The following is a 72,089-nucleotide window of genomic DNA, read 5'->3' on the forward strand; positions in this document are numbered from 1 at the left end:
ACGATGTTATGCCACAAACATACGGTGTAAATAATTTTTTAGTACACCAGATTCGGATTTCGACAATAAATGTCTCTTCAGTGATGTTAGGGATAGAAACGGTTTTGGAAGGCCATATAAAAAGTACCCTCATTTTTAGAAAAAGTACCAGTAAAACAAATTTCGTTGTAGAAGGGTCTAAATATATATATACAGCATAGTGCCATAAATGAGTCAACTTTTTTAATGGATGCCAAAAATAACAAAAATGTTGAATGAACTTTGAATAAAAACTAACCTCACAAAACAAGTTTTATACTTTTAATATTTTGTTATGCCACCCTTCTGAACAAGAACTTGTCTGCAACGACGTGGTAGGCTTGAATAAAGCCCCTGAATATAAAATAATGGTACTTCTAACCAGGCACGCAGTAATTCAGACTTAAGGTCTTCAACGTTACGAACCAGATAAAGTCTATTTTTTATTTTATTCTTCATCAGAAGCCATACATTTTCGATTGGGCTCAAGTCTGGTGATTGTGCAGGCCAGGTAACTTGCGGTATCTGGTTTTGCCTTTTCCATTCTTCTACAACCCTTGACCGATGACAGGGTGCATTATCATCTTGAAAAAGATAAGGTTCATTGCCAAAATGTTTGGTTACAACTTGCCATAAATTATCGTCCAGTGTTTCAATATACTTGACAGAGTTCATATTACCATTTATCATAGCTAAAGTACCAACTCCATAATATGTTATACATCCCCAGACCATAATTTTAAGATTGGTGGACGGTCGCTGTGCAACATATCCCAGACATTCAGGTCTCCAAATTTCATTTGACTTCCTCCAAACTTTAAGTGTTCCGTCAGGTTTGATCACCATCATCATCTCATCTGTAAATATAACTTTTTTCCACTGATTGTTCACAGTCCAATGAAGTTTACTCCTGCAATAAACCACTCTTTTCTTTTGATTAACAACCCTGATGCCAATTTTCTTCCGTACAGATCGTCTGGTGTACCCTAGTTCATGCAATTTTCGTTGAACAGTTCGTCTAGACACTTTAGCAGGTGTGCGAGTGTTAAATTCCTTGGTGATATCCTTAAGGGTTGAACGGCGAGACGTTTTCACAATCCGTGACAGAGTGTTTTCTGCCCGTTTGGTGACAGTTTTTCTCCTTCCGCTTCGAGGAACATTTTCAGTATCACCACGCATCCGCCAACGCTTCAAAAGCCTGGAAATTGTGGATTTAGCTATTCCTAAGCTTTTCGCAACACTACTTGCTCGATGACCACTTTCAATTAAACTTATGATAGCCTTTTTGGTGTCGTCTGACAATTCTTTCCCGTGCTTCGCCATTTTTGTTGATATCAACAATGGCTAAACTTCGCTACGATTCCGGTTTAAAAATCCGTATTTACAAAGTTTAGTTCGAGTAATTCCCCTTTGAACACATGTTATTGATTTTACGTTACACAACATCGATAATGACGTTCTTAAAAGTCGGACAACGAAAATCATCACCAACCGCCATTAAAAAAGTTGACTCATTTATGGCACTATGCTGTATGTTACAGTAAATAGGTGAAATTAGGAATTACATGTATTTACTAAAATTCAGGAATTACATGTAATTCCTAATGCACTTAGTAAATACAAGTAATTCCTGAAACTGCCCAGTTATTACCAGTAATTCCTAATTTTTAAATGCATTTTTACAGCTATTTACTAACTGTTAAAACAATGTAGTAATATGGTCAGCTGGTCAAAAGTTTAGGTTATTCTGAATAGAAGGTCAGTGAGTACTATTTAAAAGTGATCATTCTATAATATATTTTGATGTTAAACTAAAAACATATATGCAGATATATAGTGACAAGGTTAAACATATTTGTTGAAAATGGCTAATGAGAAAGAAAAAATATTTACAGAGGAGTTATTAAAAATGTACAATGAAAAATGTGATAGGGTTTTAATGCCAAAGGAGAAACTTAACATCATAATTAGCAGATTCAACATTTTATGTGAAAGTGAAACAATAAAAAGGACAAGAGATGATTACAATCTGCTCTCAAGGTAAGTTATTTTTTTTTCATGACATTTCTGTGTAGCCCCTAAAACACTAAATACACATATCAATGTATTTTAATCCTTTAGGGAAGGACCATTTAATTTAAAGGGGGTGTATGTTTTCTTGCCAGGTTTTAATATAACTTATATCATTGTTTTATATTGGCATTTTTTCCTATTGAAGGTCGGTGGTTCAAATCAAATTTATAATCTACTGCATGGGTACTTCCCATTTAAATGTATGAAGTAGCTTGTAACTTGGCGTAAATGATCTCCGGATATTGGCGCAATTGATACAATTGGAAAACAAAATTTGGCGCAAATAATATCTCTGAAAAACAGGAATTGGCGCAAAATGACTGCTGCTGTGTTTTTTTTGTCCTCATTGTCGAAGGCAACAACGGTTGATTATCATAATAATTACATCTACTTAATTTTAACTTTGATGCATAGGTGTTACATTAGCACTCATCCCACATCTCCTTACTTTTATACTTGTATTACAATTTCTTGCAGGTATGAAGTGCTGCAGATTGCAGGTCTGGAAAAACTGATAAGAAAGAGAAAAACAGAAGAAGATCCTATTCTGTACTTCGTCTCACTTGAAGAGACATTTGATGTTATTAAGAAATCCCACAGTGCACTCAACCATGCTGGTAGAGATAAGATGCAGAAGGAACTGAACAAAAAATATGCAAACGTGACACTTAGCGCCATAAATCTATACAAATCTATGTGTGAAGAATGTCAGCTTCGACGGAAAAATCCAGCAAAAGGGGTCGTAGTGAAACCTATTTTGTCAAAAGAGTTTAACTCTCGAGGGCAAGTTGATCTCATTGATATGCAGAGTATGCCTGATGGAGACTTTAAATTTATTATGAACTATCAAGATCATTTAACAAAATTTGGTGTAATTGAAAGTCTGTCGTCAAAAAGAGCTGCTGAAGTTGCATATAAACTTCTTACAAATGTATTTCTTGTATTTGGAGCTCCTCACATTTTGCAGAGTGACAATGGCAGGGAATTTACAGCTAACATCATTCTCGAACTGAAGCAGTTATGGCCTGAATTGGTAATAGTACATGGAAAACCACGTCATCCTCAATCCCAAGGCAGTGTAGAAAGGTCCAATGGTGATGTACATGACATGCTAGTGAGTTGGATGAGAGACAACAAAACTACAAAATGGGCAACTGGAATTAAATTTGTGCAGTTTCAGAAAAATCGCCGTAATCACTCTGGAATCAAACGTTCACCCTACGAGGCAATGTTTGGTTGTCCACCAAAGGTTGGCCTAGCATCTTCTCCAATACCAACTGAATTGCTACAGACTCTGCAGCAAGAAGAGGATTTGAATTTTGAGATGACAACCAGACATCATGGTCTAGTTTCTCAAAGCAGTAATGAGGATTTGGTTGCTCAAGATTATCAGCTTGTAACATCAGTTAATCAAATCAGTGCTATACCCGTGGTGAATAGTTCATTACCTGATAGTCAACCAACCTCTGAAATATCTGACACGTCTGATAGGCAACCAATCTTCGAAACACAGGATAGCCAACAGAGCTCCTATTTCGAAGCTGCACTACTTGACATCATAGTACCTCAAAGTAACTCTGTAGATGATGAAACTCTGAATGAGGTGCAATGTTTACAATATGAACGTGAATGCAACAAATGCTCTGCATTTTTTCAGACTGATTCAATATTACAGATCTGTTGCGACATATGTGTCCGTTCGGAATGCATTCAACGGGAACGTCATGCCAGTGGCTCAAACTTGTCAAAGCAAGCCGAAAAGATGGTTGCCCGAAGCAATCAAATTTTGAGACCTGTACAAGTTGGTGATAACGTTACTGTTCCCATTCCTAGTGTCGATAGGGGGCGTGGAGATCCGAGAAATCTTTTGTGCATAGTTTTGGAACATGATCAGACAAATGACCAATTCAAACTCGGCTCAAAGGATGGAATTTTAAATGGATCTTACTCGAGGAATCAATTTACTTTTTCACTAATTCATTCGTTAGCTTTGCAAGATGCAAATACCCTTGTAGAGTTAAGTGTAAGGGAAGCAGCACGGCAACAGTCAATCGGGGATGGACAGGGATTCCTAAAGTGTGCATGTAAGACAGGTTGTGTAAGAAAGACCTGCAAATGTGTCAAATCTAACGTTTTATGCAACTCTAGATGTCATAACAGTTTGTCATGCCATAACAAGTAACTTTCATTCATTATATAAATAGGTATTAGTTCTACATGTTCTATGTTAAATGATGAAATGTGTATTTTTGGTTCATATAATTTGTGTATAAAACATTGTCATGTCATGGGTTTCACCAATAATTTGCATGTTTCAAAATAAATTAAATATTATTATCAGCTAGTTTTCAAAATTATAACACAGCCATTCTCTTGTTACAATTCACAAACTATAAGTTAACACATGCAATATTAAATGACATTTGATTCATTTACCCTAAAGTAAGCCATAATCTCGCCTATCTTTTTTACTTTCGTATTTGATTTCTCGATTTATGTCTTAAATTTGACAGTCAGTAAATAGCTGAAAAAATAACAAAAAAAATCAGTGATTACCTGTAATACCTGAAACAATCAGTAAATACATGTAATAACTAAATTGGCTAGGAATTACAGGTATTTACTGAACTGTTCAGTGATTACTTGTAATTCCTAATTTCACCTATTTACTGTAACATATATATATATATATATATATATATATATGTATGTATGTTTTCTATGTTCAGTGGACCGTACAATAAGGGTCAAAACTTTAACATGGCTTTCAAATTAGAAAGATTATATCTTAAGGAACAAGTGTAATACGTTTCAAGTATATATGGGATCGGTCGGTGTCCAGTCATACTGTAGTATTGGCATGATAACATTGTCTCCAAAACAGTTTCTGTTTTGTATTTCTTTTTAGGACATCTGCTTGGATTTGTTGGCCAGACAATGCACGTTTTCTTGCACGAATGATTAGGGTCTCGACATCTCCTAATACAAATTCAATAGTTGTACTAGTTGATCCAGGTTCACAATCAGTAACAGAATTATTATGTTCTCTTTCTGATTCTACCGATTCAGCATCTGTGTTTTCATCCGTGCCATCAATCTCAATTTCACTGTTCTCCTCTAAAACCTCTTTGATCACGTTTTTCAAATCTTCATAGGTTTTAAGATTTGGCAAAAGTTCCTTGTACAAAGAAGATGAAGATAAACCTATTTTTGGTTCAGAACCAAAGAGCATAAGGCGATTGATCAATTTTTTCTGAAATAGCAGACCACTGTTGTGTGTCATTGTCATTCATCCATGATATGAGCATTTCTTTAATGTCAGCGTTTGCTCGTTCTACATACCCCTTACTTTGCGGATGTCTTAGTCGTCCATGAACTGTTACTAATGATTTCAGTTCAGTGGTTTAAAGCACAGTACACTCTCCCATCTATTGCTTTGGTGGATAGAATGATCAACAATACTAGCCATTTGATTGAACACTTCAACTTTTACTTTTGCTAATGACAACGTGAAAGTAGTGAACATTGAACAGAAGTTCAATTTGTAACCTCAAGTCAATATAAATGAATCAATGACTTTAAAATTTGATAGAAAAGTTTATATAGTGTGTTTCAACTTTTTTTTATCACAAACCAAAAAACACAAACGCTCAACAACAAACCATGAAAATGAGGTCAATTTAAGAAAGAAGATGTGGTAGGATTGCTAATGAGACAACTCTCCACACGTGCCCAAATGACACAGAAATTAACAACTGTACAGCCTTCAACAATGAGCAAAGCCTGTATCGCATAGTTAGCTATCAAACGCCCTGAAATGACAATGTCATTTGAAACCTGTAAGACTGACATGTTTCAATCACAATCATTCCATACATCCCATATAGTTGACTTACTGCTTATAGTTTTTGGAAAACAGATATACTCTGTAACTTTAACCTTGATCACTGAAATAAGGTAAAGGTCAGGTGAATCCTGTCTGACAAACATGTAGATGATTCTACCTACTTAAATATAAAGCTTTATACAAAAAGTTTACACTAGAACTGCTGCTGTGACGCCAGATAGTAATGCATGTTTTGATAAATCAGCTATATATTAGACCAAAAGGAATCTTAAGTAAAACTAAATTCATCCAAGGTCAGCTTTTTTGTTTCAGGGAGGTGAATCCCTATGAATCACGCACATTACATCCCAATAGAAATTGTGAGGAATTTTTACAGTATGATATATACACCTATGGAGAGATCGGTTTTGTATGTTAAGTGGCATATACTTCAAGAATATTAGGATGAGAACTGCTGATCTGATAGAATGACACTCCAAACCAGAATTTTAAGGTGCTGATTAACAAAGTAAAGGCCCCAAAGAAAACAACCCAAATAAACACATTACACAGATATGAGCTGATCAGCGATTGTTTATTTCTATATGACCTGTTGTGGAGGTCTAATTATTGTTAAGTCTTTGTTTGAATTAATCCAGGTATTGAATAAATAGACAATCCGCACTCAAGGTAGGAATGCTGTCACAATACTGCAGAGGTTGGTTAATGTGATGGATATATCACCAAATCTTGTACAGCACAAATGGCTTAATTTGTTAAAAGATAAATCAAGTATAGATTTAGTATTGATTTATATATAAAAAATATATATAAAAAAATATACAAAAAAATACAGAAATATATTTATAAAAATACACAATATATGATATCCAACATCATGATTTTGATTTGAAGAAACTGTTGATGGATGGTTGTTTTTTATCCACTTTCTGTTTCTTCATCTTGGCTGGAGTTTTTGAATTCTGAAAAAAAAACATGAACCATATAGCAATAGCTATGTTCAGTAGATGAGCTAACTAGGAAGGATGTATACATTTAGCTGTAGAAACCATTAAATGTGAAAGGCAATATATCTTTTTTACTTTGTAATACATGGTTACTTCCTATTTATATTCAGACAGATTTGGAGTCTTGTACAATCATGATGTTTTGTTTTTAATATACTTAAGGGGGCTCCTGAGTATAAATCAAATTTTTTTTCTAATATAGGATTTCGCTATATCTTTTTATAAATGAACTTTGTCATATACTTAAAAGAAAAATGAAATAAAAAATTGGGGTCACCGTTCATTCAAGCTCACAATCTGCCTCCGGAAGAAGCATACATTTTTGTTAATGTCCTTTTTTTTCTGTTGAACTAATAGGAGAAATAGAGGAAATATCGAAATAAAAAAAAAAACTAATTACAGAAATCGCTAAAATTTTGCAATTATTTAGGTTATGAAAACAATAATAAAAAATATAGGTCACCGATGAGTTAAAAAAGATATTTCAAATTTAATGCCAAAAAATGGCATTTTTGCACCAAAGGGAGATAATTTGGAGCTTTTTCTATGATATAAACATTTTAAAAGTCATCTGGGGCCAAACCGAATCGATTTTTTGGGTTGATTTTTTTACCATATCATAAACTAATAACTAATAGTGTAATAAATAAAATTTGTAATGAAAAAATAAAGGTTCAATTTTTTGCTGAAATTTTTGTACCCACGAGCCACCTTAAAAGTTAAGACTTTAGCAATCTCTACATGTAAATAAAACAACAATTTAAACATCTTTATATTTTTGATTTTTATACCAATACCGTATATTATTGTATAGCAATATAATATTTTCCACAGAACGTTACCAAAAGTTAGCTTGCAATAAATTGTAATATTGCACTAATGCAATAAATCTTTAAAATTCATGACGTCATTAACGACAAAATCTTAGTTTAAACCAATTTTTACTTTCAAATATTATATTGCTATACAATAAAAGGGTTATTGCATGAATATTGGGGAATATTGTCCCTCGTAGAACATATATTGCACTCGCAAGCTCGTGCAATATAAAATTCTACTCGGGACAATATTCCCCAATATTCATGAAATAACCCTATATTATCTAAACAAGTTTGGAGTATATAAAAGCAAAATAATTGTAAGGTCTTAACTTTAAAAGGGCAAAGTAGTGAAGCACATATACATGATATAGGAATTTAAATTTGTAAGTACTCTTACAAGCATTAATTCTTTTTTTAATCTAATCTTGTGTGCTTTCTGGTGAAACCAAAATAACTGTCTGTCAAAATATCAATTTTTATGCAACATTACTTATTGTTAAAGTACTTACCATCTTATCTGTAAATGCCTTGAAAACCTGCAATAGAACAAAATAAATATTACAGATATTAGCAGATACATAATTTTCTATGAATATGACATTTTGGTTGAAAAGTTGAAATCTTTAATGTATGAAATGCAATTTATCAGTTGTTTGGTACATGTAAAATCAGTTTCTAAAAAGTTGAACAGTGCAATTTGTTTCAATAGTAACAACTACCAGAGGTCAAATATATTATTTCTGTAGGTCAAGTCAACTTACAGGGAAATAAAATACAAACTTATTAAGAAATTAATAAAAGGCAATTTCAATAAATGTAAAGCTTATTTTGTCTCTGAATGACCTTAAATCTAAACTTGAACAACCTCCTGACATCAAGCATTAGTAACTTTGTAATTGTGACATCAATGTTTTTTAAAATTCTCATGTCAAATTTTATAGGAACTTATAAAAAAGAAGATGTGGTATGATTGCTAATGAGACAACTACAGTAGACTCCGGCCAATCGGATACCCAAAATGTCAGCTAAAAATATCCGATTGTCCGATATATTCAATTAGCCGATGAACGTATATTCCTCCAAGTTTTTTTTCAAAATTGACAGACACAACCCTAAGATACCAATAGCTATTATAGCTGCTTTATTAATGGAAATTTGTAACTAATCTCATTGTTTTTTCAGGTACAAGTTCGGATAATTCGGTTGATTGAGTAACAGATCAATCAGTTGATAATAATGTATTTTGTTTATCTGTCAGTCTATTGATTATTAATTATTAATTATGTGTTGATTATCTGAATAAAATATGTACCATTTAAATAATGTGACTTGTTGTTTTTGCGTGATTTGTTTCATTTGTGTGTTAAAACAGGTAAAAGCTAAAAATAGCTATGAATTCTCGGAAGTAGGCCACAGGTAAATTCTATTAATAGCTACGAATTCATGCCGACTATAAACTTCTACCTGTAATCGTACTCGGATCTAATTTTCTACAGTTTTTTATTTATGAAATCCATTTCCAATTTCAAGTAATACAACTATGTTTATGATTATAAAATTGTAAAATTAATTTTGCTTTTCTATCTTATCTGTCGTGGTTCAAAATAAAAGGCTGAATATTATGTAAATTAGGAAAATGGCGTACGTGTGTACAAGTTACATAATTCTATTTCACCTGGGACATGCTATTGACACACGATTCCTTGTTTTTACACGGGACTTCTATATATATTTTAATAAATTGTTGAGAAAGAGGTACATTTCATTCATATTTAATAAACATTGATGAACATCACGCACAGTTTATCATTTTGTCGTGTCATTGTTTGTGAAGTAAATGACAACGATCACATTTGGATAAACACATATAACAAACACATCTTGGGCAGAATATAATATCAAATTCATAAAATAAACAAGACAATAAGAAAAAATATGTTTTATTTGACTATGAAAGATCGTTTTTATTAATAAAATGAAACATTTCTGTACTGAAGTTTTCTTAAACTTCGTAATGGCGTAACTTCCGGCTTCATTTCCTGTCAAAAAAAATATGAAATTATTTCAAAATATTCGATTGTACATGGTATTCACACATTTTCCATGAATATTCCTATCCAATTAGCCGATATATTCTAATAACCGATATTCGATTATCCGATGTATTTTGACTGAAATGTATAGGGAATGGTTCGGTGTTTTGAAATAATATTACAATAGCCGATATATTCGATTAACCGATATCCGATTAAGTGGAGTCTACTGTATCCACAAAAGACCAAAATGACACAGACAATAACAACTATAGGTCACCGTACATCAAAATTCTCAATATGTAACACTGTTAAACCTTTTTCATAGCTGTAGACACAGCTGACTCTTGTAGTTCTTCCTCTGTCACCCATCGTAGGGGTTTGGTACTAGGGGGATCAGTAACTACTGTATCCCTTTCTTCCTCCTCTACTGTTATACTGTCTATAATATAGGTCTGGTGGATATGTGAAAACAAGTGAACCACCTGGAATTATATTAAATACAATACTGTAAATTCAGAAATTATTGCAATGTTTTTATTATTGCTAAAAATGCGACATGGTTATAATCCCAATAATTTAAAATCGCATTTTGAAATTTTTTATATGAATAAAATAGGATATTTCTCAATATTGCAAAAAATAAAATCGCATTTTGGTCTAAAATTACAAAATCCTAATAATTTCTTTCTTAATTTACAGTAATCTTTAATGCAGTATCCAGCACTGTCTATTAAGTTGTGGATACAGAAGATTGATAACAGAGAAGAAAAAAAGTGATTTTATCAAAAAAGTCAAAGACTCTGTGGCCAACAAACATAAGAGACTTCAATATCTTTAACTCAAGAGCATCCTGATTGCATAGTATAAGGTCTAGCATCCATTTTAAACAGGTACAGTGCTAAACAATTCCAAGGTGAATTGAATGTTAACCCTGAAATAAACGACAGATTTTCGGTCCAAATATCAGTAATTAACAACAAAAAATTTATCTTAGAATTTTGGTGGCAAATTATTACTTATGTCAGTTCTGTAGTAATCTTTAAAAAAAAACACTGCTTCACTTTGGTTGTAATTTTTTTCAAGAAATAACATAAATATTACTTTAGATATTGGAAATCAAGTGTTGCTAAATTTTCATTACAATACCCCCCCTCCCCCTTTCCTTTCAAAAAAAAATATGGTGGCATGCATAGACCCAAATGCCACAAATTTCCAGCAATTGAAATCCTATTATTGTATTTAATAATAAATCCAGCCCTTACCTCTCCAACATGACAAGTGGATGTAAGGGTATCCACATGTAATCCACAACTGTCTATCAGTAACTGTTGAGGGGATACCTCTTCAGAACAGTCTCCATCTATTTTAAGAGATGGGAATTCCCACAAACCTGCTAACAATCCTACAAAACATAAATTTCACCACTTTATCTTATTGAATCTATCAATCAGGGATTAGTAAGATAAATAATAACTCTGTTGCAAAATATCCTTCTTTACTAAAATTAAATGCAAGTCTTTACTGACAGCAAATATTGTCGGTACTCCTTTTTGTTGTGTCTTTCTTTCTTGTGTAGAGAAGGCAAAGCACTCACACTATGAATCCTTTTTTTTATTACTAAAACACATTACTGTAAATTCAGAAATTATTGTGATCATTTATTAATGCGATTTCATCATTTTGGACTTAAATGTGATTTTAATTTTTGCAATATTGAGTAAAATCCTGTTTATTTCATATTAGAAATTTCCAAATAAGAGTTTGAATTATTGCAATTATAACCTTGTCACATTTTTTGCAATAATCAAAACTTTGCAATAATTTCTGAATTAAAGGTAAATGGTATATCATATTATTGAACATGCACATGAAACAATACTTATAGATTATCGTTGATCATCTCAACAAGATTGATTTTCTCGCTTGAGCCGGTACGATATCGCTATTTTACCTATTATGATGTTGTCAATTTCATGAGCAACGTCACATGCCTCCTTAGTTTCTAGCGATAATTTTCCATCTCAAGTGAGTAGCATGATATGAAAAATTATCTAAAAAAAAAAAGATCAAAGGAAAAATGCACAAAATAGAGATAATATCTGTTATTATTTTGACTGTAGATCCCTGATATATCCCACCTTTTTGTGGTCTCTGTACAATACAATATAATGCCTCTGACTTGTTCTTCTTACAAACTATACACACTTTAGTCTGTTCCTCTCTCGCTGCTTTCTTCTTTCCTTTTCTGGGATAATTCTGAACACCTAAACTATCAACAGACACATATTTAATCAATGCACTTTTTATTTACTGTAACTTCAGAAATGATAGTGAAATTTTTAACGATGCTAATAATATGACTGGGTGAGAATTGCAATATTTAGAACGGTATTCTATAAGAGAAACTCACTGTTCAGTTATATCAACAATACCAAATATAATGTTTGAACGTCATACGATCTAGACGTGTATAATGTGGTGCTCATGTTGCAAGATCCTTATTTCCTGTGTAATATTTCATTATTGAGGTTGGTTTTATTTTAAGTTATAAGGTTTTATAAGGTTCATAAAGCACATAATTTGATATGACGCTGCTTACGAGCATGTTTGGTTTAGACAGGTTTTCGGTTTATGCAGGATTCGATTTAGTCAGTTTTCACTGTATTTGATTTCTTAATTCAAAAAAGTAGTTGTTTGCCATTTTTTTTAATATCACAAGTCAATTACAATTAGAAAAATAAACAAACAAAAAAATTGAAATTAATAAAAAAATGCTTAAACACAATTCTGATTATGATTGTATTTTTTACCTGCTATCCCATACCTCACTACTCTGAATACATAATGGACAACTATCAATACCTGAAATATAAAACAAATAGGTATATATACCAGAAATATATCATATTCAAATTAAATCCCTTAAAAAAAAAGATGAAATGTAATCAAATGGTTCTTTGAAATCTCTTATTATTGGTGAGTATGTTCTGATTATAACTACAATTATTGTAGATACTTTTTATCAGTATAGGTGTGAGCAAAAGGGTCCGTCTTGAAGGCGGTACTTAGACCTATAATGGTTTATTTTTAAAAATTGTGACTTGGATGGAAGTTGTCTCATTGGCACTCATACCATATATTTTTATTGTCAGAAAACTTGCATTGAAAAACAAAAATATTCTATATTGAACTATGAATTATTACAAGAGAAAATACTTATCAATATTAAAAAATAAAATATAACAAACTAACAACATTCTATATCAGTGATGGTAGATTTCTTCTTATCCTTTGTCAATTCTTTGGTTTTCTCCTGTTTATTAAATTCTACCTGAAATCAAGTAATAGAACAATAAACATAAACATTGAATGATTTAATTTGAAATATTTAACTATGTTTCATAATTTAGGGTTACACAAAAAGCTTCTAGAAAAATCTTTGAAGCATACATATAAATATATGGGTCAATTATTTTGTTCATCTTTTTCCATGACAATATATATAAATACTCATTTCAAAAATTAACATTATACAAAGATCTAAAGTATGTGTCCATATATATATGACTCTAGTTATTATATTTTTTTTTATTATTTCTATGTTTTGGAGTTTAGTCCATTTGCTGTTGTCTGCTCTTTGGTCAAGTTGTTGTCTCTTTAATATATTCCCCATTTCCTTCCTCAATTCTAACTCTAATGTTGCTTAAAAATATAAACTTACCATTTTTTGCCAATACAGGAAATCCAAGAGTCAATCAAAGTCATAGGCCATTCTATAGGCAAAAGAAAAAGAACTCAACAAAACACCACACAGAACACTTAAGATTGAGCAACATGATTGATTGGTAGTTAATGCCACTGTCGGCACAACTGGCTGTGCCATGGATAGTAATTTTTCATTGATGCAGGAAGCTGGAGTGCTCAAAAAGAACCAAAACCTTTGGAAGGAAAGCTGATAATTCTAGTCAATTAAGACTGGAGTCAAGGCCAACTTGCTGCATGCCTGGTTTCAAAATCATAATCTCAGTGTTGACAGGCTATTGATACAGTAGTTGAACTACTAAGACCACTCTGAAACCAAGACCCATGAGCAACCAACAATCCCTACAAAATCTGGGTTAAAATCATGTACTCGTGAATGTTAAGCAGTTTCTGCAGACGTCAACTGTGACAGTTTTATTGCACATTGTCAGAATGTAAAATCCTGATATTTGTACCATTCTGTGGTGTCATTAAAACCAGTTAATATTTGAAGAGATTACACTTAATGTCATGATTTGAAACCTTGGTTCAATACCTTCCTTGTTAGCAGGAAAACATGAAATAACACACAAGCCCATGAATATATTATAGCTAGTTATAAAATCAGGTTTCATCCACCATTTTCTACATAAAAATATGCCTGTACCAAGTCAGTAATATGACAGTTGTTATCCATTCGTTTGATCATTTGATTTTATAGTTTTACTTTTTACCAAAAAGACGGTATCTGCTAGATAAACAAATGCTTGACAAAAAATAAAGACATATTTAAAGGAACAAAAAATTTAATATTCAATTTTAGAATATGAATATGTGACAATATAATTACCTCTTTGTTTGCCAAACATAAGCTTCTGACAGGACATGTGTTACAGCTTGGAGTCTTTGGTGTACAGACAGTAGCTCCTAACTCCATCATACCTTGATTAAAATCTCCTGCCTTGTCTGGGTCTACAAGTGAATTAGCATGCTGCCTAAGAAATAAAAAAAGATAACCTTTTTGATTTTCAGGAGATATCATGTAACAGGTTTTGTGGATCTTTAAAGTAAACTGTTCACACAGAGATTATTGGTGAGTATTTTTCATTTACATAAACATCTAAACTGTGCATAAGTTTTGATATCAATGTTATAGATATGGATAGGGAAGGGTTTGGTACAATCTTTTTCCCCGCCACATTCTTGTATTTGCCTGTCCCAGGTCAGGATCCTTATTCAGTGGTTGTGTTTTTTTTGCTGTATATCATTTTTGTTTTTTGTTTATGATTTTGCACATATAAATCAGGTGAGAATTTTTATCTTTAGAATTTTTATTTTGAGGCCTATCGTAGCTTGGGGTTAGCATATTGTTGGAAGCTGTATTGTGACCTATTGGTGCTAAATTTTACATCATTTGGTCTCTGGTCGAGAGATGTCTCATTAGAAATCATACGACATCTTCTTACTTTTATGTTTATACACCTGCATTCCAAATATAACTGACTTACCACAAGTAGTTTCCCTTAAAATGACCTTATCACAATTGTTACCAAATAAACAACTCAAAAGTTTTGCAGACGATGAACCATGACTGAGGGAAAGGGTCAAATCATCTCCATGTAAATGATGCTAATGCAACTACTAACTAACTATTGTTAACTTACCATATATTATAAGAGGTTTCACTTAAACTGATTGACACTCATTTGAGTTGTTTAATTATTATTTATGTTCATGCCTTTTCAGTTTGTTGTGAGGTATGGGTTTAGCTGATTGTAGAAGACTGTACAGCGACCTAGTGTTGCTAGCATCTACTCTCTCTGGCAAAAAGTTGTCTCATTGGCATTCATATGACATTACCTTGTTCTATTACTATCTTAAATGTAAACATATCCTTGATGCCATTGTTAGCCTTGGTGATGTCAGAAACAACTATCCTAAGTCTTGAGTCTGCATCTTTGACAAGAGGATACCATAAAATTATTTATTTTCCCCCTATACAAGTCTTTTAATTACAATAGTAAGAATATTTTAAGTTTTTTATAGTTTATAACCAGTTTATTTAGTTAACAGACAAATTTATACCATAGTTTATCTTGGACAGGTTGACTTGTACTATCGCCACCAATCTTTCTCATTCTACATAACACTCTGATAACATTACCATCTACTATTCCTGTGGCCTGAAGATAAAAACATATACATTGTACAATAGTGTAATAAAAAAACGGTAATTTTTAACTTTCTTTTGAAAAATTTCACATAAGATTTAAAATAATTTAATATAAACATCTTACACTAAAATGTTCTTTACTATATTTTTCAAGATTGACTTTTGATTTTACTTGCTGATATTTTCATTGTTTGCTGTTAGCTTTGATGTTGACACCATTGACAAGCTCTTATACAGTTGACAGTAATGATAGCTGACCTGTCCATAAGCTATAGAAGCAATAGCACCTGCTGTATACTTCCCCACACCTGGAAGGAGTTTTAATAATTCATCAGCTGTTTTGGGCATTTCTCCTTTCATTTCACTAACAACCTACAAATGAATGTTTTAATTTGTTAACAACTTTCATAAATATATCTTAGTAGTGCACACTCAGACTTTAGAATTATTCTTAAAATACTTAAATTACTGTTTTCAATCTTCTTTTTTTTTTCAAATGTCCTGCCCCACTTACACTATTTGTTTTGAATTAGTCATTGAATCATGGCCAGAACTGCATTTGGGCATATAATTATAAACAATCAGATTATAATCAACATATATGCTAAGTTTCAAGTTGATGTGACCATAATCTCATTGATCTAATTTAGAAAAAGTTTAAAAAGAACTATCTAAAATGCATGGGCTCCATAATATATATCATCACTTTATGTTTATTCTAGTTTGACCCCATCTAATTAACTGTAGGGGTGACCACCGAAGACAGCAGACAATCATTTAACCCTATGTTGACAATATAAAATACACAACGATCTTTTATATCTGGGCGTCACTGGTAAGTCTTGTGTTGACGAGGTGCGTTTTTGACGTATTGAATTTTAAACCTGATTCTTTTTGTTATCTATTAATCATGTGTTTCTTTGTCTAATATGTTCTCCTATTTATTTGTATTGTAGTCCTGTAATATTATGTTGTCATTTCAATGTTATATTTAACTTTGCCATTAAAGTGCGAGGTTTGGCATGCCACAAAACCAGGTTCAACCCACCATTTTTATTCCCCTTTAAATATGTCCAGTACCAAGTCAGGAAGATGGCCATTGTTATATTATTTTAGTTTCTGTGTGTGTTGCATATTAATGTTGTGTCGTTTGTTTTCTCTTATTTTTGAGATATTAAGATAAGATGTGGCACGGTACTTGTTTATCCCAAATTCATGTATTTGGTTTAGATGTTATGTTTGTTGTTCTCATCGGATTTTGTCTGATGCTTGGTCCGTTTCTGTGTGTGTTGCGTTTCGGTGTTGTGTCGTTGTTCTCCTCTTATATTTAATGCGTTTCGCTCGGTTTTAGTTTGTTACCCCGATTTTGTTTTTTGTCCATGGATTTACGAGTTTTGAACAGCGGTATACTACTGTTGCCTTTATTTTGTATGCATAACAATGAGATTTTATAGATCAAATCAGTCATTCAAATGATTTACCCTTGTTTCACTTTCAATGTTGACCTTTTTTCTTCTTTAAATAACTGACCATGTTAATTCATGCATAACCTATCTCCAGCTAAGGTGTTCAACTGAAGATCACACGAATATGAACTCAGTGGAGTTGAATTATTCTAGATCTCTTAAAGGGAATAATTGGTTAACAATGTTATTTTGATTATATTGACAAAATTGATCAAAACAATCTGCTAAAAGTGAATTATAATTTCACTTTCAATAATGATAATGTCATTTATACCTTGTAGCTTATACACCCTTTAACATGAGAATGCTTGAGTTTCCAAACAATTACATTTCAAGATTCTCTGAACTGATACCTTCTAGGGTCAAACTGTAATATGGCACACATTTCATAAATTCACATCATAATGAACATATTTAGGTCCCTTTATAGCTTGCTGTTTGGTATAAGCCAAGCCCCATGTTAAAGACGGTATTTGACCTATAATGGTTTACTTTTACAAATTGTGACTTGGAACTAGCTTTGTCTTATTGGCAATCAAATCACATCTTCTGATATCTATATATGTAGTAAGTTTTTAAGATTGATGTTTTACCTTTTGAGCACCTTCATACAATCTCCTTCCTCGTGAGTAGTATCCCAAACCTGACCAGGCTTCATTTACTTCCTAAAAAAGAGAAAAAAGAAACAATGCAAAAAGAATATAATCTTAAATAACAAATGGTATGAAGGAAATCCCCAACTATTCTTGAAAAGATTTCATTTCCGTTAAATTTACTACAGTAGACTCCGGCCAATTGGATACCCAAAATGTCAGCTAAAAATATCTGATTATCCGATATATTCAATTAAACGATGAATGTAAATTCATTGAATATTCTGCAATAATAAGTAGATCTAATCCTGAGATGTTACTAACCCTATCAATTGCTTAATATGTGAAAGGGCTGGAGGATTGATTTGTATCAGTTACATCACCACAATGTTTGCGTAAAAATATATCAGCTGATTATGTAATGATTAAAGTTTGCACTTGTAGATTTTAAATCCTATATTTATTAAAATAAATCAAATGTCCTGAAATATTTATGAGAATTATTATCTTTCATCCATAGTGTGTCTTTATTTGTTTAGTAAACAAATTAATATCCATTATTTACATTTTCACACAGGTAAACTAATTTAGCTATAAATAGATCAAAACAGGTCTGTGTAGAATCTCTAATCTAAAATCGTATTTGTTATAATTTTATTTCTTTTAATAATCAAGTTTAAATTTATGAAAATAATCATTATTGATAAAATATAATTGCATAAAGTTTACGTTTTCTGAAGACTATTTAGTTTTAGGTCAATATGGCGTACATGACATGTGTTTACTTTTGCACTTATGAAACAAATATTTCTGACTTGTCAAAGGGGATTTATATTTACATTGCAATAAATTATTCAGAAGGAGGTACATTCTGTTAAGATTATATTTCTGATTCTGTGAGCATTTAGAGTTTTATTAAATTCTCCCAACAGCAACGTACTGATCTTGTCAACTGAGTCTTGTAAATTCTAACCATTTGAAGTATAAGGGCATCTAATTCACATGGCAAAGAAAGATGATAGATAAAAACAACAATTTATTAAGAAATAGTTCCTTTTTATTCAGTAAAAAACAAAATCTTCTTGTCTGCAAGATTGTAAATTCGCAACTTCCGGGACCATTTCCTGTCAGAAAAACGTTGAAAATATCCGATTGCGCAGGGATTTGAACAAATTTACCTGAATATTCTTATCCGATTTGCCGATATATTCTTTTATCATATATTCGATTACACGATGAAATTAACATTAAACATATAGGGAAGGGTTTGTTGTTTTGAAATAATATTACAATAGCCGATACATTCGTTTAGCTGATATCCAATAAGGTGGAGTCTACTGTAATATCACACTGCTGTTTAAAGATAAAAATTCTAATAATACTAAATATTTTTTAACTTTAATAAAACTGTTAACCTCTTTTATGATAAATGAAACACTTCTAATGCATTGATGATCACCCCCAGGATTTTGGTGGGGATTGCGTTCCTTATTTATCTACATACTAGTATGTAAAAGTTAAATACCTCACATAACAAATGTATGACTAATGTACACTCATAATAAAACATACCTCCAATGTTGCTTTTGATAAATCTTGAAGTGTTGGCCATTTCTAAAAAAAACACCAAATTATAAAATATAGATCGAACATGGTGACATATACATGTAGTATCACTTTTGAAACATGAATGACCTTTATCAAAGAAGGTACACAATGAAAGCTGAACATATGTAGGTTATTTTCAATGATTAAGCTATAATAAACTAGACCTAATCACAAACTAAAACATTGTTGACCCTGCTAACGCGAGAAATAGCATACCTATGTCTCGCTTTTTGACTCTGTTAAGGTGGTACCTAACACTTTCACTAAAATTAATTTGGCTCGTTTAATTTTCATAAAATTTTGTCAAAGTATTTACTTTAACACTTTAACAAAAATATTTAAAGTTTTAAAAATTTTGAACCAACCGTTTTGTCAGAAAAATTACACTGGTTATATAGCAATTTGACAAACACCAATTTTGATCATTGAGAAGCTTAATATTCCTTTTACAACACAACGTAATTAAAACGTTTAGCTGACTTTACAGAGTTATCTCCCTGTAGTGTTAGGTACCACCTTAAGGCAAGACAATAATCAAAGCGCGAAAGCACTGTAAAGGCAGTTAATTACAGGTTGTGTGTATTTCTAGTCCAGTTATATCATTATCTTCCATAGAACAGAGGTGGTTTGTAGAATTTAAGATTTAGAGTTCTTTTGTACCTAGTTCACCTATATCTATAGTCTACTGTTTACAGTATATTTTCTGTGCCTCCCATGAAATGCATTTTTAGCCATGGTCTTGTCAGTTTGCTTTAAATTTATGAGTTTGACTGTCCCTTTTGTGTCTTTCATCCCTCTTCTTTAGACATATAAGAACTTTTTCTTTTCAATATAAATAGACTATTTTTAATTATTGATTGTATACGCATATTCTATGACTCCCATAAAATATAGTTCACAAAGATTGACTAGTCTCTGTACTGTGTGTATAGCAAGAACATCAAGTAACATAACGGTAAATGTACATAGAAACATATCAACTTTTTTGATGACCATACCTGCCAACTGTCAGTATTTGCAGAGTATTTCCCCCATCGAGCTCGAGGCTCCCAAATGGCAATTTTGTAAGAGCAATTTTGTCGACTATTTTAAAGAAAACAATTAATTCAACAATGGCTATGAGCTTGTTAATGCACGAAGAAGTCAAAAACCACATTAGAATATATTTGAAGGGAATCCATGACAAATCGTCCCACTTTTTCACTAACTCGCCCCACTTTAAAAACAAGAGTGTACACACTGAAATGTCTCGCCTTCTTTACTAATCATTGATATTATGTTGATAGTCCTAATAATAAAGCTTTATTACAACTGTCACATAATCTTAACATGAACCAAGAAAACTAAACATTGACCTTTGGACCATGAAAATGAGGTCAAGGTCAGATAAACCATGCCAGGTTGGCATGTACAGCTAACAATTCTTCCATACAACAAATAAAATTGACTTATTGCTTATAGTTTAAGAAAAACAGACCAAAACACAAAAGCTTAACACTGAGCAATGAACCGTAAAAAGTGAGATCAAGGTCAAATAAAACCTGTGCGACTGACATGTAGATCATGAAATATTTCCATACACCAAATATAGTTGACCTATTGCATATAGTATTAGAAAAACAGACCAAAACTCAAAAACTTAACTTTGACCACTGAACCATGAAAATGAGGTCAAGGTCATATGACACCTGCCAGGTAGACCTGTACACCTTACAACCATTCCATACACAAAATATAGAAAACCTATTGCAAACAGTATAAGAAAAACAGACCAAAACACAAAACTTAACTATAACCACTAATCCATGAAAATGAGGTCAAGGTCAGATGACACCTGCCAGTTGGACATGTACACCTTACACTGCTTCCATACACCGAATATACTAGACCTATTGCTAATAGTATCTCAGATATGGACTTGACCACCAAAACTTAACCTTGTTCGCTGATCCATGAAATGAGGTCGAGGTCAAGTGAAAACTGTCTGATGGGCAAGAGGACCTTGCAAGGTATGCACATACCAAATATAGTTATCCTATTACTTATAATAAGAGAGAATTTAACATTACAAAAAATTTTAAATTTTTTTCAAGTAGTCACTGAACCATGAAAATGAGGTCAAGGACATTTGACATGTGACTGACGGAAACTTCGTAACATGAGGCAACCATATACAAAGTATGAAGCATCCAGGTCTTCCACCTTCTAAAATATAAAGCTTTTAAGAACTGAGCTAACATCACAGCCGCCGTAGGATCACTATCCCTATGTCGAGCTTTCTGGGAAAAAAATCAGGCTTGACAAAAAAACTGCCCCAACCTGGATTACCAAATCGCCCCACTTGTGAACTGTGTTAAATCTCCTTAATATAAATCCTGCCAACTGGTCCCACCTAATGGAAATCAGTGAAATCTAGATAAATATATTATTAACCAGGATGAATTTAGTAATGCCAACTCGCCCCACTTATGGAAAAAGATGTTATCCCATTGAATATAAGTTCAATTCCTTATAATGCATTATGATACATTTAACAGGTTTCTTTTCAATTGTTATGCAAATAACTAAGCTTCAAAACTTACAGTTATTCTTCAACAATCTAAAACAAATTATATATAATTTCAGTATATATCAATAATAGTAATTAAATTAATTTTTGGTTTGTTTGTATTCTGTGTAGATTAGTTTTCATTAAAGTGGTGCGAGATTTTATTTTTAATTATATATATATTAATCTTAATATTACCGTTTTTTTATAAGTAGGGCGAGTTGGCAGGAGTAATATTAAACATGATTTAACCAATTTCACATGTGGGGCGATTTGATAAATCAGTTTGTGGCGTTTTTTTAAAAAGTGGGGCGATTAACCAGTGGGGCGACTTGTCCTGCTTCCATTTGAAGGCCCCCTTGAAGGTTTTGTATGACTATATGAACCATCTTTCACGTAAAACCCCCATGTGCATTTTGAAAAGTTGTCAGATATGTTTCTAACTCCAGACAAAATCTACCGGTATGAATGAAAAAGAAGTTTTCAATTAAGGCTCTGTGGCCATAACAGCTGTCTCATTAGCATTTTAACCACTTCCCATATTTGCAATTAAAACAATAGAAGAAAATTATTCAACGCAAAAACAAAACTTACTTGTAAATATGAAATTCTCTTTACGGTATGAGTTTTTCTCATTGTTTGAGATTGTACAGTAGTACCTGTAACTGCTTATACCTATTTCTTATTCACTTTTGCTTGATAAACTCACTAAATATCATATACATTGTACCACATCTCCTTATTTTCATAAGCATTCCAATAACATGAACAATTGTAATTCAATTCTATATACCAAAGTAAAATGAACTGCACCACTTTCATTCACTAGTATGCATCTTTTGGCAAAATACAAGTTCTTAAATGACACAATATATATTTATTGATAAAAAAATAAAATTTAGTATACAACTCTTTAACAGGTATAAAAAAACACAGCTGTGTCATAACTTGTGAAATCTGTGCTGAAAACATAGACATTGATGGTATTTGAGTAATTCCATATGTGAAGCTCAACATTAGCTCGTCAGTTGGTGGTGGACAGTTATAGTTCCTTCCTGCAGGCTAGGATGAATGACTTTTCAGGAAAACCAATTTCACAAATCAAAACTTTCCTCTAGATTTCTCCTACAATATTCATCCAGTTTAGTTCTTTTGTTTTAATTAGACACCGTCCTGATTTTTAATTTTGCAAAACATTCAGTCTCTTGCTTGCAAATGGTGCATGAAAATAGGATGGGTATGGCAGTAGACAAGTCTCTTTAATGTGGGTTTGTGCCCTGAAAAAAAGTTTTATAACTTAAGTTTTTTTGAAACTTGTGCAACACACATACCTAAATAACTATAACATAGAAGAGAGCATCATTCGTGTCAATGTTTCGTTCCTGTTTACATTGTCATTGATATTTTTTCAGAAAGCCTGAGGCATAGCTCATGAATTCCTGTCATTACATCCTAAATTAATATAATTACTGCTAGAATAACTATCAGCATGATATACGTACACTATCATTGTACAGCCCAAGTCTTCAGTATATATAATTGTTGCATTCATTCACTCCTGTGTTCAGTCGTTCAAAAATATTTAAACATCAACAAATGAACTTTAATAAGGACAAGAAAACACTAAAAAAGATACGTACATACAACCCGTGTTTTATAAGTGTATTTGAAAGAGAAATATATCTGGTTAAACGATGTATAAAGGAGAAATATATCTGGTTAAACGATGTATAAAGGAGGAAAAAATGTAGATATTGCATTACGATGCTTTCTACCTAATAGCACGTGGATATGTTTACATATTTAGACTTGACCCAGTATGACCCGTACCTTGTAGGTCACCGCCGTCGTTTAAACACTAGTAGACTACAGTCGTGTATAAGACAATAAAAAGCTTAAGCTTGTACTATTTGTGTGAAGTAAATGTGTTTGTTCTGTACATTTAAATTGTTTTACCTGATAGCAAGGACGTATATCTATCCGTTTCCTTCTCAATTCACTTTGTCAAATTCTTCGAACTTCTTCAAAACATACGTATTACTGCGCCCGGAAGTGAGAAAAATATGAGAAATCCTCGTAAAATAATGCTATCTTCAATTTTGTGGAATTCATTTTGTTATATTTATTATACAAAGATAAAAAAAGTTACGATTAATTATGAATTTGCATATCATTATACGGAACGTTTATGGACCATTTTCCATAGCTGTATGTCAGTCATTTTGGCGGGAAATCATGTACACATACACACGTAGATTGGCTGGTACCCGATCGTAATGTTACACATCACATATATCAAATAGCTAATACCCGGAACGTAGTACCGGGAACCAGGATAATACGTAGACAACATACATAACTAATACCGAAATTGAAAACGCTTTACGGTTTCTCGTTCGGGCTTAAATTAAAATATTGTTTGTTTGCCCTTTACCGACCGACCCTATAAATTCGTTCCGCCTGAAAATCTTTTATTTGTGTTTACCAGCAAGATTTTATTTTATTTTATTTTTTGTTCCTACCAAAAATCTTATATTTGTATTTCCCGCTCAAAACTTTTTTACCGAAATTCTCAGGTTTTATCTTTCCTGTATAAGGTCTAGTCCGTTTGGTATCACATGAGCGTTTGACATGAAAGAACACTTGCATTTGGAGTTTCAAAGCATTTGTTTGAAATCGATGTTGAAAGCTTTGAAATCATGATTTAACGAACGTTACTCTGTGTCTTTATACATGAAGAGCAGAGTTCGTCCAATACTAAATTATCAACGTGTGTACAAAATATTTTGTAAACAGACTTTGTATCCTATGTAGGGATGGCCTTTGGTGGTCCGTAGATTAGGATGATTATGTTAATGATGCCTTCGACCAGCATTGATATATTCTGATTTATATCTGACATGAACCAAAGGTCTGTAAAGGGGAGAATATTTGGCAGTAAAATCGCCAAGTTTTTCCATACAGATCATTTATAAATGCGGTGTAAAATACGTACCAATTGAGTTTCAAGTCTTGTGGCATTTTTATTGGAAACACAGGCACACACGAAAATTTAAACACTCTAGGGACTTTTTCTACTAGTAATGTACAATGTATTTCTGCCCGGACATATTTTACCAGAACAAAGTTATCTCTTGCCTGCTTACAAAAAAACTTTAGGTCTAGGTAAGCGTTCAAGGTACAAAGTACTATTAGTGCAAGTTAAAATTCTTAAAAATTCCAGGTATGCAAACGTTTAAAATATGCCGCACAGCCCTATATTTTGAAATTTGAAAAAAATTGTAGTGCATATGAATTAACTTCACATTCTACATGATATTTTTTTTTTCAAAACTTGGGACTATTATACTAATAGTCCTAGAAACTTATTAGCAAAAGCATATTTAAACAAAAGCAATACAGACAAAAATGATATCATGCAGATTTTGTATCTATAAAATAAAATATTATACCTACCTGCCTACCCATGACAAAAAATCTACCGAGCTAAGTTATTTTTTGGGAAAGAAAAATAAAATATTTTACCTACCTACCTACCCTGTTTCAAAACATAGGGTCGGAAAAGGGCAAACAAACAATATTTTAATTTAGGCCTCATAAACCGAATTCCGCTTTGAATTATAGAAGATGCAATATTAATCATGTTCAGTCGACTTTTCATTGTTTTATCAACGTCTGAAAGAATCTTTAGATGTCAGATAACACTCGAAATTGACCCGACCTCTTTCCACACGGAATACACATAATGATAGTTTGTAGTCAGGTTGACTGCTTATAATGCAAAATACACACTAATAACAAGTTCTATAAAAGGAACAATACACACTGATCGTTTCTTTAGTCCCCAATATAAATGAAAGAAACAAAAACCATATCATACCATAAAAAGAAGAGGAGAAATTCGAACATTTCCGGATCTATTTCTGGCAAAAAGACCCCCTGCATAGATTGCGTATGAAAAGATGAACCTCATGACTTAAAAGTCAGGCCTTAAAGCACTGCCTTTAAAAATGAGGCGCATATTATGAAGATTTTGTAAAATTATTGATAATCCGGGGCCGTCAAGATTGAACCAAGTAAACATTTATAGTGGCAATATTAGTTCCTGTACTATAAAGTATTGCTTTTCCTCATTGTTGATGGCCATACTATGACCTGTGATTACCCAAATCTAAATTATATATATAGTTTTCTCATCTGCAATCATACCACTACTACTTTTTTAAAATCCATATGCATTGAATGTATGTCTCTAGATTCATGTCAACAATTATTCAATTTTTATACAATATATCTATTTAAAGATATAAGTTAAACTTAACAATAACATAGAATCAAAGGAGCAAAGAATAAGTGATTATATCCAAGATATAAATTGTTTACCTTAATTTATGAGAATAACCTTAACAAACCTGCATCCATTTGTTGTAATAACTTATCACCGTGGCAACTTGTGTCTGCTGTAACATCACTTCAGATACCCATACTGAATAAATAATGAATAGCCTTACAAAATCACATTAATTGTAAAATATACAAATATCTAAGACTTAAGTGCAAAAAGGGATATGCAATTTAAACAACCTAGACAGATAGACTATATCTATAGACAGATTATTTGTATATTCATGGGTAGACAAAGATCTAGAGCAATAGTGAATACCAAATAACATAATCACATTAAAAACTTTATGAAGCTAGCTTTATTCCCCCAAACATCTTTGGCCACTTTTAATGAACCAGTGTGATTCATGATCACCTAAAAATTACCTGCATATGCTCTCTGGTTGATATCAGGATTAGCAATCTGAAAAAAATAATAACATAAAGATGTTAAAATAATTAAAATCATTGACGCTTCATAAAATTTTAATTCAGCATTATCTATCAACAATGCCAGTTTCCCTTTAGATACTGAAACCTTAACTAATGTTAAAGTTAACTCAGAAGGTCAGAAAAGATGCTGTTCAATATTTCTGCAATTTTGTCAAAGAAATAGTTTCTTTCAAATGGTATTAACATGGTTAACTTTGTGTGTGACGCAATAATTCTTATTTCCATTATACACATTCAAAGTGAACAACTATCCTTAAAATAGTGAAATTCCTCATAACTCCATACATTGGCTTGAATCTTTAAGTACCTGTGAGTACTCTAAATCGGTACTTCATGTCTATAGTGTTGTTGTAAGCTGTTTATTTTGCTTTGTATCTATCTGATGATTCAAGTCCATTTCAACTATTCTTTTATAGTTGGTTTTTATAGTGTGCTGTTAAACAAACTACTGTACCAGTTAGGGGAGGGTTAGGCATCTACAAATATGTTGAACCATGCCACATACTATATGTGTGTGGCTTTAGTCAGGGGCATCTGTTTGGGTGTTTCAGTTTGTATTTGAAACTGTTTTTTTTTTATATAGATCTGTGTTTTGTTCATCGTTTTGCATAGTTTGTTTTGGCTTTGTTACTGAGACACCACTGTCCCAGGTTAGGGTCTGGCTAGGTAGGTTTACCCTCTATCAGGTTTAACCCTGTCTCATTCTATATTTGCATATGTCCCAAGTCAGGAGCCTGTAATTCAGTGGATGTTTTTGAATTGTTTTACATGTTATGTCAAGGCCTTTTGTAGCTTGCTATGTGTTTTGAGTTTGCTCCATGTTGTGAGCTGTACAGTGACATATAGTCATTTAGTCTTTAGTTATCAATTGTCTAATTGTTAATCATACCACATCTTCTTATTTTACACAGAATATATACTTATCACAATTTTGTACATGTAGCTTAAAGACCCATTGGTGGCCTACGGCTGTTGTGTGCTCTATGACTATGGTCTGTTTGCTGTCTCTTTGACACATTTCCCAGTTCCATTCTCAATTTTAAAATTACTCTAGTTACCTGTCTTCTCCATGGTAAATCTCTTTTATTTTCACTGTACCATTTCAACAATAATTCTCTGAATTCTTTAACTTCTTGAGAAGAGAAATCATGTATAGATTCTGTTCCTGTGGAATAATAAAGAAAGAAATACATGAAATATATCATCAAATTAAATTCTGATGTTTTCATGCTTTTGGTTTTTACATTTCTTTTTATAAATCTGAGCGATACATTTGCTTTTAATATTCAATGTTATTTGTGATGTTATTTATATGTGAATTCCATGTCAGATCGTTTGTGATGGTTACGCCAAGATATGTTGCTTTGTTGGTTTTAATATATGATCATGTACATCAGGGCTCACACTACTTCAGAATTATCATGATTATAGGGAGAAGTGACTTCTCTTTTTGAAACTGATAGGGAGAAGTGGTGAGATTTGAAAGAGAAGTGCTCATTCGCATGGTGCGCTACAATGTTTGGATTTTACTATAGTATAAAGGGTCATATGTAAATAATGTTCTTTTTATATTGTTCAATTCATATCTGAGTGTACAATTAAAGTAACATTTCAAATTAAAAGTTGTTAAGTTTTACTAAGGTTCTTGTGAGAAACTTCCAACTAAATATTTAATATCTAGCACTAAAAAAAATATTTTTTTATTTTAAAAAATGTAAAGAATTATAATATATCAATTACCATGATTACAATTTAATTCAAAACTATCTTATGTATGAAATTCAGTGTTTCTCATAAAAAAATATAAAAGTTATTAAGCTTGGCCATAACATATTAATAATAGTGTAATAGTCTCAGAGTTAAGCAAATTTAATCAATAGTTTGAAACAATCCATAAAAAATATTGGGAATTATATACACCAATCAATTAGATGTAACCAAAAAGTCTCTTAATTCGTGTGGAATACGCAATTTTTCCCTTTGGGGTCAATTTTCTTCTGTCAGCTGTTCCATCCGTGTGTCCGTAGTAATTACTGTAAAAGTACGGATTTCGTTCATAGCTGGTCCGGTCCAGATCCATAGTTTAGAAAATGGTCAATGGCAGATTAATGCAAGAAAATTTACAAAAATAAACGATGTTTGACAAGTTATTTGGAAAGAAACATGACGTTTTTAAAGCAATAAATGGATTAAAAATTTACTGGAGGCAACTTTTATCACGTTAAAATGAAGTAACAAACTTATTTTGCCGCCGAAATTTAGGTTGATGCATGTTTTTGAGTAACAAGCACCGGTGTCATATGGTATTTTGAACCCCCTAAAAATTGAACCCGGGTATTTTGACCCCGGGTTCAATTTCCATTTTGACCCCGGAGTCATTTTTCACATATGGTATTTTGAACCCCCCCCCTGCGGTATATTGAACCCCCCTGTTTTTGAGAAATAGTATTGCAGATAATATAATTTACAATTTATCGGCTATTACTTTTTTTAAATTAGAGGTCTATAGTAGGGGGTTCAATATACCGCAGGGGGGTCAAATTACCATGGCTAAGTAAAATTTTCAAAATATCTTTTCCAGCATGTTGAATACATACAAATTACAATTTGGAGTATAATTACTATGTTAAGGAGTTAGAATAGCTTGAATTTTTGAAATTCAAGGTCTATGGTAGGGGGTTCAATATACCGCAGGGGGGTCAAAATACCATGGCTAAGTAAAATTTTCAAAATATCTTTTCAAGTATGTTAAATACATACAAACTACTTGTAGGAGTATTATAACTATGTTAAGGAGTTTGAATAGCTAGAATTTTTTGAAATTTAAGGTCTATAGTAGGGGGTTCAATATACCGCAGGGGGGTCAAAATACCATGGAAATGATTTTTTTTCAAAACATTTTTTCCAGGATGTTAAATGCATACAAACTACTTATTGAAATATCATTACTATGTTAAGGAGTTAGAAAAGCTAGAATTTTTGAAATTTAAGGTCTATAGTAGGGGGTTCAATATACCGCAGGGGGTCAATATACCATGGAAATTATTTTTTTTCAAAACATTTTTTCCAGGATGTTAAATGCATACAAACTACTTATTGAAGTATTATAACTATATTTTAAAGGAGTTAGAATTGCAAGAACTTTTGAAATTTAAGGTCTATGGTAGGGGGTTCAATATACCCCAGGGGGGTCAAAATACCATGGCTAAGTAAAATTTTCAAAATATCTTTTCCAGTATGTTAAATAAATACAAACTACTTGTAGGAGTATTATAACTATGTTAAGGAGTTTGAATAGCTAGAATTTTTGAAATTTAAGGTCTATAAGTAGGGGGTTCAATATACCGCAGGGGGGTCAAAATACCATGGCTAAGTAAAATTTTCAAAATATCTTTTCCAGTATGTTAAATACATACAAACTACTTGTAGGAGTATTATAACTATGTTAAGGAGTTTGAATAGCTAGAATTTTTGAAATTTAAGGTCTGTAGTAGGGGTTTAATATACCGCAGGGGGGTCAAAATACCATGGAAATTATTTTTTTTCAAAACATTTTTTCCAGCATTTCAAATACATACAAACTACTTATTGGAGTATTATAACTATATTAAGGAGTTAGAATTGCAAGAACCTTTGAAATTTAAGGTCTATGGTAGGGGGTTCAATATACCGCAGGGGGGTCAAAATACCATGGCTAAGTAAAATTTTCAAAATATCTTTTCCAGTATGTTAAATAAATACAAACTACTTGTAGGAGTATTACAACTTTGTTAAGGAGTTTGAATAGCTAGAAGTTTTGAAATTTTAGGTCTATAGTAGGGGGTTCAATATACCGCAGGGGGGTCAAAATACCATGGAAATTATTTTTTTTCAAAACATTTTTTCCAGGATGTTAAATGCATACAAACTACTTATTGAAGTATTATTACTAAGTTAAGGAGTTAGAATAGCTAGAATTTTTGAAATTTAAGGTCTATGGTAGGAGGTTCAATATACCGCAGGGGGTTCAAAATACCCTGGAAATTAATTTTTTTCCTAATATCTTTTCCAGAATTTAAAATACATACAAACTAGTACTTATTTGAGTATTATAACTATATTAAGGAGTTAGGATAGCAAGAATTTTTGAAATTTAAAGTCTATGGTAGGGGGTTCAATATACCATGGGTAAGTAAAATTTTCAAAATATCTTTTCAAGTATGTTAAATACATACAAACTACTTGTTGGAATTATAACTATGTTAAGGAGTTAGAATAGCAAGAATTTTTGAACTTTGGGGTCTATGGTAGGGGGTTCAACAATCTCAGGGGGTCAATATACCATGGAATATTTTTTTCTTTTCAAAATATCTTTTCCAGCATGTTAAATACATACAAACTACTTGTTGGAATATTATAACTATGTTAAGGAGTTAGAATATTCTACCTCCTTAACATAGTAATAATACTCCAACAAGTAGTTTGTATGTATTTAACATACTGGAAAAGATATTTTAAAAATTTTACGTAGCCATGGTATTTTGACCCCCTGCGGTATATTGAACCCCCTTCTATAGACCTCGATTTTCAAAAATTCAAGCTATTCTAACTCCTTAACATAGTTATTATACTTCAATAAGTTGTTTGTATGTATATAACATGCTGGAAAAGATATTTTGAAAATTTTACTTAGCCATGGTATTTTGACCCCCCTACGGTATATTGAACCCCCTACCATAGACATTCAATTTCAAAAATTCCAGCTATTCTTAATCCTTAACATAGTTATAATACTCCAATAAGTAGTTTGTATGCATTTAACATGCTGGAAAAGATATTTTGAAGACAAAATATTTTCATGGTATTTTGACCCCCCTACCATGGTATATTGAACCCCCTACTATAGACCTTGAATTTCAAAAACCCAAGCTATACTAACTCCTTAACATAATTATAATACTCCGATAAGTAGTTTGTATGTATTTAACAAACTGGCAAAGATATTTTGAAAATTTTACATAGCCATGGTATTTTGACCCCCTGTGGTATATTGAACCCCCTTCTATAGACCTTGATTTTCAAAAATTCAAGCTATTCTAACTCCTTAACATAGTAACAATACTCCAATTTGTAGTTTGTATGTATTCAACATGCTGGAAAAGATATTTTGAAAATTTTACTTAGCCATGGTATTTTGACCCCCTGCGGTATATTGAACCCCCTTCTATAGACCTTGATTTTCAAAAATTCAAGCTATTCTAACTCCTTAACATAGTTATAATACTTCAATAAGTTGTTTGTATGTATATAACATGCTGGAAAAGATATTTTGAAAATTTTACTTAGCCATGGTATTTTGACCCCCCTATGGTATATTGAACCCCCTACCACAGACATCCAATTTCAAAAATTCCAGCTATTCTTAATCCTTAACATAGTTATAATACTCCAATAAGTAGTTTGTATGCATTAAACATGCTGGAAAAGATATTTTGAAGACAAAATATTTTCATGGTATTTTGACCCCCCTACCATGGTATATTGAACCCCCTACTATAGACCTTGAATATCAAAAACCCAAGCTATTCTAACTCCTTAACATAATTATAATACTCCAATAAGTAGTTTGTATGTATTTAACAAACTGGCAAAGATATTTTGAAAATTTTACTTTGCCATGGTATTTTGACCCCCTGCGGTATATTGAACCCCCTTCCATAGACCTTGATTTTCAAAAATTCAAGCTATTCTAACTCCTTAACATAGTAACAATACTCCAATAAGTAGTTTGTATGTATTTAACAAACTGGCAAAGATATTTTGAAAATTTTACTTTGCCATGGTATTTTGACCCCCTGCGGTATATTGAACCCCCTTCCATAGACCTTGATTTTCAAAAATTCAAGCTATTCTAACTCCTTAACATAGTAACAATACTCCAATTTGTAGTTCGTATGTATTCAACATGCTGGAAAAGATATTTTGAAAATTTTACTTAGCCATGGTATTTTGACCCCCTGCGGTATATTGAACCCCCTTCTATAGACCTTGATTTTCAAAAATTCAAGCTATTCTAACTCCTTAACATAGTTATAATACTTCAATAAGTTGTTTGTATGTATATAACATGCTGGAAAAGACATTTTGAAAATTTTACTTAGCCATGGTATTTTGACCCCCCTGCGGTATATTGAACCCCCTACCATAGACATTCAATTTCAAAAATTCCAGCTATTCTTAATCCTTAACATAGTAATAATACTCCAATAAGTAGTTTGTATGCATTGAACATGCTGGAAAAGATATTTTGAAGAAAAAATATTTTCATGGTATTTTGACCCCCCCTCCTTACCATGGTATATTGAACCCCCTGCTATAGACCTTGAATTTCAAAAACCCAAGCTATTCTAACTCCTTAACATAGTTATAATACTACAATAAGTAGTTTGTATGTATTTAAAAAAATGGCAAAGATATTTTGAAAATTTTACACAGCCATGGTATTTTGACCCCCTGGGGTATATTGAACCCCCTACCATAGACCGTCAATTTCAAAAATTCTAGCTATTATAACTCCATAACATAGTTGTTATACTCCAATTTGTAGTTTGAATGCATTTTTAAAACATGCTTGAAAAGATATTTTGAAGAAAAAAAAATTCCATTGTATTTTGACCCCCTCCCCCTTCCATGGTCTATTGATACCCCTCCTATAGACCTTGAATTTTATAAATCCAAGTTTTTCTAACTTCTTAACATAGTTTTAATACTCCAATAAGTAGTTTGTTTGTATTTAACATGCTGGAAAAGATATTTTGAAAATTTTATTTAGCCATGTTATTGTACCATGGTATATTGAACCCCCTACTATACATCTAAAGACCTTTCATGTCAAAATATCTTGCTACTGTAACTCCTTAACATTTTTATTATACTCCAATTAGTAGTTTGTGTTCATTTTATTAGTTTGAAAAGATGTTTTGAAAATTTTACTTTTTAAAATCAAGTGAGCCATGGTAATTTGACCCCCTCCCCCTTTTTTACCATGGAGAATTAAAACTTAAAAGTCTACCATTCTATATAAATATTTTAAATTTCAAAGAATTATAGTGTCCAAGCTACATGGTCTAGTTTTAATGCTTTAAGAAGTTTTTTGAATGAAATTTTGTTGGTTAAGACTTCAGAGCACTTATACCAAGCAAATATTTTTCTTTTAACCAATCATTGAAAATTGACCTCCCCTTCTTGTATAAATGATTTTTAATATTTGATTAGCTTTTATATAATGTTAAATGTTTTATTAATCATCTAAAATGGAAAAAACAGGGGGGTTCAATTTACCATGGGGGTTCAATTTTCCATACAGGGGGGGTTCAATTTCCCATGAGGGGGTTCAATTTACCATAGCGGTATTTTGACCCCGGGGTCATTTTACCATGGGGTTCAAAATACCATATGACACCGGAACTTGCAAAAATGCACGAAGTGATAAAAAGTTGTATTTTTATCAAATAACCTGCTACACACTGTATATTCAATGCTTCAACCTCTTTTCTTAAGATAATAAATCTTTTATGTATTAATTTCTTTACTTATCAATAAAAAATTGATGTTTCATCAACTTGGTAAAAATTGAAAATGTCCATTGGACGGAAGCGAATGAAAGCGAGTATCGTCAAGAACAGGGCGACTTGTTTTCGCTTTTGGGGGTGACGGTTGGGAAAGTGACTTCTTCGCCCAAGACGACTGGTAGCTTGAGCCCTGGTACATGTAGTGTGTATTCAAAGATAATGAATTAAAGCTTACTTGTTGTGTGGATGATTTCACATCTGTCAGAGTTAAAAGACATTGGCCATTATCATGATTATTGCTCCCATTGTTCCAATTCATGTACATTTGTAAGTCTGATCCAAGGTAGTCCCAGATTACTCTGACGTCCAATGAGATTACTAGAATGTCCAACGGCTGTTTTGCCAGACAAGCTGGTGCTGAGGGACGTTAGAGTCCATCCCATATCATAGTATTTCTTACAATGGTTTTGAAAAGGGTATGTGTAATTTTTTTCTTAGATGCGAGACAAAACTTACATAAATGAAGAGATAAATGTCAAATGAACAATTCAAGGCGATTAATATTCTTCCAAGGCTGTCAGTCAGCCCCAGAAGCAACAAAGCAGTTCATCCATTTTGAACAGGCAAATGGACCATTATATTGTTGGTTTTCCCGCTCAAATGGTTAATTTTACACTAATAATTTTGGGGCCCTTTATAGCTTATTGTAAGGTGTGAGCAAGGCTTTGTTTTGCAGACCGTACATTGACCTATAATGATTTACTTTTATAAATTGTTCTTTGGACAATGTTGGATGGAGAGTTGTCTCATTGGCACTCACACCACATCTTCCTGTATCTCACTATCCACTTTTTATATGGGACGTCTAAGAGTTATCTCAGACTAGATTAAAGGGTGTGACAATCAGTAAGTGATGTTATTCTTAAATACACAGAGGTGTCATCTGCAGAATCTGGTCTATGGGCGAACAAACTCAGGGCAAAAGTACCTAGGGTGAATGGACCGATACATCTTCTACAAAGGGGTGCACATTACCTCTGAGGTGGTCTGGCATGTCACTTATGTAAATTAGGAAAAGACATGGGCCAAGATTTGATGAAAGCCTAACAGTACAGGTCAGCTGTCTGATGTGCGACTGTCAACTACCACTTTTTTTTCAAAATTGTTCTTACTCCAGAAACAAATTTGGCTTATCTAGATCTGAGTAAACAGAATGTCAGAACTTTGATTTGTAACCATGTGCTAAATCCAAATAGGACTGTGAATAATTGGTTGGCACTTGTCTACACAGAGATAAAACTATGTGAAATTATGTGATAGTCAGATTTCATTTCATATGAATTTGTTCTATGCATGCTTTTTCAGTGGAATTAATTAAAGATAATCTTCTTCTTCCAAATCTTCACATCCTTTGTAGGACAACCACACCATTAAGGCATGTAGAACAAAACCCACCATCATACAAGTAGGGATATATGTCAGGGGACTTACTGAAATAAGTGATTTTTAAATCACTTATTTGAGTAGCAAATTTGAGGTTTTGTCACAAATTGGGATTTTGTATTTTTTTTCAAAATTTTAAACACATAGGTTTAAATAACATCTTTTAATTAGTAAAATTGAAAAAAATGAACTTTTTGCTTCTTCTAAGTAGCAAGGTTTATGCCTTTGGTGCTATCATTTACCTGAAAATTCTATTTTAGTTGAAAAATGCTATAATAATGGCTTTACATAATGAACTGATACTTTCTTAAAAGATTTTTCACAGCAGTGGGAGTATTTTTCCTGTGAAGTTCAAGGTCTCATCTTTCAGATTATGTAATAAAATTCTACTGTTCGCAATAAAAATTTCACTGTTTGGGGGTGACGAAATTAGTGTAGGTCATTAAAAGAATGATACTTAAAGAAGTGATTTTTGGGAAGGAAACTGTAGTCGGATACGTAAACAAGTGATTTTTATGTCATTATCCTAGATTCAGTACAAGGTCATCACCTGACATGACCTGGTCATCCTAGACAACACAGAGGTTGGTTCTGATAAGTTAAGAAACATAATTAGTCCCTGGATCATTAGTATTCTATAATTAAAGCTACATTAATATTAAATTACTTCTTCTAGTGATTAATTTGTACTACATGTACTTGAATAGGTGATTATTAAAGAAAGACAACTCCAACTTTCAACCTTTATGGAAATAATGTTACTTGAATCACTATCAGTGATTTAGAAAATCACTTATTTAAGTAAGTCCCCTGACTGATGTACACTATTTTTTGAATAATTTTATCCTCAACCAATATATACAGGATCACTTTTGTAGTTGCACATATATCTTTTTGTTTGTATTCTTAGTTGCGTTTAAAATTGTTAGGCTAGTTACCGGACATATATACAAGGGGATTATATATGTTTAAGTAGTAAAATAGTTCATTCTTAAAAGATAAATGTTGTAAAATGAGTTACTTCAATCACGTTCGCACTGGGAAAAAGAATAATAGACTTGCAGCAGTAAAATGTAAAATAGTTCGCCTTTCATAATATGGACTAAGGATCTAAAAGCTAAAAACACTTTATTTCCTTTTCATTAACTTAAAATTGAATAAAACATTCATATTGACTAAAAACTTAATCCTCGCATAGAAATTGTCGTTTCACATCATAAAATCTATAAAAAAAATTAAGATTTTGTTGAAAATATATATTTGCACTTTGTGCGACGTTTATAATGATCTAGGCACGCACTGTCAATGTAATGGCAATTGTCGTATGTTTATTAACATAGTTCTAAAACTTGACTCAAGACAGTCAACCACCAGATTCACCAACATGACCAATTCACTTCAATATCAAACTTTCACACCAGAACAGATTATTTAAGTACAGCCTTTTTTCTATACACAGTTGTACTCTGGTGTCTGGAATTCGCTCCCACAAATACATCAAAGTCATTATATTTAGTCATGATTGGGACAGGACCTTTAATGGGACTCAGTGATTAGGTGTTTTTAAACTCAGGATTTCTGGATTGACCCTTTCGGGCTTCGGGAATTCTTTTTTTTGGAATTTCAGAACCTTGGGATTTCGTTTATTTAAGCCTGCGATTTCAGGATAAGGACCCCTATAGAGGGATAATTTTATCCCCCTAAAAAAGGGAAAAAAATAGGATTATCCCTTTATACAGATATAATCGGTATGCTACTGTTGTCTCAAGATACATTAATCACCATACAGGGGGTTTGTTCCCAACCTGAGTGATGAAGTTATGAAAGCAAGCTAAAAAAATTACATAAACATTATACAAATGTAAACCAATTTACTACAATATTTGTCTACTTAAGTTTTTTGAGTCAAATCTTCTAACCTAGAGTACCGTTTTGATGTATTTTCCTTTTAACCATGATCACAAACAAATTTTGAAGTTGGCGGGAAAGGAGGGGAATCATTGACATAGGGGAAGGACACGTTATTATTCGTTGCAGAAACGGTGAACATAATTTGTAATTTACTTTCTCCTTTGTTGGAGCACTATAAAATAATATTACGATGGGAAGGTCTCCAGATTAAGTTTTGTATAAGGTTTATTTTCAATTTTAATTTGTCTTTTCTCTAGACGAATTATTCACAATGACATTTAAGATAATATGAACGGATTAAGCACGTGGTTACAAATCAAAGTTATATATGACGTTCTGTTTACTTGACAGATAAGCCATTTTAGGGCTATGAACAATTTAGAAACAAAATGAGAATGATTGTTTGATTACCAAAACATTGTATAAATTACGTGTGCTGGTGGTATGTACCACAGGATTATGTATGCGTCTAGTGTGATTAGGGCCATAGGCTCTCTATCACCGCTGGCTAGCCTGCTTTGTGGGTGAAAAGAAAGCCGAGTGCGTAAGTCTTTCTGCCAGTACATAGCCTCTACACTATTAAAGACTTCTACAATGCCTCCCCGCGACAGCACATGGTAACTAGGATCTAGCATTCTAGGCATTATTGTAGAGGATCTCGGAGCAGGGCCCTAGAGATGCAGTGTGTAGGCCCACTGGCGTGTGGACACGCCCTTGCACTCATCAACCTTGTCCCAACTATGGGTAAATAGTACCGCTGCCTTGTGGTTAGATCTGGGAAGATCAAAAGGCTATGGGAGCAGACCCAGAAAGAAAAGCCGGGAAGATGGAACTCGTCAGCCATGGCAGGCAACCATCTATGGGAAGGAAAACCTAGACAACAAAACTCCATCCTACAGGTAGTAGGTTTCTCGTATGGCTAATCACCAGACAGAATAAAAAATTGATGATTACGGAAACCCAAAATACATTTAGAAATCAGCATGAGGATAACACCTCTGCTGAACAACATGGTTTAAGGGACATGACGCTGGTGGATGAAAGCCCACGGGAAGTCCACAAGCTGACACCCTTGTGTACACCAAAAGATAATATACTTCTAGGCAGTTGGAATGTAAGAACTATGTATGCCACAGGTAAAACTGCAGAAGTGGAGAGAGAAATGGACAGATACAATATAGAAATATTGGCCTTAAACGAAGTCAGATGGCTAGACAGTGGAAAGCTTACACTTCAAAATGGCAAAGTATAATTATATTCAGGTAGGAATGATGGAATACATCAGGCAGGAGTTGGAATGATGCTGTCAAGTCGAGCAAAAAAGGCACTGATTGAATGGAAGCCAATCACTGAGAGACTAATGTATGCCAGATTCCACACATCAACCATTAAAATAAGTATCATCACTGTATATGCACCGACCAACGATGCTACAGATGAAACAAAAGAAAGCTTCATAGAACAGCTAGATAGAGTCATAGCAGGAACACCTAAACATGACATCCTATTAGTAATGGGAGATTTTAATGCAAAGGTTGGAATGAACAATGAAGGTCATGAGAACATCATGGGAAGGCATGGAATAGGGAGAAGAAACGAAAATGGAGAAAACCTCCTTGATATTTGTCAAAGGAACAACTTAGTCATTACTGGCACAATCTTTCCACACAAAGACAAACACAAAGTAACATGGATATCACCAAACAAGAAAACAGAAAATCAAATAGACCATATCCTGGTTACAAGACAACACAGAACATCAATACTGGACACAAGAGCTATGAGAGGAGCAGACATTGGCAGCGATCACGAACTCCTCAAATGCAAATTAAGAATCAAACTTAAGAAATACAAAATAGTAACAGATACTTCAAGAAAGAGATTCGATACCACCAAACTACAACGTCCAGAAATAAGAAAAGCATTTTCAATCGAGTTGAAGAACAGGTTCCAACTCTTAGACAAGCTAGAGGACATAGAAACATTCTGGGAAGGTATAACAAAATGCTATAAAGAAACAGCAACTAACACCCTAGGTTTCAAAGAGCGTGGGCAAAAGCCCTGGATCTCCAATGAGTCATGGAAACTTGTAGATGAGAGAAGACAACTAAAGGAAAGAACTAACAGCAGTAGATCAGAACGAGTTAAGAACAACTTACATGCCAAGTACAGTGACAAAGACAAGGAGGTGAAGAAAAGTATGAGAAATGACAAAAGGCAATGGACAGACAACTTAATAGAAGAAGCAGAAAAAGCAGCAAGCAATGGCATGATGAAAACTGTATACGAAGTAACAAGAACAATTTGCAATGAAAAACAGAAACCACCTCAAGTCATCAAAGATAAGTCTGGAAATCCATTATCTAGCCATGATGAAAAACTAAAAAGATGGAAAGAACACTTTCAAGAAGTCTTGAACAGACCTGAGCCTGAAATACCATTTAACATCAATTTAAACTATGAAATCGAGGAAAGAGGTATAGATACAGGTCCAATCACGAAAGAGGAAATTTCAAAAGCATTGAAAAGATTAAAAAATGGGAAGTCAGGAGGTATAGATGGCATAACAGCTGAGATACTAAAAGCAGATTCAATAACAACCACCAAGTATTTACATAAACTGTACAATATGATATGGATTGGAGATGAAATACCAAAAGATTGGAATACAGGTCTGATAGTTAAAATAGTAAAGAAAGGTGATAGAACATGCTGCGATAACTACAGAGGCATAACACTACTTTCTGTGCCAAGTAAGGTATTCACTAAGATCATCATCCGAAGAATACAAGAAGGAATAGATGAAGAACTGAGACAAGAAGAAGCTGGCTTCAGAAGGGGTAAAAGCACTACAGAACAACTTTTCACATTAAGAAACATCATTGAACAATGTTCAGAATGGAATGCTCCTTTATACATCAACTTTGTAGACTTTGAAAAGGCGTTTGACTCCATCCACAGGGAAAGCTTATGGTCCATCTTAAAAGCTTACCACATCCCAGACAAACTCATCACAGTTATAAAACTCTTTTACGACTCATTTGAGTGCGCAGTCATAGACGAAGGAATACAATCGGAATGGTTTCCTATGTCATGAAACAAACGATTAAAGACCATCAAACAGGAATCAGATGGAAATTTACCACCAAACTAGAGGACCTTGATTTTGCTGACGACCTAGCACTACTGTCTTCCAATTTCCAACACATACAACTGAAAACAGATAAACTTCAAGAGAATGACAGCAAAATAGGACTTAAGATTAACACCTCTAAAACAAAAGTAATGCGGATGAACACCACAAATAACAACCCAGTGAAGTTAAATGAGAAAGACCTAGAAGATGTCGATACCTTCACTTACCTAGGAGGAATAATAACAACAAAAGGTGGATGTGACAATGACATGGACAACCGGTTGAAGAAAGCTAAAGGCCAATTTAGCAGGCTAAGAAAAATTTGGAGATCATCAGTACTGTCATTTAAAACAAAGGTCAGACTATTTAACAGCTTAGTCACATCAGTCCTTCTATGTGGATGTGAAACCTGGAAAACCACCGAACAAGACAAGAAGAAATTAAACACCTTCCAAAACAGATGTCTAAGACAGATACTAAAAATAAGATGGCCTGATAAAATATCCAACGAAAACCTTCACATAAAAGCTGGAACAAAAAAGCTAAGTGATGATATAATAGAACGAAGATGGAGATGGATTGGTCATGTACTAAGGATGGATACCAACAGAATATGCTCAGTTGCACTCACATGGAAACCTGAGGGAAAGAGGAAAGTTGGACGTCCCAAAACCACCTGGAGACGGACTGTAGAGACTGAAAGAACATCACTTGGATGGAACAGCTGGGCTACAGCAAGAACAACAGCTAAAGACCGTGTAAAATGGAAAGAATGTATCAGGGCCTTAAATGCCGACCGGCATGAAGAGGATAGGTGAGGTGAGGTGAGTATAAATTACATTTTTAAGAAAGATGTACAATTCACTGCAAATTTAATAAAGATTCAAGAGATAATTCCTATTTTACATATCAGTATAAATGTCTAATAAAAAACAGTATCTTTCATTGTGTATAATATTATTTTTGTACAATAATAATTGACAAAAATACTGTACTCTTAAAGGGGCACTTGCTACGAGATATATAAAAAATCTAATATATTAAATATTTTGCTCAATCATTAATGAAATGGAAATAGTGAAATAATAATTCGCTTTTGGCAGCCAGCTATAGCTAGTATATGGTTCAATTTTGTCAAAATAAGCTAAAAAATATTGATTAAGAATTATTTATATATGACTTGCAAGTGAATAATTCGAAAATTGTATTATATGTCTCTGATACTAGTAATTGATCTTAATTTGAACTAATAAGGTCACACAAGTATACTGTTTTACATTTGCGTCAACCAAATGTGTTCGTACAATAGGGTTGTGAAATCATATATCAGCGGTTTCAGATCAACAATCCAGAACGATGGCTAAAAATAGAACATAGGGGTAAATCGGGGTAAAATTCAGTTTTTTTGGCGGTGACCTATAGTTGTTAATGTCTGTGTCATTTTGTGGATAGTAACGTTGTCTCATTGACAATCATACCACATCTTCTTTTTTATATCATAAATCAAAAACCAAAGCATTTAGAGCAAATCTGACATGGGGTAAAAATTTTAGCAGGTCAAGATCTATCTGGCCTGAAATTTTCAGATGATTTAGACAATCCGTTGTTAGGTTGCTGCCCCTAAATTGGTAATTTTAAGGAAATTTTGCTGTTTTTGGTTATTGTCTTGTAAACAGCAATATTGTTTAGCAAAGTAAGATTTACAAATAAGTCAACATGATCAAAATAGTCAGTTGACCCCTTTAGGAGTTATTGCTCTTTATATTCAATTCTTAACCAATTTTCGTAAATCTTAGTAATCTTTTAAAAAAAATGTTCTCCTCTTAAACCACTAGACTAAATTAAAACAAATTTGGCCACCTTCATCATTGGGGTATCTCGTTTGAAAAATGTGTCCAGGGACCCGGCAAACCAACCAAGATTGCCGCAATGGCCAAACAAAGAATATAAGGGTAAAATGCATTTTTTGGCTTATAACTCAAAAACCAAAGCATTCAAAATTTGGTGACTATGTGGAACGCACCTATCCCATCGAATTGGAGATAAAGGGCTACAGATACAGTTAAGTCGGCTTCATACCTTGACTTACATCTAGAAATTGACAATGAGGGTCGGTTGAAAACAAAACTTTAAGACAAAAGAGATGATTTCAGCTTTCCAATTGTGAACTTTCCATTTCTAAGTAGCAACATTCCGGCAGCACCTGCACACGGGGTATATATCTCCCAATTGATACGATATTCCCGTGCTTGCATTTCCTATCATGATTTTCTTGATAGAGGGTTACTGCTTACAAGGAAGCTATTAAACCAAGAGTTCCAAATGGTGAAGTTGTAATCATCCCTTCGTAATTTTACGGACGCCATCACGAGTTGGTTGACCGTTATGGAATAACCGTTTCACAAATGATATCGGATATGTTCCTTACGTCGTAACTACAATCCCCTTCCCTTTCATGAATGTGACCTACCGAATTAGACTATTTACCGGATTTGTAATCACATAAGCAACACGACGGGTGCCACATCTGCTTACCCTTCCGGAGCACCTGAGATCACCCTTAGTTTTTGGTGGGGTTCGTGTTGTTTATTCTTTAGTTTTCTATGTTGTGTCATGTGTACTATTGTTTTTCTATTTGTCTTTTCATTTTTAGCCATGGCGTTGTCAGTTTGTTTAAGATTTATGAGTTTGACTGTCCCTTTGGTATCTTTCGTCCCTCTTTTAGAGCAAATCTAATAGGAAGTGGAAATGTGTATCATTAATGTGATTTAGACGGTTGTTGATTTGGTCTCTTTTTGATATTGAAAATATTAATAATATAAATGATCGACAAACAGAAAGCAGTTGCGTATTTGTAGGGAAACGGGATTATAATCAGATGGTACTTCATTTCTTGCCTTATTTTTAATAATTTACATTGATCCCTTTCATTACTGTACCAGCTGGAAAGACTTTCATATTAGATATGGACAGAAAATCGAAAGCATCGAAAAACAAAATGTAGAATGCATATAGAATATTTGCTGCACAACTGACATAACCATCTTCCAGTCCCAACATGGCATCGTTCCCATGCAATATACTATATACATGGAACTTCTCTTCAATGAAATGAACTAGCGTGTGAAAGCAAAGAACGCATTTATTTTATTCCATTGTTTTTCATTAAAAATCACTGGTAATCTAAACAATAGACGTTTACAATGTTTAAGGAAACTAAGTAATAGTATATCAATTTGTTGCACTGCAATAACAATTGAATGTGACCTACCAAATTAGCGTTGTCAGATTACTTTCGATCTATGAGTCTGACTGTCCCGCTGGTATCTTTCGTCCCTCTTTTGAATGCACCATAAAACACCTACGTTGAAGAACATTTCGGTGTTGACATGAATATCATTAATGTGGTCATTTTTATAAATTTCCTGTTTACAAAACATTGAATATTACGAAAAACTAAGGATTTTCTTATCCCAGGCATAGATTACCTTAGCCGTTTTTGGCACAACTTTTTGGAATTTTGGATCCTCAATGCTCTTCAACTGTGTACTTGTTTGGCTTTATAGATATTTTAATACGAGCGTCACTGATGAGTCTTATGTAGACGAAACGCGCGTCTGGCGTACTAAATTATAATCCTGGTACCTTTGATAACTATCAACATTGAATCTTTTCAAAACCTTCCTATCTTTTGATATTCAAGAGAGCTGTCAAGTAGCTTAGAACACATGACTTTTGACTCTGTTTTTCATTTTACAACTTCTTAAATGTTATATTTTTCACTTATTTTAATAACGTTTTATAATAATAGCATATAAAACAGTTTGAACAATTCTGCACTTACATTATTGATCTAACTCTGTTACTGACATCTGCTGATTAGTATTTGTTTGCACCTAACATTTAACCCATATAATATATTCGTTGATGGCTATATTAATGTAGGGGAGTTCGAAAATAGGGAGGTATAAGATATTGATATGTAACTGAGGTGGACCTACACTTTTCATTAATCGTGTTCAAATGGAATGTTTAACTTCTTACGATCGGTAAAAGCAAAAGCAAAGCGCTGCATGGTAGTTTTGAAAATTCCTTGCAGAGTAAAAAATGACTTTGCATTATCATGATTAATATTTAAATTGTTTTCTCCCATACAAGTGGATGATACATTAAATATAAAAAGTGGGTAGAAAAAATAAACAATCGATATATATGCGAAAAGAAAACTGACACCAAATCTTAACATTATCAGGAAAAATCGGAAAGTTTTTATACAATAGCGAAATTAAAAGCGAAAACACATCAAACGAATGGAAACAATTGACATATTCCTGACGAAGGTCAAGCGCTATATGACACTTACAACAGACCATACAAGATTATCTGAACAAAATTTAAGTAATGTTTAGATTCTCTTGATGAACAATCACTCGATAAAATAGTCGTTTGTTTTTACTGTATTTTAGTCAAGTAGTATTTTCATTTTAGCGGCAGTTTTATCATTGCCATATAAGTGGGAGATTTTTGTAGCCATTAAACCAGTTCCAGCCACCTATTGTTTCATAAAATGTAACAAGTAAGGAATATATAGCAGAAGTAATTATCCACAGTCCGTTTTTATTAATATTTGCATAATTTTTTTAAAGTTATTTTTTTCTATTGTTCCATTGGTTTCCTCCAATACGTGATTTGCTTGTTTCCCTTGGTTGTAAATTTTCATCAGCATGTTTTTCTGTTTAATTGAATTATGACTATTGAAAAGTTGTATACTACTGTTGCCTTTTTTTGTGGGTGAAACAAGATTTCTTAGATGATTGTTATAATATTCTAACGGAAAACACATTTAATAAATTAGAACCCTTCTTTTTCTTTTGATATTAAAGAGAACTGAATAGTAACTGATTAATTCCCTTTTCTTTATCAATACGGTAAATGATGCAACTTTCACTTATTTAAATAACTTTGACTCATAACATGCTATTAAACAGTTTGAAAAAAAACTCAGTTAACATGATTGTTTTACTATTTTACTGCCATTTTCTGGATACAACTTGTTTACACTGCAACTTAATCATTATCAAAATGGAATCCTTTTTCAGTTCAGGTATGGAAACAAAATGTATGAAATCGTACGGAGTTAGAAAATATAGTAGCACAATGTTACAGACAAATTGAAAAACAATACCATACGTACATTTATACAATGAATATCTTTTGCTTTAAAATGTTTGGACTATTTCACAGTAAAAGAATGTCTCATTCATTTTGGTTGAAATTTATAATTAATCAGATTGTATAATCAATAGGAGTCGTTTCGTTAAAGTCATATTAAACTACAAATGTAAAATTAAATGAAAATGTTTCATTTGCTTGAAAAGTTAAGTTTTACCCTTAAAGAAGTGAACGTGCACTCTTTTTAAAACAAAATCCTTTGTATCATCGAAATCATCATTAACGTACAGATATGGGTATTGACTCAAATATAAAAAGTGCATATATTAGTTCAATAATTTCAAAAACTTGAAAATTTCAAAAAACTTCGTATTATGACTTTAAAGATTCGTGTCCTGCCATCAGTATTTGTAATGCAAAAACGGTGTTCGTCTGACTGTATAACTGTCTTGACTGCTGATGTCGACACTGTTGACGATGGGTGGCTCACTGCAGTCGTTCACGGCGATGACGTGGTGTGAGAATATGACATCTGACAGTACAACGAAAACTCAGGTTACAAGAAATTGATCAATGCCGGTCTTTATCTTTACTACTTGATACCTTTGATATTTATAAGCATTTAGTAATGTTCTATTGTATTGTTTATTTGTATATTTCTGTCCTGAATGTTTTTCTATTTATTTGTACTGTATTCCTGTCATGTAACTTGGTCATTTAAATGTAATATTTAACATTGCAAATTGCGAGATTTGGCTAGCAACAAAACCAGGTTCAACTCACCATTTGTTTTTCGTCTTGTAGCAAGTCAGGAAAATGGCAGCTGTTATCTTATTGTTCGTTTCTCTGTGTGTTGCATTGTTGTTTTGACTTTTTGTTGCAATTCACTGTTTCTGTTATTTTGTTTTTTTCTCTCTCATAGTTGATGTGTTTCCCTTAGTTTTAGATTGTATCCCAGATTTGTTTCCTCTCATTTTATGATTTATGTCGTGACAATGGATAATTATTGATATACTGAAAAACATTGTCAAGACGAAGCTATAACAATGACCCTTAGTTGATAAGGGTTGTGGTTCGTCATTTTTGTTGGCTGTGTATGGGTTGCTAGCCATGTTAACCTGGTCATATTTGCGTGTAGCGAGTTCTACTGCTAATTACACCGTTGTTATGTGAGGTAATGCATCATCTAATTGTATACGGCCGCGATTGTCATCTCTATCTTAATTGTCTTAAAACATTTCCACTATTGGTTTATAGGCTGTAGTTTTTGTATCGGAAAACAAAACTAAGTAGATGTTTACTAAAAAAAATTATACTATATAGTGGTTCATGACTATATAAACAAAGGTCTTAAAGGGACATATCTATATATATTAGTTAAAACAATATATGTAGGTTTTATTGCTGTCATCCAAAAAACACGATCAGTCGTTGACTAATTGGTTCTTATACGGATGTCAAGAGATCTAAAATTTAATACTTGTTGTTACTAATGTAGATGAAGGTACAGGTACAAATCTATGGTTGGGCAAACGCTTCATGTACACAAAATAATTTGAGCTTTTAATGTTTCAGTTATTCAGTTTTACACTCTCATTTAGTATACCCTATCAAGATAGTCATATGAAGGAAATATTTATAGATTATCGATGATTATTTCAACAAAATTGACTTTCTTGCTTGAGCCGATATGGCGAAAGTGAGATAAGCAATATAATTGAGTTGAATTATGATCGCTATTTTACTCATGACGACGTTGTTAATTTCATTGACCACTGGAACGTGCGCCTTTAGTTTCTAGCTATTATTTTTCATATCACTCTACTGTGTTGAGAAAGGGAAAAAGTCAGTAAGATCAAAGATTTATTTTGTAAAATAGCGATAATGATGTATACACATCAAGTCATAAAGATCTGATCAAAGATGAGTCATCAGCATCAACACCCTCATATTAATCTGTGATGAACAATCCTGAAAATAAAATACTGCCATTAAATGCTGTTTCCAAGCATATGCAATAGCATGGTTGTAGTTTTCCTTGTCTACGACAGGTAGTCAGCATAGAAAAAGAGCATACAGTTAGACCAATCAAAACATTTGAAAAAAATGACTTGTGACAAAATTGCCAACTTTAATTGCTTCCAAAATATCGTATGTAAACTTGAAAATTGTGGTATAATGGCTTCGAGAATCGTATACTAGTACCTGTACATTTTCTTATTTCTGTTTAAATAAATTAAATTCTTAAGTAATCCACAAACCTTATATTTTTTTATTTCATTGCCATGTACAAAAGGAAGTTAGCATCTCAACCACATTTACAAAGGCTTCGCGATTTTGTGAGATTTTTAATTTGAAGTATTCTACATTTTGAAAACTCAGCTACGATATGTTGATACAACATAGATATCTGACAGGCCATTTTTTATCTATTCAATTCTAAGATATCTTGTGTGCCCCTCTACTTGCCGACTTGTTTCTTTATTATTATGAGACTGACTTCATGCAGGAACTTCTTAGGAAGAAAAATAAGAAGTTAGCAATATAGTTATCAAAAGTACCAGGATTATAATTTTATACGCCAGACGCGCGTTTTGTCTACATAAGACTCATCAGTGACGCTCAGATCAAAATAGTTAAAAAGCCAAATAAATACAAAGTTGAAGAGCATTGAGGATCCAAAATTCCAAAAAGTTGTGCTAAATACGGCTAAGATAATCTACTCCTGGGGTAAGAAAATCCTTAGTTTTTCGAAAAATTCAAAGTTTTGTAAACAGAAAATTTAAAAATGACCATATAATTGATATTCATGTCAACACCGAAGTGCTGACTACTGGGCTGGTGATACCCTCGGGGACGAAACGTCCACCAGCAGTGGCATCGACCAATATCCTTTAACTCTACTTTTCGCTATATAGATGACGTTCTTTCACTAAACAATTCAAAATTTGGTGACTATGTGGAACGCATCTATTCCATCGAATCCATAAAGGATACTACAGATACATTTAAGTCGGCTTCATATCTTGACTTACATCTAGAAATTGACAATGAGGGTCGGTTGAAAACAAAACTTTACGACAAAAGAGATGATTTCAGCTTTCCAATTGTGAAATTTCCATTTTTAAGTAGCAACATTCCAGCAGCACCTGCATACGGGGTATATATCTCCCAATTGATACGATATTTCCGTGCTTGCATTTCCTATCATGATTTTCTTGATAAAGGGTTACTGCTCACAGGGAAGCTATTCAACCAAGAGTTCCAAATGGTGAAGTTGAAATCATCCCTTCGTAAATTTTACGGACGCCATCACGAGTTGGTTAACCGTTATGGAATAACCGTGTCACAAATGATATCGGAAATGTTCCTTACGTCGTAACTACAATCCCCTCCCCTTTCATGAATGTGACCTACCAAATAAGACTAATTACCGGATTTGTTATCACATAAGCAACACGACGGGTGCCACATGTGGAGCAGGATCTGCTTACCCTTCCGGAGCACCTGAGATCACCCCTAGTTTTAGGTGGGGTTCGTGTTGTTTATTCTTTAGTTTTCTATGTTGTGTCATGTGTACTATTGTTTGTCTGTTTGTATTTTTCATTTTTAGCCATAGCGTTGTCAGTTTGTTTTAGATTTATGAGTTTGACTGTCCCTTTGGTATCTTTCGTCCCTCTTTTATGAAGTTATTCAGATATCTTATTATAAAGTATATTAAGAAATTTGCATTCTTTATTAAAATGTGTATACATGTTATACATTTTATACCTTGGCTTGCTGTTTCATTGATCTTAAGGGCAACTATTCGATATTCTGTGGGACGGAGGATTTTTATTTTGAATTGCATATTCATTTTCAGCTTTTGCTACGCATTCTTAATATAATTTAACGGATTTGTATTTTTAGTGTACACAATTTTTGCACATATATTTCCCGATCCTAATATATTGTTATTCATATATAATAGCTTAAAATATAAAATATACCACCTTGAGGCGAAGTTTTCAACTTTTATAAAAATTTAAAGTTTTGGGATATAACAAATGAATCTCATGAAAAAATGAACACGTTTTCGTCAGTTAGTTTTAGTGAATAACTTATAAACTGCATGTAAAAAATTGCTATTTTGCAAAACATGTAATCTTATGTCTTTTAGCAAAGATATTATCCCTATGTACATATGAAATAAACATTCTTAAGAAATTGAACAATATACCCAAGCCATTGCACCGATATAAATACACAATTAAATGACCTCCTTACCTTTAGATCCTATTCACGCTCTCTTTATCTTCATTTCAAAATACCTGTGTTTGTATTGATCACATAAATTGAACTCCTCAACATTGACAAAAATGGCGAACAACATCGTCTGTGTTTTAGGACTTTATCTTTTATCTTTGCTTGCAGGTAAGAAGAACACAATAGTCACAATTTATTTCTTTTAACTACTTTTATTTCACGCAAACCATGTATACATTGTATAACATTTTAAATTGCGTTTACACTTTTATAACGACACTTTTGGTCCATCTGTATTAATTATAGAATAAATCAGTTTTTGCCATTCTATATTGGCCAAAAAAGCTTTTCAAGGATTCAGATCAAACGGAAAAGGCAATACTTTGTCACGGTTTATAAATATATTTGATAATTGGGTTTCATTGAGGTAAATTGTTTATAAAAAATTATTTTAACAAGCCAACATACAAACATGATAGCAATTATGAATTTTTAAAGCTATGCACCCGGACTGATTCCGAAAAGAACATATTAATTGAATCATAATTATAAAAAAATATTAAAGGAAATTAATATACTGTAAACCTACACACAATATAATATGAGTACACGTAGTTTGATTTAATTGAATTTTATTTAATATCAAAACAAATGAAATAAGTAAGTTAGTAAGTAAGTTAGTTAGTAAGTAAGTAAGTAAGTAAGTAAGTAAGTAAGTAAGTAAGGATGACTTTAGATAGTATGACCTATTATTTATTACTCCGGTCCCTTCACGGAACACCACACGCGTATCTAAAGCCACTGTTGTATCAAATAACTGCTTCCATATGCATTAACTTGTGATAATAACATTTATCAATAATATATACCTGTCTTTTCCATTTAACATGTTTACAACGGGACTATTTTTCTTTAAACAAAATAGACAAATTGTCAATGAATTATGTAGAACTATATAAGCAACAAACAAATATTTTGTTTGTAAAGTTATAAAATTGAACCTTTGAAAACAAACTGTTAACTCTTTCATATAGTATAATGAAGCAAAGATATTGCGCAGATTTTGGTATAACTGTTTCAAGGTCAAGGAATGTATGGGTATTTGTCATTGTTCATTAATGCGAATAAAACAAAATCATTGAGGAAATCGTCAATTTGCTTATGACATCTTTTTATTCTATAATAGAAATACACTTTTAGGTGTTTCACGTGTTATTCGTTCTACCATATGATAATGTATACTTGCCCAATTTACCTAGGAAAAAAATATCCGTATTATACACTCTTTAGTCTATTAATGAGTAAATGCAATCGTCATATTACATGAAACATATGAAATAAATGGACGGATTTATTTTTATTCGACAATAGCATGAAAAAAAAGCAAGTTAATAAGAAATGTTTAATAGATATTTGAATTGTATTGCAACTTCGTTTCGAAAATACTTATAGCTGTTTTAAAAACAATTAAAAAAAACCCATTAAATTTTGTTTATTTTTTTTACCATGAAAATAAAACTAACATGTCATGTGATGTGCTTACAAATAGCTTGGTGGTTGGATATTGAGCATGTGTTAATATCTTGTCGTATTTACCACTTTAGAAAACCATTTTAATGTTATTTTGGCTGTTCAAAAGATCAATGAACCCGGATGTAATTTCACACACAGTTTAATTATATATTTATTTACATTTAAATCACGGTTAAAATTCTTTCGATAATAAACAAGGGTGTGCTGAAAAAAATAACAACATTGGGGTAATAGAGTACAAACGGTTAATGTAAATAAATAAAATTGAGAGTTCTTTTGACCTCTTGCGGACAAAAAAATGTCTGCTTTAACACATCCTGCGTATTTTTTTAAGGGTATCAAAAATAGAATATGTAGATTTTTTTATACCATAAGTTATATTATTTCAACATATTATGCATAAATACATGACTCATGTCATTCTGATGATATAAACATTCATAAAACAAATAATCTTGTTTTTATGATATTAAAATACCCGATGTTTATATCATCGATCTGAATGTCATGAAAATGGCAATGATGAATATATTTCAGTTTTATTGTATGGTATCAATTATTAATTTATTGTGTGTCTTGCTTGTAAATGTATAAGTATATAAGTAATTGTTAATGTATAATTGTTATCCTCTTGTAGCACCATACGTGTGCCTAAGTTGTAATACAGTCTTGTCTTGTCTTGTCTTGTCTTGGTAATCTTATAGTTCGTTTCTGTGTGTGTTGCATTGACGTTTTGGTATTTTGTTGCACTTCAGTGTTTCCATTGTTTTAGTATGTTACACGGGATTTTTCTCTCTCTAAAATCGATTTATGTCGTTCGAACAGCGGTACACAACTGTTGATTGTATTTATGTTAATTTAAAAATATCAATTCTATTCAAGGTACAAACAAGACATGTCATCTTCTTTGTATGAGTCTGTTCCCAGTCTGGAATTTCTAGCCTTTGTTAGTCTTGTTTGCTTTTAACTAAATTTTGGATTATTTGTATGATTTAGAGTTTAGTGTGGCATCCATTTTGCTAAAATAGCATATATATATACATTAGCAAAGACACATCGAAACAACATTTGATACAAAAATGTAACAATACTTTTAGATATTTGGATGATATATTGGCTCTCAATAATGACGACTTCAGTATGTATACAAAAGAAATTTATCCTGTTGAACTTACTTTAAATAAAGCTAATACTATCAATGACCACTGCCCTTTCCTCGATCTTGATATATATATCATAAACGGAAAGCTTAATACAAAAATTTATGATAAAAGAGATGATTTTTCATTTCCTATCGTTAATTATCCATTTTTAGATGGTGACGTTCCCTTGTCACCATCTTATGGTGTTTATATATCTCAACTTGTACGATTCGCTCTTGTATGTTCCAACGTATTAGATTTTAGCGAGAGACATTTATGTATTACTGAAAAATTATTACACCAGGGTTTTTGATATCACAGTCTGATCAAAACATTTAAGTTTTATCACCGGTATAAGGAAATAATTCGTAAATTTAACTTAGCATGCAGACATTTTATACGTTCAGGTATTTCACATTTAATTTTTTATGGTAATATTTTTTACAAAGCACAAAAATGTCAGTATTCACCTCAATAGCTTACAAAACCTTTAAACAGAAATATTAAGAAGGGATATAGTTACGATGCTGTTGTCAGGTAATTAAAGATTGCATATTGTGGCTTTAATATTGATTCACTTATAGAGTTTTTGCATCGGAACTAAACACATTTATTTAAAAAAAACAGTTATTTGCATGACGTGGGTTACGTTCTTCTTACATATTTTATCATAGTATGATAATACTAAACCCATAACGGGAGGGATTGTGCCTGATATTCATATGATGAAGACATAATCTTTCAATCAGTGTAATTGAAGTCTGGAGCTGGCATGTCAGTTACATGTAACTGCTAAAAGTCTGTTGTTATTTATGTATTATTGTCATTTTTTGTGTTACATCTTTTGACATCGGACTCGGACTTCTCTTGAACTGAATTTTAATGTGCGTACTTTTATGCGTTTACTTTTCTACATTGGCTAGAGGTATAGGAGGAGGGTTGAGATCTCATAGACATGTTTAAACCCGCTGCAATTTTGCGCCTGTCCCAAGTCAGGAGCCTCTGGCCTCTGTTAGTCTTGTATGATTTTTTATTTTAGTTTCTTGTTTATATTTCTGAGTTTAGTATGACGTCCATGATCACTGTACTAATATACACATTTTAGGGGCCAGCTGAAGGACACCTACGGGTGCGGGAATTCTTGCTAAATTGAAGACCCATTGGTGACCTTCGGCTGTTGTCTGCTCTATGATCGGGTTGTTTTTCGCTTTGACACATTCCCCATTTCCTTTCTCAATTTTATTATTGTTTATGGCGAAATCAAGCCCAACTCCGGATGCGTTTTTTTTCTCTGCGTTGAAGACCCTTTGGTGGCCTTTGGCTGAATTTTGCTTTTTGGTCGTGTTATTATTTCTTGGACACAATTTCTGTTTCCATTTTCAAGTTTATCCTTATCAAATAACCAAACAATAGTTTGTCGTGAAAATAAGAATGACATATAAATGCATGGATAAAACCAGGAGATTCCAAAAATCTGGCAATGGTACAAAAACAAGAGGACCAAAGTTAACATTCTTTAAATCAAAAATTAAAGAAAATTACATCGACAAATACAATAACCTAACAGTTATCCATAATGCCTTGACCGCGAACAATTTCTAATCACAAAAACGAATTTTATAAATCTAACACTGATATGGTAAATTATGTAAAATTGAGAATGGAAATGGGGAATGTGTCAAAGAGACAACAACTCGACTATAGAAAAACAATAGCAGAAGGTCTCCAACAGGTCTTCAATGCAGCGAGAAACTCCAACACCCGGAGGTGTCCATCAGATGGCCTCTCAACAAATATATACTAGTTCAGTGATAATGAACGCCATACTAATTTCCAAATTGTACACAAGAAACTTAAATTAAAATAATACAAGACTAACAAAGGCCAGATGGTCTTGACTTGGGACAGGCGAAAAAATGAGGCGGGGTTAAACATGTTTGTGAGATCTCAACCCTCCCCCTATACCTCTAACCAATGTAGAAAAGTAAATGCATAACAATACGCACATTTAAATTCAATTCAAGAGAAGTCCGAGTCTGATGTCAGAAGATGTAACTTAAGAAAATAAACAAAATGACAATAATACATAAATAATAACAGACTACTAGCAGTTAACTGACATGCAAGCTCCAGACTTCAATTTAACTGTGGCTATTATAAGATTTACACGACAAACATCGCCGCATAAAGCATTCGGGGAACATTTGTACGCTCATTTAGTTCTGTGTCTTAGTCTTAATTTTTTTTTTACCTTTATGCACATTAAATCAGCCAATATTCGTTGCCTTTGTGGGTCCTTCCCAACCTTTTCTCCGTCGTTTTTTCTTTAGAACATTTTTGATTCATATACATTTTTTTAATTGTATTTGAACATTTAATGCAAGACAGAAAATTAATAATGAGAACAATACCAGCGTTTAATATAGAAACCCAACTTCAAAGAATCAAAATTGTGTATCTTCAAATAAGGAAACTACACTTTATAGATGACGTATGCGTCCAAAGCGCTTTTCTTGATTTATCCTCATTTGGAACGGCCAACACAAAATATGTGAAAGCCATAGATGTATTCACGAGGAACGAAACAGTTGAAGAGCTAAATGTAAATGAAAAAAATTATCGACCTTACAATCTAATCTATATACATGTTAGGTAATATTTGCCTGAGGGAATTAAAACCCTGGTTTCTTAAAAAATATATAAATATGTAAACGGACAATTTAAGATCTTCTTTTATATAAATTAAAGAAAGGTTTGTTATAAATCATGTTAATACAGCAGTAAAATAAAATGAAAAAAAAAACCTCTACACATTTCATGCGACAGAATCGCTTTTCTGGATTTACATTCCTACGGTTAAGCGAATAGTTGCGAAAGGTAGAACTGTAGAATAAATATAAACTTGTCTCTGTTTTTGAAATGATGACATAATTTTCAGTTGGATAGAAAAATGCGAAAAACTCGATCACGACGTTATAATTTAAAAGTACGGTCTTCAACACGGTGCTTTGACTCACACCAAACAGTAAGCTATAAAGTGTATCAAAATTGCAAGTGTAAACCATTCAAACAGGTAAACCAATAGTCTAATCTATATAAAAACGAGAAACGAGAAACACTTATGAATAACATCAACAAACGACAACTACTGAACTCCTTACTTAAGACAGGTGCAAACAATTGCACATCTCTTTTTCTTTTTATATGCAGTCTATAGTATGAATATTAAATAAAAACCTATATTCCTTTCTTCAGAAACAGCGAATGGAGTGTCTTACTGTACATACTATATCAATAGCTATTCTCGCTATGGTGGAACCTACTGTGCTAATGGTTGCTGCAGTTACACTTCATACAATCCGTGTTGTGCAGACTATGATAACTATAATTATGACAGTGATTACGACTTTTATTACAGTTCCACAGTGTAAGTGCAAGTAATTATAATAGATTCAAAGCCATTTGGGGAATTTAAAAAAAATCATAAAATGAGTTTCACAATTGGAGTGTTGTTAATTAAAGATCAAGTGACTATAGCAAGGTCCTCATCGAAAAAGCACTCTACGTGTTTATATGCTGTATCCACTGAAACTATAGTAAAACTTCATTTATATATTGTAATAATACTTATTTGACAATGTTCGATTTGTAGAAGTTTTCATTTAACATTTTTAAATATCTCTTTAAACGTCCATATGTTTTTTTTATTGTTTTTTTATCTGATCGAAGTCTTGTATAATTTGAAGAGATAAGAAATCATCCCTATGCAGTCAGAAATCACAGACGGGGTGAAAGTTTGGACACTTTTGCCGTGAATAAAGAGGTCGATATATTGTAATGATGATTTGTCAGCAACAATGCTTTAATCATATTTAATAATAGTTTTTCAAATATTCCACGAAATGAAAGAATTTGCAAGAAATGCTCCCCTGGCTGTGTTGAAGATGAAATCCATTTTTTTTTAACTAACTGTGAAAATTTTTAATCAATTAGAGATGCTCTCTTTGACTTTGTTTGCCAAAGAATTCCAAATTTTTCTATACTTGATATATATATCTTTATTTCCTCCAATAATGAAGAGCATTAGTTAGATCAATAGTTGAAGTAAAGTAAAGTTGGAAGATAGGACAGTATATGTACATACAATATATCAAAATTAACCTTTACACAAATATATAAATGTGAAGAATGCGTACCAAGAGAATAAAATTAAATGTTTATCAGCCTAAGAAAGTAGCAATTAATGTTCACACAGTAGAATCTTTAACATAACTAATTGTCTAATATGTAGAAATTGTTCTTTTCATCTAATTCAAGTCGCACACATCCAGTATATGTTTGTGATGCAGGCCCTTTGAAACATGGTCCGTTTATCTTCGTTTAGATCGAAGTCTGTATGACATGATAAGATGCATGCTAAAAAGTCTTCGTCAGTTAAGCTATGTAGATAGGCACTGAATTCGATTGGACCTATATCTATTAAATCGCACCAAAACTTGTCCCTTTTTGACTGGAAATTTTCACAAGAAAGTACGATGTGAATAGTTATATCACCGAAAAACCTTCCGCACTTGTCACACATAAAAAGCGGTTCTTCATATGGACGGGTTAAGGTACATAGATTGACAATAAAACGGCACTGTTCTATAAGTAATGGATGTTTTCGGCTAAAAGTCCAAGCAGGATGAAGACCTTTGGAAAGTGTATGTATACGACTGAAGAATTTAAAATCTTTGTCTATTTGTGTCCTGAAACGCCACAACGATTCCTCGATTTCTTGGACGGCAACTTTAACTTTCTTCTTCAATTGAATGTAAGTTGGGAAATGACCTGTACTCATGTAAGTATCAAAGTCTGACAATCCATAATTGATCAAAATTCTATGTATATCGGGAATAAATCCAAGTTGGTGTTTCACACAGTTATATTTAAATTCCATAGCTCGGGTGAGAAATATCTGCTGTATGACTCGGCGGACTTCCATCCAATCAACGCATTTACCATATAAGATCTAGTTTGCCTGTATAGATTTACACACATATCGCTGTGCACGTTCTTATAGTATAATCTCGGTGTTGGTAATTTCGGTCCACAATTCGCACCCGAAAAAAGCTTTCGTGAAACATACCTGACGAACTATACGGTTACAAGTGTCAATACTGATAACAGAAGGATATAAACCTGATTTGATTAACCCTAATGCTGAAGATCTTAATGTTCTGCAGGATTGAAGTGTTCTGTCCATAGAATTAAGGTTACTGTTCAATAGGACTCCTACGTGTCCAGCGGAAATTTCCAATTGTATGCTGCTGTTGTACAGAAGAATATCCGTATGTTGTTTTGATTTGGAAAAATTAAGTTGAATGCTTTTTAGTGGATTAAACTTAAATTTCCAATCAATGCTATAATTTTCGCATATTGTTACCATCGTTTGCATGTTACAACAGTTAGTACTGATCAAAGCGATATCATCTGCTTGAACGGGTGATGAAATATGAATGTCCGTTACGAGTATGCCACGTCTACAGTCGGAAAGCTCTTCTTACAAGTCATTGATGTATAACAAATACAATTTAGATGATAAGCTGCTCCCTTGGCGAACACCACGATAAACTGGGGAGAAACGTGAGATTTGTCCGTTGTAAGGAACTGCACTTTTAGCGTCCGAGTACATATTAGCTATAAGCAACCATAGTTTTCCAGTTACTCCATATTCAAGCAGTTTGTACAACAATCCGTTGTGCCAAACCGTGTCAAATGCCTTTGTTGAATCAAGTAAAACAACTACTAGTATAACTTTTCCAAGTCTTTCAATATGGTGATAAACGGATTCATGGATATTAAATGATGTATGTAAACACGATAGACACTGCTGATATGCCGTTTGCTGTGGGTTTGGAAAACATTTGTTGTCTTTCTTCAATTCAAGTTTTAAATCAAAGTTTTTATCAAACACTTTTCCAATACACGGTGCTAAACTTATTCCTCGATATGAGTTTGAATCACTTTTACATTTGTTTCCTCCTTTAAATAAAGGAACAATCAAACTTGATTTCCAAGATTTTGGAGAATAAAAGTTGTAACAAACTAAGTTAAAAAGTTTTGTCATGTGATTTCTCAAACTGTTTCCACCGTATTTCAGATGTTCATATTCGATGTTATCCAATCCAGACGCTTTATTATTTTTTAGGCACTTCAATACCTTTCCCACTTCGTTAACTGTAATATGTAGCCTAGTATTGTCATAAAATGTGCCTCTGAAATCTTTGTGAGCAACCTCACCAGTCTTGGTTATAGCCCGTTCCTTGTCACTAACCGGATCTGATTCAGTATTTTGTTTGAAGATTGACTCGAAGTGATCTGCCCATCCATCTAAGATATCATCCTGAGTCGAACATTGTCTTCCATTTACCATAAGTTTTGATAAGCAGCTTTTAGACTTTTTATTTTTGTTCAGAAATGACCAGAGACGTTTTTCATCTATATTGAAATCCTTTTCGAGTGAATCATATGTTTCTTGCATATGCTTTTGATATGCATTTCGTAATTCCCGTCGGAAATTTCGTTTGGCTGATTTGTATTCTTGAAATATGACGTGTTCACCTCTTGGCCTATTACAAGAAATCCATTGTTGGCGTTTTGAAGCCATATTTTCATGCAGCGATTTGACGTGATGAGTCCAGTATGGTTTAAGGTATTTTACGAAAGTTTTGTGTGGTAAAGTTTCTGTTTCAGCTTGTTTTTTTGCATCGACGATGTTCGAATAATAACACTCTATATCACAATTGGAACATCCTAAACTCGGTATCTCCACGCCCCAAAGATGCTGTGAAGTTGCAAAAGAGAAGTCTTCCAAATTTTTCTTTCCTCGAGCCTTATTCCATGATACCTTAGATTGTTTTATTATTGTTTCCGTGTCTGCAATTACTGTATTGTCTAATTTTTCTTGTGGAATTTAAAAAATCATAAAATGAGTTTCACAATTGGAGTGTTGTTAATTAAAGATCAAGTGACTATAGGAAGGTCCTCATCGAAAAAGCAGTCTACGTGTATATGCTGTATCCACTGAAACTATAGTAAAACTTCATTTATATATTGTAATAATACTTATTTGACAATGTTCGATTTAAAGAAGTTTTCATTTAACATTTTTAAATATCTCTTTAAACGTCCATGTGTTCTTTTATTGTTTTTTTTTTTTTATCTTATCGAAGTCTTGTATAATTTGAAGAGATAAGAAATCATCCCTATGTAATCAGAAATCACAGACGGGGTGAAAGTTTGGACACTTTTGCCGTGAATAAAGAGGTCGATATATTGTAATGATGATTTGTCAGCGACAATGCTTTAATCATATTTAATAATAGTTTTTCAAATATTCCACGAAATGAAAGAATTTGCAAAAAATGCTCCCCTGGCTGTGTTGAAGATGAAATCCATTTTTTAACTAACTGTGAAAATTTTTAATCAATTAGAGATGCTATCTTTGACTTAGTTTGCCAACGAATTCCAAATTTTTCTATACTTGATAATCAGCATATATTTATTTATTTATTAAACTGTGAAGACAATCAGGTCCGTAATGCTGTTGGTAAATTTATTAAAGTGAATATGAGTTAGTAATTGTATTGTTACTGTATGTAAAAAATGTTTGTATCTATATATCTATCAAATTAATATTCTTTTTCCTTATGCATGTATGCTCTGTATGCTCCTTGTGGGCCCTTAATTGGAAATAAAATATGTTCTGTTCTGTTCTGTTCTATTTGAATATATTCTTTCTTTATATATAAAGATTGGTATCATCAACTCGTTTTGTCGGTAAATAAAGCCAATTCACGAATTAAGATAGTTGTTGTTCATAAGATATAAATAGCTAAGTGTTTGATATAATCATATTGTTTATGAGCATGCCTGGTTCAGTTGAATTTTGTATTTAGTATTTTATGTTTTAGTTAAAACAATATTTTATTTCAAAGGTGCACGAAATAAAAGTATACATTAGAAATACTTTGATTCGGAAACAATACAAGAGAAACTTATATAAATCCGTCTCCCTTATGGCGTTCTCTTGCTAGAGAAACGGGCAGATGTTTGGCTATGCGGGATGAATCATGCATACATGTTTTCGTTTGACCGTTTATAAGTGCATGTGTATAAATATACCCTTTCTTCATGTTCATGAGCCTTTAAAACCCTTCTCGTCAATTGCATGTCATTTAAAACGTATAGAAATACAGGCATCATTACAAAACTATCAGTGTGAAATATTGTTTTACATTAACTTAGTGTTGTTAAAAAGCTGTATACAAACTAAACCCCAACTAAAGCAACCATAGATTGTATGTTTTTGGTTTGGTTAAATACGGATTTATTCACTTTAACAAGGAACTCTAGTCTGATTGTCATCTTTCAGTGTACTATGAAGATTAACACACATATCAAATCCAACAATACAGTTATAAGCTAATTAAACAACCAAAGGTTATGTAATCTCAATGAAAAAATGAACCATAGATGCGTGTCAAAAGCCGAAAATGGCTTCTTTGATGCGAGAGTAATTTTTACAAATAATGCAAGTAACACCAATAAGGTATGTGTAAAAATAAAATTGAAAAGCACAGGGATGTTAAACTTTAACCCTTTTGCATTCTTGCTTTCATAGATCTGGAGGAGCGATCGCGGGCATTGTGATTGGTTCTCTCGTCGGAATGGGCATATTTATAACTGTAATTATCTGTGTCTGTAATGCAAACCGCAGAAGTACTGCATATGGAGGACAAGTGGTTACATCAACTAATCCCGGTGCAACGGTGTCATATATCAGTACGTCTAATGGGACAGTCGCACGTAAGTTATAAAAACAGTTCCGTTTCCGTTTCCTGTAAAGCATAATTATATATTCTATAAAATGACTTTGATGGGTTATTTTCAAACGAATTAAGACATGTCTCGTAAATACAGATACTTGAAATGAAAATGTTCTGAAATACAACCCTTTTATCTTGAAAAAAGATAAATTTAAACACTCCCTTTTGGAGATAATGTTTAACAAACAGGGTACAGCAGAACAATTTTGATTATTCTCATACAACATCATACATGTATTTACTGGCCATTACTCATACAACATCACACATGTATACACTGACCATTAGGAATACAAAATTACACATATAGAAACTGAGCATTACTCATGCAACATTATACATGTATAAACTGACTATTACACAGACAGGATTACACAGACGCTAAACTGGCGATTATAAATACAACATTACACATGTACAAACTGACCATTACTCATACACCATAACAAATGTATAAACTGACCATTACTCATACAAAATTATACATGTATAAACTGACTATTACTCAGACAAGATTACACATGACGCTAAACTGGCAATTATACATATAACATTACACATGTACAAACTGAACGTTTCTCATACACCATAACACATGTATAAACTGACCATTACTCTTACAACATTATACATGTATAAACTGACTATTTCTCATACAAGATTACACATGTCGATAAAGTGGCGATTATAAATATAACATTACACATAAACAAACTGATCATTACTCATGCACTATAACATATGCATTACTCATACAACATTATACATGTATATACTGTTTTTATATATGTCAACTTGTACGATTTGCTCGTGTATGTAACAATGTTTTAGATTTTAACGAGAGAAATTTATGTATTACTGAAAAATTATTACACCAGGGTTTTCGATGTCACAAACTAGTCAAAACATTTACTAAATTTTATCATCGGTATAAGGACATCATTCGTAAATATAAGTCAACATGCAGACTTCTTATACGCTCGGGTATTTCACATCCAATTTTTTATGGAAATATTCTTTATAAAGCACAAAGGTGTCAGTATTCATCATAGAAACTAACAAAACCTTTGAATAGACTTATTAAGAAAGGATATAGTTACGATACTGTTGTCAGGTCATTAAAGATTGCATATTTTGGCGCTAATATTGATTCACTTATAGGGTCTTTGCATCGGAACTAAACACATTTATTCAAAAACCCGTTGTTGGCATGCCACGGGTTATGTTCTTCTCATATATGTTATGATGGTATGATACTAAATCCCTAACGGAAAGGAGTGTGTCTGATGTTCATATGATGAAATCATAATCTTTCAGTCAGTTTAATTGAAGTCGGGAGCTGTCATGTCAGTTAACTGCTAGTAGTCTGTTGTTATTTATGTATAATTGTCATTTTGTTTATTTTCTTTGGTTACGTCTTCTGGCATCAGACTCGGACTTCTCTTGAATTGAATTTTAAATTTACGTATTGTTTTGCATTTACTTTTCTTCATTGGCTAGAGGTATAGGGGGAGGGTTGAGATCTCACAAACATGTTTAACCCCGCCGCATTTTTGCGCCTGTCCCAAGTCAGGAGCCTCTGGCCTTTGTTAGTCTTGTATTATTTCAATTTTAGTTTCTTGTGTACAATTTAGAAATTAGTATGGCGTTCATTATCACTGAACTAGTATATATTTGTTTAGGGGCCAGCTGAAGTTTGCCTCCGGGTGCGGGAATTTCTCGCTACATTAAAGACCTGTTGGGGACCTTCTGCTGTAGTTTTTTCTATGGTCGGGTTGTTTGACACATTCCCGATTTCCATTCTCAATTTTATATACTGACCATTATTCACACAAGATTACACATATAGATAAACTGGCGATTATAAATATAACATCACACATGTACAAACTGACCATTAAGCATACATCATAACACATGTTTAAACTGACCAATACTCATACAACATAATACTTGAATAAACTGACTATTATTCATACAAGATTACACATGACGAAAACTGGCGACTATAAATATAACATTACACATGTACAAACTGACCATTACTCATATAACATTACACATGTATAAACTGACCATTACTTACAACATTATACATGTATAAACTGACTATTTCTCATACAAGATTACACATGTCGATAAATTGGCGATTATAAATATAACATTACACATAAACAAACTGATCATTACTCATGCACCATAACATATGCATTACTCATACAACATTATACATGTTTATACTGGTTTTATATATGTCAACTTGTACGATTTGCTCGTGTATGTAACAATGTTTTAGATTTTAACGAGAGAAATTTATGTATTACTGAAAAATTATTACACCAGGGTTTTCGATGTCACAAACTAGTCAAAACATTTACTAAATTTTATCATCGAAATAAGGACATCATTCGTAAATATAAGTCAACATGCAGACTTTTTATACGCTCGGGTATTTCACATCCAATTTTTTATGGAAATATTTTTTATAAAGCACAAAGGTGTCAGTATTCATCATAGAAACTAACAAAACCTTTGAATAGACTTATTAAGAAAGGATATAGTTACGATACTGTTGTCAGGTCATTAAAGATTGCATATTTTGGCGCTAATATTGATTCACTTATAGGGTCTTTGCATCGGAACTAAACACATTTATTCAAAAACCAGTTGTTGGCATGCCACGGGTTATGTTCTTCTCATATATGTTATGATGGTATGATACTAAATCCCTAACGGGAAGGAGTGTGTCTGATGTTCATATGATGAAATCATAATCTTTCAGTCAGTTTAATTGAAGTCGGGAGCTGTCATGTCAGTTAACTGCTAGTAGTCTGTTGTTATTTATGTATAATTGTCATTTTGTTTATTTTCTTTGGTTACGTCTTCTGGCATCAGACTCGGACTTCTCTTGAATTGAATTTTAAATGTACGTATTGTTTTGCATTTACTTTTCTTCATTGGCTAGAGGTATAGGGGGAGGGTTGAGATCTCACAAACATGTTTAACCCCGCCGCATTTTTGCGCCTGTCCCAAGTCAGGAGCCTCTGGCCTTTGTTAGTCTTGTATTATTTCATTAAAGACCTGTTGGGGACCTTCTGCTGTAGTTTTTTCTATGGTCGGGTTGTTTGACACATTCCCGATTTCCATTCTCAATTTTATATACTGACCATTATTCATACAAGATTACACATATCGATAAACTGGCGATTATAAATATAACATCACACATGTACAAACTGACCATTAAGCATACATCATAACACATGTTTAAACTGACCAATACTCATACAACATTATACTTGAATAAACTGACTATTATTCATACAAGATTACACATGACGAAAACTGGCGACTATAAATATAACATTACACATGTACAAACTGACCATTACTCATACAACATTACATATGTATAAACTGACCATTACTCATACAACATTATACATGTAGATATTGATCATTACTCATACAACAATACACATGTATACACTGATCATTACTCATACTACGTGACACGTGTATATGCGTATTTTTACACATACGATATTACACATGTATAAACTGAACATTTCTCATCAAACATAACATAGTATAACCTTACCATTAGGCATACAATATTACATAAAATTGAGAATGGAAATAGGGAAGGTGTCAAAGAGACAACAACCGGACAAAAAAGCAGATAACAGCCGAATTCCATCAACATTACTCATGTATATATAACCTGTCCATTCGGTTTAAAACTTTACGCAAGTCACGTGACAATAAACTGACAAATACGCATACAACAAACTGACACTAACTCATACAACACAACAAATGTAAGCCTCTGGCCTTTGTTAGTCTTGTATTATTTTCAATTCTAGTTTTTTGTGTGTAATTTAAGTTTAGTCATCCTCCCTGCATTGAAGACCTATTGGGGAACTTCTTCCGTTGTCTTGTCTATGGTCGAGTTGTTGTCTCTTTGAAACGTTCCCAATTTCGATTCTCAATTTATTAGTCATCGAATAGGTATCAACTGAAGTCACTGTTGAATAAAAGACGACAACTTTTGAACTAATTTCTAAATGTCGTTTTTTTTTCACAGATGTACAGCCAAATGGACAGCCTTATACACAGCCTTATACACAGCCTTATTCACAGCCTTATACACAGCCTTACGGAGGCCAAGTCAATGGTGCTTTTGCAGTTGGTCAAACTACCCCAACATATAGTAAAGGAAATAATTCAGCCCCACCTCCTTCATATACAAGTGTTGTGAATGATTCCGGACATCAGACAACATCAAATGTACAATCACCATATCCTACGCAATCTGACCAGACAACTGCACATTATTCGGATTTGACGCCACATTCAGATGGCAGTGAACATCAATACAGCACGATAACTGAAAGTAACACGCCATCCGCACCAAGTGCTGAATATACAGGCTGATGTTTCACTTCAATAAGTACCGCTTATGTGATATAACAATATCTACAAATGAACATCATTAAAGGAAAATCTTAAATGAAAAATGATTATATTAACTGTATGAATTTCTGAATTTTTAATATATATGGTGCCTTTGATAACTGATTATATCTTATTATGTTATAAAGGTTTCATGTAACCGAATTATGGCTTCTTTTTATACTTGCATAGAACTTTCATATAACTTCAAACAACTTGGACAACTTACGTGTTTATCTGTTTACATGTAAGAGAATTATGGTATAGTTTTTTTCATGTTCTAGTTCAAGTCCGTGTTTACCAGAATTATGAATCTCGTATCCTTCTGTTATTCGAATCTCTTCGAGGACAACGATGTTAATCACTTATATTTTATTCTCATGTAATTGATACCGGTTTATAACATTTCATTAGGTATTTTACTCAGTTTTATAATGTTTTTATTGTAAAAACGTGAGATGTTTGCTGAGAAATGATAGTATCTTTAAGGATAATGCTGATAAAATGTATGTAAAATAAGACAAATTAATAGACATTTTTCATATATATAATTAACAAGTATCTACAAATTCGCCTTTTCAGAATGTAAAGGACTATGGATATCCTCATTGTTTGTACACCAACATGAAAAAAGACGTTGTGGCATTGGTTTTATTTCCTTTGTTACCCAGAATGCATTAGATCCTGAAACAGCAGATTATACCATATGAAAATTGTTACATGTAACATTATATTCGACAGCTTAATATTTTTTCCAATATCCTAAACCCAAAATATTTTTTTCATAAAAGCAAGCATAATATTGATTAGAAAGAAAAACTTTGCTCAGATTAAAATGAAAGATTATTGGCTAGGAAGGCATGTTTGCATGTTAAAAATTGGATGTATTTTCATAAAAAGGGAAGATTGAAAAAGAAAAAGGGAACAATTCATGGAAAATAAAACAAATATTCCTTGTCATCTGGCCAACTTTATACATTGTCAAGAATATTTAGTCTTGAAATAGCATATCATCTTCACAGCTTTAATCTAAAAAAAAAGGCAGGCATATGTCATTGAAAATAATTGTAAAGAATAATTGAAATATTGAGAAAATATCGTTCATAAAATGTTGTAAATTATAATTATTGATAATTGAAAAAGAAAATTTAAAGAACCTTCTGGATGATTTTAGAATCGGTGATGTGATATAGTTAATGGCATTAGTATTTATTCTTTAAAATGTATGCATTGTGAAGTGAGTGTTTCAAAAACATTGTATTTATGCATATCATTATTTCATTTTGTTTTATAGTTTTATATGTGTATGTTATCATAAATCAAGTTATTAAAAATGAACATTTATGTAATGCATAGTTTTGAATAATTTATTTTCAAATGTAAGCATATCGGAGGGGTTACAGAAAGGTCATACGTTAAAATGGACGAACTCCTAAATGCTGTGTGTGTGAAAAAAAGTAAAATAAAAAAAAAAAAAAAAAAAAAAAAAAATCACAAAAGTTTCATGTTCGTATAACAAAAGTTAAGAATTTCTTGCTGTTCTGTGTTTCGAACTTGATGATAACTTTGATATTAGGATCTCACTTTATGCTGAAGATGTTGTCTTGTTTTCTGACTAGGGGAAAGTCTATAGGGACAGCTCTCAACGTTTATAGAAATAACGTGATATCTATTTCCATGAGCTCAAACGTATTACTTTCTGCTCCTTGGTTATTTTGTTGTGTCTTTGACACATTCCTCATTTTTTCTCAATTTGACTTATAGAAAACACATTGATAATAAGATTGGATGCCAACATATCAAAATTAAGAGCATAAAAGTACGTAAGACAATAACAGAACGCCAAAAAAAAAAACCATTGCGGTTGAACATGCAATCTTACTTTTATCGAAATGTCATATATTTATTATATTTCATTAACTGGAAATATAAACACACAATGAAGGACAGAACTGTTATGAATACTAACACACTGGCTATAGTGTGTATGCTAACATCAGGGACTAATAGTTTCCAACAGTGGTACCGACGCTATTATATGTTAAAGAGAGAGAACAAAATTACGGTTAACGATCTTGACTGGCTTTAGCAGCCGTCGTACGGTCGACTCAATGCCTGAAGGCGTTTGGTTAGAATTAAAATGATTTAGTTGTTGTCAAGTTGGAACAGGGCGATCATTTTAGTTTTGCTGTAATGATTTCGTTTTTTACTATAACTGTTATTTGGTTGCAGTCTACCTCCTTCACAGCCCGCTTAATACGAGGATGGAATATTGGTCGATGGGTCTTGGACATAGTATTAACGATGACAGGAAACTTTCTCGGGACAAAGTCGTAAAAGAGTGTTTTGCGGTCCTTTATTCAACATCTACTATACAGACCCTCATATGTTTGTCGGCATACTTTGTTCCCTATAATAGGTGTTCCGAATCATATGCTTACACAGGTTTTACGTAAAACAACAAGTTTAAAGTAGTGTGTCGTTGATCCATCTATTAGTAAACCAACATCGAAGATAATTCAGAACACTGATTTCGTTATACTACATAAGAAGTATAACGAAATAAGACTTCTATATCTAAAAAAGATTTTTAGATCACATGGCCCAAAGGTCAAAGTGACCTTTTCTCATCATTTGGCGTCCGTCGTCCGTCGTTGTCGTTGTCTGTTAACTTTTACAAAGATCTGCTCCTCTGAAACTACTGGACCAAATTTAACCAAACTTGGCTATAACCATCAATGGTGTATCTAGTTTAAAAAATGTGTTCGATGAACCGGTCCGTGTCCCAGATGGCTTACAAAACATAGGGGTAAAATGTAGATTTTGGCTTATATCTCAAAACCAAAGCATTTAGAGCAAATCTGACATGGGGTAAAAATGTTATTTGGTCAACATATTTCTGTCCTGACATTTTCAAATGTATCAGACAACCCAAAAGACAGATAATTGTATTTTGGACAAACCTAGTGTATGTCCATATGATAAAAAGTGAACAATATACCCAAACCATTACACCGATCTAAATACATAATTAAATGACCTCCTTACCTTAAGATCATATTCACTTTATTTCAAAATATTTATGTTTGTATTGATCACATAAACTGTACTCCTCAACATTGATTATAAAAAGGCGAACTGTCTGTGTTTTAGGAGTTTATGCTTTATCTTTGCTTGCAGGTAAGAAGAACAAAATAGTCAAATTTATTTGTTTTCACTACTTTTATTTCACTAAAGGCGTTGTTAATAAGGTACGCATCTCGAAATATGTGTTTACAGTTATATATATATGTTACAGTGAATTTGTATAACCAGTGATTATGTAGAATCCCTGAAATTTTCAGGGATTATGTTGAATCACTGGCTTGTTAAGTGATTATGTAGAGTCCCTGAAATTTTCAGAGATTATGTGTAATCACTAGAAAAAACGTCAGGGATTTTACATAATAACTGAAATGAAGAAATAGTTGTATTTATAAAGAAAGTTAATAAAGTTACAAAAAATGTAACAATATATCAAAATGGTCAACCCCCTTTTTTTTTTAAAGTTAGGACACTATATCAATATGTTAAACACAATATATTAAAATAATATGCTTCACATCTGTTTCTACCACAATATCCAAATTTTAAAATCCTTTTACTGCACATATCGAATCAGATTTTAACAACACGCCTAAGAGAAATATAAAGTTCAGTAACGACCCCCACCCCCCAACCCCACAAAAAAAAATAAAAAAATAAATAAATGGTAATTTGCATCCTTGAACTGGTTCGAGCAAGAAAGATAAAGATACCATTGTTTTGTGGTCAGGCAATATCCCTTTTTAAAACTTTTTTAAGAATTGCCATTATGGCTTTTGGGTTTCCCTTTTCTTTTTATACTGTCGAATTGCTATGAGAATATGCAAGCTTCCTCTTAAAGTTTGTTCTATTTGTCAATCCCAAGTCCTCCCTGTTTTTCTATACATTTAGATGCCTAAGTTCTCACAGTTTGAATTTCTTGCAAATTGTTCTTTGAACAAAAAAAACACACAAAACAGTTGTTCCATAATCTACTTCACCATTTGTTTTACATGTATCACAAATAACATGCGGATTTACAAATAGAGCATGAATATCCATTTGACGATGATTTTTAATAAACAAACAATACATGTAAAGCTATGGTAATCGTTATAAAGGGAAGGTTAATATTTTTAATTTTAAAGTTTTCAACTATATCTCCAAACCTTGTGTTGGTTATATCATTTAGATCATCCTCTGTGTTTAAAAGCAAAATTATTTCATCTGGCAAGGAAAATGAAAGAAATTTAAAATCATAATTTGTGTATATCAATTTTGGTTATCAAACAAAGGACCATTAAATTATTCATAATCCCTGAAATCATATTAGGGAATTTGTAGAATACTTATTAAAATGTTCAGTGATTATGTAACATCACTGGTCATTTTCAGGGATTATATATAATTACTAAATGATTTTAGTGATTCTACATATTCCCTGAAAAATCAGGGATTCTACATAATCCCTGATTATACAAATTCACTGTAACATATATATTTCTAGCACTTATCGGTTCATCTGTAATAATTAGAGTAAATCAGCTTGTATTTATACTAAATTGGTCATAAAGGTGTTCAAAGGTTTAAATCAATCGGTAAAGGCAATACTTCAAAACTTTGTCACGGTTTAAAAACAGATATGACAATTGTGTTTCATTGAAATAAATTTTTAATGACAAATAAGACAACATACAAACAAGCCAAAAAATATGTATTTGCAAAATAAAGCACCCGGAAAGAGCGAAATAATCAAATCATAATTATGAAATATAATAAAAGAAATAAAATACATTATACACAGTATTATATGATTATTTTGGTTTAATTTTTCATTTCATTTAAAAGAGGGACGAAAGATGTCAAAGGGACAGTCAAACTCATAAATCTAAAACAAACTGACAACGTCATGGCTAAAAATTAAAAGGACAAACAGAAAAACAATAGTACACATGACACAACATAGAAAACTAAAGAATTAATAACACGAACCCCATCAAAAACTAGGGGGTGATCTCAGGTGCTCCGGAAGGGTCAGCAGATCCTTCTCCACATGTGGCACCCGTCGTGTTGCTTATGTGATTACAAATCCGGTAAATAGTCTAATTCGGCAGGTGACTTAATATTTAAGTAAATTAAATAAGTCAGTCAGGATAAAAACAAAAAGGTATATTGCCGCTGTCTGTATTACCCCGTTCATTTCACTTGACACCACACTTGTATCTAAAACCACTGCTATATTAGATAACTGCTCCCATAAAAGTGTAAAAATAAAATTTATCAATAATATGTATTTCTTATTTAAAACGTGCCTTTCTTTTTCTTTAAACAAATTAAAGAAATTGTCAATAATGTACGTAGAACTACATAAGCAGCCAAAAATGTTTTATATATGAACCTTTGATAACAAACTGTAAACTCTTTTGTAAAGTATGACGAGTCAAGCAGATATTGCGCAGATATTGGGTGAAAATGTTTCAAAATGGGTATTTGTAACTGTCCATTAATGCAAATAAAAAATAAAACTCGTTGAAGAAATCGTCAATTTGCTAATGACATCTTTTTATTCTATAATGAATACACTTTTTAAGTGTTCCACGTGTATTCCGTTTAACCATATTATATTGTATACTGGCCCAATTATCCTAGGAAAACAATTATCCGTATTATCCACTCTTTAGTCTATTAATGAGTAAACGCAATTGGCATATTACTTATATATGTAATGTTGGTCACTGGATGGGAATGGATTGTTTTAGTCGTAAATAGCATGAATAAAAAAAGCAGGTTAATACAAATATT

The 72,089-nt window shown here is 32.5% G+C and overlaps 2 protein-coding genes and 1 long non-coding RNA gene across 4 annotated transcripts; 1 reads left to right on the forward strand and 2 right to left on the reverse strand.

The window, feature by feature from the left end:
* Positions 1–6,712: 6,712 nt before the first annotated feature.
* On the reverse strand, positions 6,713–37,775 carry LOC143080939 (adenine DNA glycosylase-like). Of its 2 annotated transcripts, none has more exons than XM_076257129.1 (16): positions 37,680–37,775; positions 27,826–27,932; positions 26,702–26,738; positions 26,344–26,417; positions 19,348–19,389; positions 17,776–17,847; positions 15,975–16,088; positions 15,629–15,726; positions 14,394–14,538; positions 13,055–13,133; positions 12,613–12,664; positions 11,941–12,071; positions 11,065–11,204; positions 10,117–10,284; positions 8,276–8,302; positions 6,713–6,900 (listed from the first exon to the last, which is right to left on the reverse strand). In XM_076257129.1, the coding sequence occupies exons 1-16, from the start codon at positions 37,765–37,767 to the stop codon at positions 6,814–6,816; spliced, it is 1,461 nt and encodes a 486-aa protein (XP_076113244.1). In that variant the 5' UTR covers positions 37,768–37,775; the 3' UTR covers positions 6,713–6,813. The 2 variants fall into 2 exon arrangements, with proteins under 2 accessions (XP_076113244.1, XP_076113245.1); XM_076257130.1 differs by having other exon boundaries at positions 37,689–37,754.
* LOC143080938 (uncharacterized) lies at positions 22,794–25,523 on the reverse strand. Its single transcript, XR_012979827.1, has 2 exons — positions 23,888–25,523; positions 22,794–23,208 (listed from the first exon to the last, which is right to left on the reverse strand). It is a non-coding gene; the product is annotated as an uncharacterized LOC143080938 (long non-coding RNA).
* Positions 37,776–50,238: 12,463 nt separating the features above from the next.
* Positions 50,239–67,573, forward strand: LOC143080940 (uncharacterized). The gene is made up of 4 exons (XM_076257132.1): positions 50,239–50,392; positions 56,155–56,326; positions 61,565–61,749; positions 65,857–67,573. The coding sequence occupies exons 1-4, from the start codon at positions 50,338–50,340 to the stop codon at positions 66,204–66,206; spliced, it is 762 nt and encodes a 253-aa protein (XP_076113247.1). The 5' UTR covers positions 50,239–50,337; the 3' UTR covers positions 66,207–67,573.
* Positions 67,574–72,089: the final 4,516 nt, after the last annotated feature.

The sequence above is a fragment of the Mytilus galloprovincialis genome, chromosome 6, assembly GCF_965363235.1.
Source record: "Mytilus galloprovincialis chromosome 6, xbMytGall1.hap1.1, whole genome shotgun sequence".
In the NCBI taxonomy this organism is placed as follows: Eukaryota; Metazoa; Mollusca; class Bivalvia; order Mytilida; family Mytilidae; genus Mytilus; species Mytilus galloprovincialis.

What these genes read in the sequence shown, in the direction of transcription:
- LOC143080939 (XM_076257129.1), bottom strand. Translation starts at nt 37,767, where the DNA reads ATGTCAATGATTCCCCTCCTTTCCCGCCAACTTCAAAATTTGTTTGTG. An exon ending in ATTTACCATGGAGAAGACAG is followed by an intron (nt 26,739 to 27,825) that starts GTAACTAGAGTA and finishes TATTTTTTTCAG; the next exon opens with ATTGCTAATCCTGATATCAA. An exon ending in AGTGAGGTATGGGATAGCAG is followed by an intron (nt 12,072 to 12,612) that starts GTAAAAAATACA and finishes GTCTGTTGATAG; the next exon opens with TTTAGGTGTTCAGAATTATC.
- LOC143080940 (XM_076257132.1), top strand. Translation starts at nt 50,338, where the DNA reads ATGGCGAACAACATCGTCTGTGTTTTAGGACTTTATCTTTTATCTTTG. An exon ending in TCTTTTATCTTTGCTTGCAG is followed by an intron (nt 50,393 to 56,154) that starts GTAAGAAGAACA and finishes TCCTTTCTTCAG; the next exon opens with AAACAGCGAATGGAGTGTCT. An exon ending in TTTTATTACAGTTCCACAGT is followed by an intron (nt 56,327 to 61,564) that starts GTAAGTGCAAGT and finishes TTGCTTTCATAG; the next exon opens with ATCTGGAGGAGCGATCGCGG.